At 44.3% G+C, this 72,089-nt stretch overlaps 2 protein-coding genes across 5 annotated transcripts in view; one reads left to right on the forward strand and one right to left on the reverse strand.

Moving 5' to 3' along the window:
- Positions 1 to 8,688: 8,688 nt before the first annotated feature.
- On the reverse strand, positions 8,689 to 44,714 carry DUSP19 (dual specificity phosphatase 19). The gene is made up of 4 exons (XM_073633730.1): positions 44,327 to 44,714; positions 36,466 to 36,512; positions 22,958 to 23,110; positions 8,689 to 9,375 (listed from the first exon to the last, which is right to left on the reverse strand). The coding sequence occupies exons 1-4, from the start codon at positions 44,550 to 44,552 to the stop codon at positions 9,154 to 9,156; spliced, it is 648 nt and encodes a 215-aa protein (XP_073489831.1). The 5' UTR covers positions 44,553 to 44,714; the 3' UTR covers positions 8,689 to 9,153.
- A 13,847-nt stretch (positions 44,715 to 58,561) lies between these two features.
- NCKAP1 (NCK associated protein 1) overlaps positions 58,562 to 72,089 on the forward strand; it is a 221,324-nt gene continuing 207,796 nt past the window's right edge. For 2 of the 4 annotated variants that reach the window (XM_073633733.1, XM_073633732.1), the window contains exon 1: positions 58,563 to 58,975. In XM_073633733.1, coding sequence (XP_073489834.1) covers positions 58,868 to 58,975 — 108 coding nt within the window. In that variant the 5' untranslated portion in view covers positions 58,563 to 58,867. Of the gene's footprint in view, positions 58,976 to 72,089 lie in introns of all 4 variants that reach the window. The other 2 variants (XM_073633731.1, XM_073633734.1) reach the window with 2 other exon arrangements.

The following is a 72,089-nucleotide window of genomic DNA, read 5'->3' on the forward strand; positions in this document are numbered from 1 at the left end:
CTAGCATTTAGACGGTGAGCATGTGGATGGCTGGGACCAAATTTATTTTTACGGTTCAGCAACTGGGGTAGGAAAATTTTGCCTGCTAAAATCAGATGGTGGTGTACTGCTAGCAGATTGGCTGCAGGTACTTGGGACACCTATTGCTATACCTTCATTCCTCTCAGTGCAGGTTTTTGAAGGTATAGTAGGGTTGGAGATCCCAGGTGAGGAGCAATGAGAAGTCTGCCTTTTTCTTTGATGTGACTCATTCAAGTGCTGTTGCCAACAGACTGCATGGCAGGTCGTCATATGTCTGTTCAAGCATGTGGTGCCCAAGCGGCTGCTGTTCTGGCCACGCTTCATCTGCTTCAGACATAGGTTGCAAACAGCAACGGTGTGATCTGCTGCACACGTGTCAAAAAAAGCCCACACCAAGGAACTTTTAAAAGTCAGCAGCGCCCTGCACCTGCGGAGCTCTGTGGTGTGATGCAATAGGGTGGCTGCCCTTAAGCTGCCCCTAGAGGACATCCTGCCTCGTTGGAGTTGTGCCTCCTCCTCCTCCTAGCTTCTCTTAGGCACCCAAGTACAGTCAGTGACCTCATCATCCCCTCCCTCCTCGTCACTGGAGCAAACTTGGCAGTATGCTGCAGCTGGGGGAACATGGCTGTCAGTTTCTTGTCCTTTGGATTCAGTCCGTCGGACCAGTCCAGTCGAAAAGTCCGCCCGTGTGTACGCTGCTTTAGAAGCTTTACTACAGCTGCACTGTATTGTGTACTGTGTACACCACTAGAAGTGTAGTAGAAACTGTACACACTGTATTAGATACTGTGTACACCGCCTGAAGTGTATTAGAAACAGTACACCACAGAATGCATTGTAGAAAATGGACACAGGACTCTCAAAGAAGCAATTTGAGAAGTTCCAGCAAAAGATCGGTGAGCAGAGAAAACTATGCTTTAAGATTTCTCTGGATTTTGTAAGTCTGGATTGGGGCTGGAAACTTGAAGATTTCAAAGAGCATTGGGAGGGATGGAGTCTTCAGTCATGTGTCCAGGTTTTCCAGAAGCTCTGCAGGTTGTGTGTGTGTCCAGGTGCACACACTCGTTATAAGGCAGAGCTGAGCATAGTTCAGTGTGTGTGGGAAAGGAGTTGGTGTTGAAGCAGTTGCTGCAGACAGGAAGGAGGTGTGCTACCATTTAAGAACCCAGGCAACATCCTTGAGATGGTACTCCATGTGGGAGAGGTTCCAGGTCAGTGGACTGAGAGGGTTGGGCCAGCTGAGAGAGAGTCGGGGAGACCATAGCTGAGACAACTGGAAGAGAGTGTCTTGGGGACCAGAGGGGACCGTGAGTCTTGGAGGAGTATGGAAGCCTGGCGTGTCAGGAGAGCCCCTTCCTAAAGGCCAGGAGTGGGCCTGTGCAGCAAGGAACTGCGCCCAAGGCTGAGTGAGCCTTAAGAGCCAGGTGGATTGGCATTTTTCAGTTGTTTTTAGGAGAAAAACCCCTATGTGGGAAACCAAACGTGTGTGTGAACTTTCATCTTTTTGTTACTTTCAATAAAAGTGGGCTACCACGCCCTTAAACCTTAGTTCCTGTTGGCTGTGAACTCCCTTAAAACGCATCTATCACTGAGCTAGACATCCCCCAATGTCACAATATATATATTAGACTGAGTGTGTGTGTGTGTGTGTGTGTGTGTATGTGTGTGTATGTATGTATGTATGTAGATAGATAGATAGATAGATAGATATCAAATACACCACCACTAACTGAATAACCTGCCTGCTTAATCTAAATCAAGCTATCTCTCTGTCCACGCCAGCAACACTACACAGGGGCGTCGTGTAAGCAGTCTTATATAGTGTGGGCCATGGATTCTCTTAGCAGAGCACGCTGTGATTGGACAAAGCATGCAGGTCAGGTGCTTGCTTTGGCCAATCATCATACAGAAATGCACCGCTGTCTCGCAGTGCATTATGGGGTGTTCCGTGGAGCTTGAATTTTCTGCTAACACCCCATAATGTTCGCTGTTCGGCGAACAGTCAAACACCCTGAACTTATGTTCAACCCGAACATTGAGCTCATCCCTAGTCATTAGTACAGTGACAGTGTATAATATTAGATAATTTATTGGCCCCATAAAGAACGAGGAAGGACATCTGGTTACAAAGGATGGGGAGATGGCAAAGGTATTGAATTTATTCTTCTCCTCAGTCTTCACGAGGCAATCGGGGGGGCTTCAGTAACCAAAACTGCAGTGTTTATCCTTATAACACATCACAGGAAGCACCTCCATGGTTAACAGAGGACAGAATTAAAATTAGACTTGGGAAACTTAACATTAATAAATCACCGGGACCAGATGGCTTGCATCCGAGGGTACTTCGGGAACTCAGTCAAGTAATTGTCAGACCATTGTTCCTAATTTTTACTGACTGGAATGGTACCAGGTGATTGGAGAAAAGCCAGTGTAGCACTAATATTTAAAAAGGTCACAAAATACATTCCTGGGAATTACAGAAAAGCTAGCCTAACATCAATAATATGCAAATGCTTTGGAGGGGATGATAAGGGACTATATACAAGATTTTAGTAACGAGAACGGTATTATTAGCAGTAATCAGCATGGATTCATGAAGAATCGTTCTTGCCAAACCAATCTATTAACCTTCTATGAGGAGGTGAGTTGCCATCTAGATAAAGGAAGGCCCGTAGACGTGGTGTATCTGGATTTTGCAAAAGCATTTGGCACAGTTCCCCATAAACGTTTACTGTACAAAATAAGGTCAGTTGGCATGGACCAGAGGAGGAGTACGTGGATTGAAAACTGGCAACAAGGGCGAGTTCAGAGGGTGGTAATAAATGGGAAGCAGGGGCGGACTGGCCATTGAGCCACTTGGGCACTGCCCGAGGGCCCTGGGCCACTAGGGGGCCCCATCAGGGTTGCCAGCCTCAGTAAAACCAGGGACAGTATGTATAAATCTGTGTTTTTTTTTACATCTGTCTGTGTATACTGTGTGTACATGTATGTGTATACTGTGTGATTGTATACTGTGTGGCCCCATAATCTCTGATTGCCTGGGGGCCCCATAATCTCCTATTGCCCAGGGGCCCCATGAGTTATCAGTCCGCCCCTGATGGGGAGTACTCAGAATGGTCAGAGATGGGTAGTGGGGTCCCCCAGGGTTCTGTGCTGGGACCAATCCTATTTATTTTGTTCATAAATGACCTGGAGGATGGGATAAACAGTTCAATCTCTGTATTTGCGGACAATACTAAGCTAAGCAGGGCAATGACTTCTCTGCAGGATGTGGAAACCTTGCAAAAAGATTTGAAGAAATTAATGGGGTGGGCAACTACATGGCAAAAGAGGTTCAATGTAGAAAAAATGTAAAATAATGCATTTGGGTGGCAAAAATATAAATGCAATCTATATACTGGGGGGGGGGGGAACCTATGGGGGAATCTAAGATGGAAAAGGACCTGGGGGTCCTAGTAGATGATAGGCTCAGCAATGGCATGCAATGCAAAGCTGCTGCTAACAAAGCAAACAGAATATTGGCATGCATTAAAAAGGGGATTAACTCCAGAGATAAAACGATAATTCTCCCGCTCTACAAGACTCTGGTCCGGCCGCACCTAGAGTATGCTGTCCAGTTCTGGGCTCCAGTTCTCAGGAGGGATGTACTGGAAATGGAGCGAGTACAAAGAAGGGCAACTAAGCTAATAAAGGGTCTGGAGGAAGTTAGTTAAGAGGAAAGGTTGCGAGCACTGAACTTATTCTCTCTGGAGAAGAGACGCTTGAGAGGGGATATGATTTCAATTAATAAATACCGTACTGGTGACCCCACAATAGGGATAAAACTTTTTCGCGGAAGGGAGTTTAACAAGACCCGTGGCCAATCATTAAATATAGAAGAAAAGAGGTTTAGCCTTAAACTACGTAGAGGGTTCTTTACTGTAAGAGCGGCAAGGATGCGGAATTCCCTTCCACAGGCGGTGGTGTCAGCGGGGAGCATCGATAGTTTAAAAGAACTATTAGATAAGCACCTGAACAACCGCAACATACAGGGATATACAATGCAATACTGACACATAATCACACACATACAGTAGGTTGGACTTGATGGACGTGTGTCTTTTTTCAACCTCACCTACTATATAACTATGTATTATCACTGTATTAGTGTCACTGGTAATTTCAGTGACAGTTAGTCAGTTCCCACCCAATGTCAGTTAGTGTCAGAGTTCCCGCTACACTACACAGTCCCACTATAAGTCGCTGATCGCCTCCATTACTAGTATAATAAAAATAAAAAACAATTACTGTATATATATATATACCATAGTTTGTAGACACTATAACTGTCATGCAAACCAATAAATATACACTTATTGTTTTTTTTGTTTTTACCAAAGACATGTAGCAGCATACACTTTGGCCTAAATATATGAAGAAATTTGATCTTTTTTATTTTAATGGATATGTTTTATAGCAGAAAGTGAAAAATATTGTTTTTGTTTCAAAATATTCAGTCTTTCTACATTTATTTAATAATAAATAAAAAACCCCAAGGGTGATCAAAGACCAACAAAAGAAAGCTCTATTTGTGTGAAATATATGATATAAATTTCGTTTGGGTACAGTGTTGCATGACAGTGCAATTACCAGTTAAAGTAATGCAGTGCTAAATAGCAAAAAATGGTCTTGTCACAAAGGGGATAAAACCTTCTAGAGCTCAAGTGGTTAACACTGATTTTCTCCTGTCAGGAGAAGCAGCATTTACAGTAAGCCAGTGTACAGTACATGAGGCCTAATCAGTGAATTGCTAATACTTTCAAGGAATCAATGCAACTACTGACAAGTCCATTCAGCTGACTTGATCTGATTTCTAGGTAATTTTCTAGAGACTGGTTCCAGCGAGCCCCTTTTTTTGGAAAAGGTCAGGGACTTTTTTTGCCTGCAGAAGGTTGTGTTTTGGTTCCATAGACTTCAAAGGAAAATCAGCAGAAATGCATCAAAAACGCAGTGCTTGCATTTTTGATGCGTTTGCACTGCATTTTTACTGGCTTTTCTCCAATCACCTGGTACCATTCCAGTCAGAAAAAAATGCTAAAAAAATTTCATTTGGGTACAGTGTTGCATGACCGCGCAATTGTCATTCAAAGTGCGACAGCGCTGAAAACTGAAAATTGTCTTGGGCAGGAAGGGGGTGAAAATGCCCGGTATTGAAGTGGTTAATGTTTATGTCTCTGCCTCCCTTGACTGCACATCCCTGGACTACACTCACAGTGTAGAATGAGGAAGTAAAAATTCTATCACGATGTAAGAATTCTAAAGTACATTGAAAGGAAAACTTATGTAGGGAGATTTGTTTCATCTCTGTGTATCATCTGAGGCTGTTCACATCACTGGGGATATATATGTGAGGGTTTACATCCACCTTAAAATATACTGCATTCCATCTCTACCCCACAGATGGTGTAATCAAGAGAAATGTTAATTTGTACGTTTATACTGACATCTGACTATGTTAAAGGCTGATCTTTACTTTTGTTTTACAATATACATAAAATCTGTATGTGGTTTCGGTTTTGTGTACATCAAACTGTAACATGCATTTTTGAAAAATAAAGGAATTAAAAAAAAAATATATACTGCATTCTCGCCACTAGATGGAGCTGACATTAATAGGACATCATAGTATTGTAGAAAATATGGGGAAAATGTCTGTAGCCTGAATAAATGCTTGTGACATCCAATGAATGTTAAATAAATGGACCCCTTTCACACAAGCGGACCGATCGTTTCAGTTTTTCGGGTAGACCCGATCAGACCCTCTAATCTCCTGTGTCTGTGTCTGCTCTGCATAAGTTGAGCAGACACGGACCAGCCATCCACCTGCACTGTGTGGAAGGGGCCTAAGTGTTTCCGTTGTTTTGTTGATCTGCTCTGCATACATACAACCACAGTTCAACTACCAGGAATAAGTAACATATTTTACACATCAAGAAGATTTAATTTAATTAAAAAAGACTTGTACTTTTGTAAATAATAAACAGGACAACCATGAACATTTGAGCTGTCTTTTAAATCAGGAAATGCAATACAATCATTCAGATCATATCAATTTCTTATAATGTATTTACTGCAGCTTACCAACCCTTTTTTTTTTACTTTTCTCCTTCTATTTTTATCCGGTGGTCTGGCCAGTATTAAAGTGCCCCTTTTGGGATAAAAGTTTTACATAAATAAATAAAAGCTGACCATTTCAAGTGCCTCTGTCAGTGGTAAATGTTTTGCCTTACCCTCTAACTGCTACATCTGCAGGACAGCATGTTCTGCTGAAAAACAACAGACTTGCTGGCTGGATCACCAGATGAAAATACAAGAACGTCTAAAAAAAGAAAGCTAATGTAGTCATCACATCTAAGAATGATTAAGCTGCAATATAATAAATGCTTGCTTTTGGTTTTGTTACTGCTTTAACAAGAATATCAAATAATACTATATATTTGTGACCAGTGTTAAACACCAATGTGTCAATGATAATAGCCTCTAAATTGTTTTGCTTGGGTATGAGAAAAATTATGTATAGCTACCATTTCTTTCATTTTGATCTCAAGACCATCAGTGTGTTCAAAACATTTCATAACCTTTTGTCATATTAAGTAGCTCCCAACGTCCCTGATTTCGAGGGATTGCCCCTCATTCAGAACAAAGTCCCTCTTTCCTTTTCATTTGTTCGGTCTTATCTATATAGCTGCATATAAACTGTGCTACATACAGTGCCTTGAAAAAGTATTCATACCTCTTGAAATGTTCCAACCAAAAATGTAAATTTATTTTTTGAGATTTTAAGTGATAGACCAGTGGTCTCCAAACTGCGGCCCGGGGGGCAGGATGTGGCCCTTTACTTGCCTTTATCTGGCCCTTGAAGCACTATTCCACTAACTTACACCAATGATAAGGCACAATTCCCACTACTGACACCATCAATGGGGCACTATTCCTCCTATTGAAACCAATGATGGAGCACTGGTGTCGGGGCTCTTTCAACTCCCACTGACCACAGTCTGGCCCCCCAAAAGCCTGAAGAACAGTATACCAGCCCCTTGCTTAGAAAGTTTGGAGACCCCTGTGATAGACCAACACAAAGTGGCACATAATTGTGAAGTGGAAGGAAAATGAAAAGTGATTTTCAAAATGTTTTACAAATAAATATGTGAAAAGTGTGATGTACATTTGTATTCAGCCCCCCAAGTCAATACTTTGTAGACCACCTGTCACTGCAATTACAGCTCATAGTCTTTTTGGGGATGTCTCTACCAGCTTTGCACATCTAGAGAGTGACATTTTTGCCAAATCATCTTTGCAAAATAGCTCAAGCTCTGTCAGATTGGATGGACAAAGTTCACTCTGCTGAAAAAAGTAGGACAGATTGCATTTTTACACAGTGCCTTGCAACGTGCTACACCGCACAGCAATGCGCTGCAGTGCATGGAGCTAAATGAAATGTCATTTTGTGACATTTCAATAAATGCAAATGTAAACAACTCAATTCATTTTAACAACGCACACCAGCAGAGTATGAATGGGTCCTAAGTGCATTGCAAAAGTGTTTGATACTAATAAATATTAAAACAAATGCCATATTTTTCATTTCTTTCCCATATGACCTTTCTCTGCAAATTAATTATTTTATTCCAAGCTGTATAGATTATTAAAGGAAAGCTGTAGCATGCATGGTGAGATATCGATGTAATATGTAGAATAGAGTCAGTGCAGAATTCATCTTTATTTTTTAAATGCATATCGGCACTGTAATACGCAGCGGATATCATTGGTTTTGGTGTGTTTCACACTTATATAGATAACAGCCTGCATTGAAGCTGCTTGGATTTAGGCCCCATCAATGCTTGAGCAACTACATGCAAGTGGCCACAGTTAAATGCAGGAGCTGTCAAGCTGGATCTTCTGGGGTCCCATGCCGGTACTCTCTGCTCTTTCTTTTCTCCATGTGCCCCCATATGAAGTTGATTGCTATGGGGGCACTGGTGCAGGCACGTTCCCGAGCTTGGCTGTGTGCTTCCATAGGCACACAAAGCACGCCTTGCCCCACAACCTTCTCACTCCCCACGGGATTTGATTGACAGCACCAGGAGCTAATGGCTCCTGCTTCCATCAGAGCCTCCTATGACTGCAGGAATAGGGGAGAAGAGCTACTGCAGACAGGACAGTGCTGGATCGAGAGGAGACTTGGGTAAGTGGGGGGGGGGGGGGGGGCTGGGAGAAGGTACTAATAAAAGTTTTTTTTTTTAATTATAATCCAGTGAATGCATTACATTACTTTTGCACAATAATAGTCAGGGAAATTCAAGTGTCACTACACCCACATCATAAAAAACTATCAATAAATGGTGTATTACTTGCTGTACATACTCACTCAGTCACTATGAAGTTTGTTCTCTGTATTCTGCAAAAAACCTGGTTGAGCCTGCTGTTGTTTATCTCCTTTTTCTGTCCATGCCCCCAATTCAGCTAGGGATTTTGCAGAGCAATGTTGGCAACTCTGCACATGCTCAGTTTTCAGTGTGTTTCTATTCTGAGCATTTCCTCCCTATCACATCTGAGCAGCCCATGTGACTACAGAGTTCACCCACACCATGTTATTGCCAGAAAATAATAAAGATTTGACTTCAAATATATATTTGTATGATAATTTAAAACAGTTTATTGATATTCATTTTTACTCTGTATTCCAAAGGCTGTTTTTTATTTTGAATATGTGACCAGCAGCAGAGGACTAGAGGCTCCTCCTGCTTATGTTTCCCTGCAGACAGGCTGGAAAAGAGCTGGGTCATGTGACAGCTGTATATCCATTATAGGAAAATGGTACTTGGATGGGTTTTTCTTAATAAAATAATGACAGTGCCATCATCCACATACAGAAATAGAAAGGACAATGTAAATTAAACAGTGTGTGTTTAGAATCACTTTAAATATAACATGGTACTGACTGCTGCAAGTTACATAAAGTATGCATGCCTTTTTGGAGTATGTATGTTCAGATAAATAAAACACTGCATTTTAATTGACACCTGGAATTCAACTCTTTCTATAAGAAGTACAACAACGGATAACAAGTAGGAGACGAAAAACACAGTTTTGTCAGTCTGTCTTTTCATGAATATCTGTCTGTCTTCTTATACTGTCTTGATACTTGTGGAGCTGTTCCATAAATCCAGGATTGGGGCAAGCTGCGGGCCTGGCATTTTTCACAATTGAAAAGGCTCTGGCAAAATTCAGTTTATCATGATACATCAAATAACCAATAATTATTGCTGGAGCGCGAGACACGCCTGCATTACAGTGGACAAGCACCACTCCATCCTGCCAAAATAAAAGTAAAGAGTTATTTAACATTGCATGTACAAATGTTTCCTTTAACATACCAAAAACTCCTTAACCACTTCATCTGTCACACCTGTTTACCCCCTATGGACTGGAGCAATTTTTAAATTTCTGCTATAGACCTGTTTATTCGGCAATAACTTTGTCATTACTAAATATTACAAGGTAATACTGTACATATATTGTTTTTTAAGGACATATATGGCTTTCTTTTCACGATATTGTCTTGCAACAATGATTTTTTCACCCAATCCTTAGACAATAAAATGCAACAAACCTAAACAAAACACACTTTTTTTTTTTTTTAGCAGTGTTAGTTTAAAAACAAAATAGTGTTATTGCAATAAAATGTGTCTATTTTATTCTGTAATTTGTCCTGTTTAAAATCACTTTAAAATTATGATTCTGGTACAAAGCGTTGCAAAGTTATTTACAAATGAACTAAAGTGTTTTTTATTATATGGTATAAATATATGTTAACAACTTCAGCCCCGGATTTACCCCCTTAATGACCAGGCCATTTTTTGCGATACGGCACTGTGTCACTTTAACTGAGAATTGCGTGGTCGTGCAACGCTGTACCATAACAAAATAGATGTAATTTTTTCCCACAAAAAGAGCTTTCTTTTGGTGGTATTTGATCACCTCTGCTGTTTTTATTTTTTGTGCTATAAACAAAATAAGAGTGACAATTTTGAAAAAAAAAAAAACTATATTTTTTACTATAATAAATATCCAAAAAAAGTAAAAAAAAAAAAAAAATGTCTTCATCAGTTTAGGCCAAAATTTATTCTTCTACACATTTTTTGTAAAAAAAAATTTAAATTAGCATATATTGATTGGTTTGCGCAAAAGTTATAGCGTCTACAAAATAGGGGATAGATTTATGGCATTTTTATTATTATATTTTTTTACTAGTAATGGCAGTGATCAGCAATTTTTAGCGGGACATTGCAGCGGACAGATTGGACACTTTTGACACTTTCTTGGGACCAGTGAAATTTTACACAGCGATCAGGGCTATAAAAATGCACTAATTACTGTATAAATGACACTGGCAGGGAAGGGGTTAACACTAGGGGGCGATCAAAGGGTTAAGTGTTCCCTATGGAGGTGTTTCTAACTGTGGGGGGAGTGTACTGACAGGGAGCACAGAGAGATCGCTGTTCCTAATCACTAGGGGAGAGAGAGAGAGAGAGAGAGAGAGAATAAATTAGGAAAAAAAATAGTTGAAGATAGGAGACTAAGGAGTTAATTAGGGCTGATTAGAGTAAACTAAAGGTTAATAGGGGGTTAAAATAGAAACATTTTATTACAAAAAAAATGTGTTGTTAGGTTGCTTTAACTGACGTCATCTGCAGATCTACCAAGTAGTTCATCCCTTTGTTTGGCAGATGAATGAACAGAAAGATACAAATGTAACAAAATGTGGTCTGGAGCAACTTCTTTTCTGAGTATACTATAATGCAGGCTTTGATTAATCACAGACGATTAGGGTATACTGGTGGGGTCCCAGAAGCAGAGCAGAAAGACTGGATGTGCTACACACACCCTGTGTACAATGATGAAGCTTTTTTGAACGTGTGAAATCAGCATTTGGCAAACCTGTAGGGTTTTAATGCAACTTTTAGGCAATCCCTGAAAACTTCTCTTCAGAGAAGCCTATCCTGCCCTCACCTAACAACTGTACTTTTTTTTTGTTTCCATCAGCTGTCAAGTGCTGCCGCTGCCGGTAACGGAACCTGAAGCATTACGGCTTCATGCCGGGTCCCTACTGCGCATGCGAGAAGCCCCGCTCTTCTCTCCTACTGGCCCGGCGGCAGGGAAAGAAGGAGGGAGAAGAGCTGCTGACGTAATGGCGATGTCCACCAGTGCCTCAGCCATCTGGGACTCCCTCTCCTGATTGGCTTAGACACAGCAGCCGTGCCATTGGCTCCCGCTGCTGTCAAACTCAGTTAGCCAATCAGGAGAAAGAGGGGGCAGGGCCGGCAGATCCATGTCTAAATGGATACACAGAGCTTCAGCTCGGGTGCCCCCATAGAAAGCTGCTTGCTGTGGGGGCACTCAACAGGAGGGAGGGGCCAGAAGCTCCAGCCAGGGACCCGAGAAGAGGAGGATCTGGGCTGCCCTGTGTAAAACCACTGCACAGAAGTATAACATGTTTGTTATTTTAATAGAAAAAAATGAGACTTTACAATTCCTTTAATGCCAGAGCTTCCAGATCATGTGATTAATGTGGCTGGCTGTCACACTGGTCACATAATCAGAAACCCTTCCTACCTGGCCCCTGATGAAGTCACGTGGGTCGTGACATCAGGCGTAGGGACGGGACAGGCACTCTATGTGGATTAGTGATACGAGCTCACCGCTCGTCGGATCTCCACTCAGCACTACTGTTTTTAATGTGAGTACTTTTATTTGCTTTAATCAAACCCAGCTTTTTGCCAAACTATATCACACCATTGTGGGATCTTCATCTTGGTGACCCCGGTACACTACTTGGAGAGACGTATGTCCCCAGAGGAGACAAGCCAGGATAGGACCTAAATATTGTCGCCCCCACTACTGGTTGATGCTGTGATTCTGCCATTTAGGGGCCGCCATGCCTAAAATTGGTTAATGCGATTACCCCATTACCTGCAGGTAAGGGGCCACTGCCCACCACTGCGTGCTGTGTTGCATGAGGAAAGAAAATATCACCATTGATTTCAGTCACTTTAATCAGCCCCAAGTGGATCACTTTTTATGCACGTTTATTTGTGGACTCTATAATTAGTCCTAAGTGGATCACTTTTCATGCACGTTGATTTGTGGACTTTGCCTAATATCACATTGTTCCAGTCAAGTCGTCCCTCTTATTTTGTTCATGAGCACCAGTCACCTTTAGTTTATGCTTGTTTGCTGTGTGCCTGGCTGCACAATATATATATATATATATATATATATATATATATATATATATATATATATATATATTCCTTAGTCAGGTACTGTTATCTTCTCTATTTATGATTATTTTGCACATGGTATTGATCACATGTTGTTTTACTACGTATCTTATGCTTTATAATTAACACGTTAGTATCATAGAGTCACTACATAGATTTTGATACACTTACATTGTTATTTTACTTAGAATTTTCACATACTCACATATGTTTTCAAAAGGATTAGTGCAGCACCACACTTTCACTGATTTACCTTCCTACCTGCCCCTAACCATACAGTGTGACCGGGAACTGTTGATGACAGCACAATCAATACTGGGGACACATGATTAAGCCAAATTCGAGCACAGAACTGTGACATGGAAATGGATGTTAGCTGGTCTCCCTTTGCTCTATCCAACAACATATGCTGGCCCTGGACCCACAGTTTTACAGTAGAGCCCAGGATTGATGGGGGGGTTATCTTCCAGTGCCAATGAGAGATTGGGCAGCTTTATAGGAAATCACCAGGAAGTCGACAGCTGGCAGCAGTCCGGAGTGTGTGTAAAAACTGCCATTGCCACTAACGTAAGCCTTATGTTAGTGGCAGTGAAAGGGTTACAGACATGAGGAAATGTGCAGGCCTTGTAGAAGTGTACTGCATATGTCTCTTTTAATTATTCCTTGACATACAGTAGAGAACTACTCCAAAAATCTGTTTAAATATTGTAACAGTCAAAAGGGTCACTGGTGCTTAGTCATGAGCTATGAGTAAACACCAGTTAGGGTGTGAAACGCGTTAGCTACAGCTGTCCCTTATGCTTCCTGTGCTGAACTTTTATACTAAAAAAGGTGATTACATTGGAGTGCGGCTATCTTGAATTCTTCACTACATGATCATTGCATGCAGAGCCAGCACCCTTTCTACATCCAGAGGAGGTCAGTAGCGAGATTGCCACCTAGAGCGGTATATTATCTATACCTTAAAATAAATGTTAATAAAAAAATACTATATTAATGACATTGAAGTTGCACATTGCTGTGGATAAAAAAAATGTATACAGTAGATAAGCAAAAGAGTTTGTTAGCAGTGACCCATTAAAGAAAATAGACTTGCCATCTATTACATTAGTTTATTTTGTGCTGTAATGAGATAACTATTCAATCAAATATGAATGGTTTGTATGCTTAACAACATCAAGCTTCCATGAATGAGGAATCAACAAGCCAGGTATTTTATATAGCTGTACTGAGTGATACAATTACTCAATGCTTTTCATTATGTCCATACATGTATACAAAACGGAAAACTTGGAACTATTAACAGGTCTATGTAACCCGAGAGAGGTCATTATGCAAAGCAGGACTCAGGTGGCCTGTAAATTATACTTCACATGGGAAGAGGATACTACACCTAACAAAGAGCAGTGCAATTGAATCTTCCAAGATGTTAATCTATGATAAATAATCCACATTGGATCTAGTGAGAAGTTAATCCCATATAAAGTTGGGCACTCTGCCCACAACCCTTGCTAGTAATGAGATGATTAATAAGGTCTTTTCGGGGTTACAGCAAAGGGTAATATAGTATTGGCTATGCACAGTGTGTAACATAGAGAGCTATGCAAAGGCTACCAGCAACAAAAGTATAACTATAATATTTGTGGGAAACCTACACCCTAAAATGTTGTGTATTACAAAAACAATACCAAACACATGTATGGAGAATAAAGAACTACTTCAGGGTGGAGGAAGATCACCCACAAGGCAACCTATGCAGGAGCCTATCCATAGAAGAAATTAGCAGGCAACTCGGTTTGTTCCAAGGTCCAAATTCTTTATTAGGCTACATTAAAAGTGGCAGAAAATAGCTATTAATGTTGCCTAATAAACAATTTGGAAATTGGAACCTATAGGGTTGCTGGCTGATTTCTTCTATGGATTGATGCCTTGGGAGCACACACTTCAGTCATAAGCACCAGCCTTAGCATTCTATGTGGTAACAGACCAGTTGAGCTTGGATAATGTTTCTACAGTTTATGCAGGATCCTAAGACTTAGGGGAATGTCCAGGGGGCCCAGATACAACCTTCATTCTCCTGCAGTAAACCAGGGGAACAGCTCAACTGGTCAAAGATGTTCACCTGCCTGTCGCTTTATAAGGGAGGATGCACCTGTAGGAAGTTGGTGTTGGATGGGGTGGGCCATGTCAGCACAGGCATTGAAAATGGGAAGGCAAAAAGATGTAATGCGACACTTTCTGGCAGCGGCCAGAGTAATGATTCTCCGTCACTGGAGCTCGACAGCCATGCCTTCCCTGGGGGACTGGGCTACTGAAGTGGACTGAATTAGGGACCTTGAACGTCTGTTGGTGGAAGAATGTGGCAAAGACAAACAGTTTTCTCTCACATGGACGTCATGGTCCATGTTCCGATACTCCTCAGAGTTTATCTCCTGGGCTGAAAGTGGCCTAGAAGACATCACCTCATGACTAGGATGGAGTGCTTCTTGTCCCTAATCTTTCTGCCCCCTTTTTTCTACCTCTATTCCTTTTCCTCTATGCCTATATACACCCTTAGGAATCCATTGAGCGACTGCACTATGACTTCGACTTACCCATTGTTACCAATTCAGTGTGTGACCCCTACGACATAATTTTTTTCAGGACAGGTTTTCAATATAACCTTTACTGATGCATTACGTATGGAACACCTATGATTCCCTTCTCTGAAATTATGGTGATTGTTGCTTTAACCTGTAATGTTTTCACGTGTTGCTATCACAGGTGGTCTCCTGATGTGCCTTATAAACCTGTTTTCATTTCATTTTTATGCAACCTGGATATGCATTTGTTCCGATGTAATTGATAATTATTGTTGGTGTGCCTTACCAATGTTTGTAATGTTGACTATTTTGTCTTTCTTGTTCTATATATGAATAAAATAAGATTGAATTAGAAAATGGGTAGGCATTTCCTACTGCAATCCTTATCAATATCAACTGAATAAATAAGGTGTGGGGGTAAACCTCCTACTCTGCTTGCTCTTGTACCACTAGGGGGCACTCGTCCTAACAGCTGGTCCTTCCTAGGGAAAAGGACAATACGGAGCTGTGAAAAGGATCAAAAAGCTTTTGGAGCAGGCGTCACTCCGTGCACAAATGGCCTACAGGTATGGGAAGAGCATGGATGCATATTTTGAAAATCGAATAAATTTAGAATTGTGGAATTGTGTTTGTGGACTGCAGTTTTTTTTTTTTTAATAAAGGCAAACAAACCCGTTGAAGAAGTCTGGGCTAAACAAATATTATCTAAATACAGTACCAGAAAGAGCCACGTATATTCTTACATGAATCCGGGTATGCTTTGTGTATTTTTCCATATCTGTGCAGCAATCAAGTATGAAATATCTCCTGTACTCTATCACTGTGCAGGCATTTCCTGTAATAAAGACCGGTCATTGCTGCTCTCTCTCCATATGTAGGGTGATTGGTCTTATGTCGTTCTGCAAGTAGCCTGTAATGGGTGTAGACCTAATAAGTCCACTCCATGGCCCTGCTCTCTGCACAGGCTTTGTGCATCACAAAGGCGAACAGTTCGGCCCGAGCATAAGTTCGGGCCAAACTTTTTGTTCGGCGAATAGCCAAACAAGCAGGATGTTCGACCGTTTGTTCGCCCCAGCCCCCCCCCCCCCCCCCCCCGAACAGACCACAATGCATTGTGGCACTGAACAGTGCATTGCAAGCCCTGATTGGCTGAAGCAGTGAAAGTTTCAGCCAATCAGGGCACAGAGCACTGTCAGAGTCATGATTGGACACTGTCATCCAATCATGGCTCATTCCTGCCCCACAGTATAAAAGTATTCTTTCAATGGCAGCCATTTTCAGTATGATTTCGGCATGGAGAGAGAAAGAACAGGGCTCTGTTCAGTGCTATTAGTTAGTTAGTGTGCTAAACTGTGCTATTTTGCTTCAATTGTCAGTGTAGAATATTAGTTTTGTGTCAGTCTAAGGATAGTGTAAGTGTAGTGAGGAGGACCATCATTCAGCTTTGCATAGTGTGCAGCTAGAGTAGGGACAGCTCAGATAGTTTCACTGTAGTGTAGCAAGACCGTGTCACTCATACATACATTAGTGTAGAGTAGGGACAGCTCAGGTAGTTTCAGTGTAGTGTAGTGAGACTGTGTCAGTAATCTTGACATTAGTGTATAGCTAGAGTAGGGACAGTTCAGATAGCATCAGTGTAGTGACGGTTGAACACCGTCTATTTGATTGTGTTACTGCCAGTTTAACGCCATTTACTTCTGTGTGCGTTACTGCCAGTTTAACACCATATAGTTCTGTGTGTGTTACTGCCAGTTTAAAGCCACATACTTTTGTGTGCGTTACTGCCAGTTAAACACCATTCAGTTTTGTGTGCGTTACTGCAAGTTTAATGCTATATAGTTCTGTGCGTCACTGTACATTTGGCGCATTATATTGCAGTATATTATAGTGTTTGCCTGGAGTGTGTCTGTGTAGTGTGAGTACTCAAATTAAAGTGCACCAAACACCACTTTACATTGATTAAAGTGCATCAACGTACAGATTTCCACTTCTTCTTTACATTTGCTTATAAGCACCGCCCCCTCTCTCCCAATAATGTCTGGGAGGACAAAAAGGAGAGGCAGACATTCCCTTGGCACTGTAAGGGAGCCAGCAACAGATATGTCCACAGGCAAAGGTGGACGTGGTGGTCAGTCCTTAGGCAGGGCATTAATTCCTCTGTTTAGTGAGTTTGCCCGTGCTATCCAGCCACAGCATGCAGAGGAGGTGATGGACTGGCTTACATATCTTCCTCATCCTCCTCATCCTCTGTCAAGCAAGCAGAAACAAGTGTGCAGTCCCCTTCAGTTGTCAGAGTGGATAAACCTGCCTCCTTGTCCACATCTATTCCTGCCACAGCCCCAACATCAGCCATGGAGGAGTCAGCTGAGTTATTTGACCAAAACGTCAGCCACTTGCTCCTTGATGATGCCCAGCCATTACTGGATTCAGATGTTGGTTCTGAGGTTGAGGATGACAGGAACATGAGCCTAGAGAGAGGGGAGAACACTGGTAGACAAATTGGCATTCAAGTTCCCCCAGCAGCAGCGTATTGCCAAGTTGTCTCCAGTGGTAATGATGATGCAATTTTTTACAGCAAGGCCAATTCTTGCTTTCATCAAGATTACCTTTATATGGTGACGGTGGGAAGGCGCCACCGACATCCAAAGACCAATTTTTACGCACCCGTTACTTCTATCCAAAGTCCAAGTGACACCAGGATGTATCCAAAAAAATCTCTAATCTTGTTCCCAGTGCACTACATTGTGGCCTCACCATACACACTGGCTCCCCAGCTGTTGCTTAGCAAAATAAAGGCAGCTTGCAGGGAAAATTTCATTTTTTGGCTTTATAAATGCAATTATTGCTGCAGCAGATTCTAGACATGGTACAGATCTGCCACTTTACAGGTAGACTAAGGGGACCCCACAGGCACTATATTGGAAGGAATTTTTCATTTATATGCTTTTACTTTGAAAAAAAAAAAAATCACTGCTCATTTAAAAATGACGGTTTTCACAAACTTTTTTTATTATTGATACGTGTCCCCCAGGCAGGTCCCGGATCCCTATAACCATTGTATGCCCAATTACTTGCATATAAGCCTTCAAAATGGGGACTGTTGATGTTTGGGTCCCATTGACTTTAATGGGGTTCGTTATTCAGGTCCGAACTTTCACGGTGTTCGAAAGTTCTGGTGCGAACCGAACAGGGGTCCGTTTGGCCCATCCCTACAGCACAGTTATGATGGTATGTCTACTTTTACAAGGCAATATCTGCATTTGTAAAAACATTTGGTGCACATAAAGTGGATTTATAACCTTTGAGGCAAATTAGGTATATATTTAAAAAAAGTTTGTGTGTCCAGAGTTTAGCTTTATTCCAACTCTGCTCCAGGGTTTACAAATCTTTAGAATGTGGTGGGGTGTACTTTGCCCCTACTAGGCTATGAAATTAATTGTAATTTGTTATAGCTGTTTACATGGTAACCAGTGTTTTACTGCACTGAAAAACACTGGTCACTGCTAGGACACACAGAAAACATCTGTTTTCTGTGTGTCCTATTCACATTGCAATGCAGCCCAGAACCACGCTGCATCGAGCTGCAATAAAATGCAGACATGCTGCATTTTATTGAAGCAAGCTGTACAAAATTGCATGTCACAGTACATCAGGGCAGTGACATGAATGTTGTGTTACTTTTGTACACTTTAAATCAAGTTTGGAGTAAAAAGAAAAAAAGGGGAGCTGTGTGTGATTCACTGAATGCCCAATTATTAGATTTGGTGGCTGCATCCGTTTTGTTTTCTTTGGCTTTTTTCCCTCTGTTTTCACCAGGTGATCTGGCCAGTAATACACCTTCTGTATTACTGTCCACAGCTCTGGAGGAATGAGTACAGGAGGCACAGCAGCATTGTCAGTGTAGGTGAGGAGGAGAGTGTTAAATGTATTAGCATATTTAATTACACTAACATATTGAAGCCAAACTCCAGCCCACACTTTATAATTAGTTACAGCACACATTTTTTTTCCTTTTGGGATAAAGGTTTTGTATGAATAAATTAAAGCTGATCATTTTAAAGCAGAACTTCCCCCAAAAGGGTAAGTTCCACTTGTCTGCCTCCACCCCGCCCCCTTTAACCCCTTCGCGCCTAAGAGTAAAACAAATCTTAATGCCCAAGCACAATTTTGCAACTTTGGTATGTGTCAGTAAAACCGTACATATAATCACAACTACTTTGTGTATCCAGGTGAATTATACTGCATGTATTTCAGGACAAATTTGGATTTCATTTGGTGGTAAATGGTGATGGATATCTCCTGATTTTTTTTTTATTATCAAAGGAAAACTGGCCCAAAATATTAAAAAAAAAAAAACAAACAAAAAAAAAAACAACTGTGTCCATCATCTGCAGCAATGTCATTTTGGGACCCTTTGGGTTCAGAGACCCCAAATTTTGGCTGCAGCTAAGGGGCATCTAGGAACTCTTAACTACCGAGTTTGAAATTCGGGGGACCTATGGCTGCAAGTGGGCACAGTGAGGCTGCAAATGGGCATTGTTGACCCTCTTTACCACTTACAGTAGCTGCGTATTTCTCACCCTAGGCTTATACTCGAGTCAAGAAGTTTTCCCAGTTTTTTGTGGTAAAATTAGATGCCTCGGCTTATATTCGGTTCGACTTATACTCGAGTATATACGGTATACTTTAAGTGGTTTGTCTCATCCATGTAAACTTATCCATTCTGCTGGAGAGCTTGAGCTTGTGAATCACAACAAACTTGCTGGCTGGATCACCAGATGAAAAATAAAAGAAAGAAAGTCTAAAAAAGGAAACTAATGCAACCATCACATCTAAGAACTGGTAAGCTTCCTTATAATAATTGTTTGCTTTTGGGCTTAATGCAGCTTTAACTACCTCCTGCACGCCGTATAGTAAAACGGTGGTTGGCGGGGTCCCCTCTCATTCTGGGGCAATGTCATATGACGTCGCCCCAATGCCACCGCTCTTGCGCGTCTGCAGCGCGGCAAACGCGCTGTGTCCCTAGGACATAGCGTGACCATGATCTTGGTAAAGAGCCGATGACACGGCTCTTTAACCATGTGATCGTCAGTGTCCAATCACAGCCGATCACATGTAAACCTGGAAGTGCCGTTTTTCGCCTCTCCTCGCCTCACACTGACAGAACGTGAGGCGAGGAGAGCCGATCAGCCGCATCTCCTCACAGGGGAGACTGTACCCAGGTAATCAGGGCACTGATCATCAATATAGCCCCAGGAGTGCCCATCAGTGACACCAATCAATGCCCGTCAGTGATGCCAGTCAGTGCTGCCTTTCAGTGCCCCTCAGTGCTGCCTATCAGTGCGACCTATCCATGCCCCCTATCATTGCCCATAAGTGCCACCTATCAGCGTTCAATAGTGCAACATATTAGTGCCTCCTCATCAGTATCACCTAATCAGTGCCCTTCAGTGCAGCCTATCAGTGCCACCTCATTAGCACACATCAGTGAAGGAGAAAAATTACTTATTTATAAAATTTACTGACAGAAACTAGAAAAACTTTTTTTTTTTTCCTCAAAATTTTTGGTCTTTTTTCATTTTTTTAGCAAAAAAATGTAAAACCCAGTGGTGACCAAAAGAAAGCTTAATTTGTGGGAAGAAAATTATAAAAATGTCATTTGGGTACAGCGTTGCATGACTGGGCAATTGCATAGTTGCCAACATTGTAAAAATAAAAATGTGGGACACTTTTGTGGCTGTAGGCGGAGCTGTCCAATAATTAGGGGGCGGGGCATTCGTCAGCAGGCGTGGCCTAGCAAAAATAGACAAGTGCGGCGCGCGAAGGCGAAAAATGGGCGTGGTTTACACAAAATTGTGGGCGTGGCTTAAATGGGTGTGGCTCTATAGGGTGTGGTTAGAGTCTGAAATGAATGAGGGATGGAGAGGGGGAGAGAGGGGGAGAGAGAGGGAAATGACGGGACAGCAGCCCCAGATCCTACACAATAAAAATATGTGTATTCTAGAAAGTTTAACAATCAGCAGATAAAGATACTCCAAACACCTGGTGTTAGCACTTCAATCATCCTGGCACCATGGTTGTTATGGTGTCAGGATGATTGAAGCGCATTATTTCTATTATTATATTGTAATATAAATTAAAATCATTCAACTCACCATAATGCAGAATCAGTGGGATCCCTGAGCGTGTCACCAGCCACGTCGCCTGCCACCAGCCGTCCGTCCTTGCTTCAGATGTCCGAGCAGAGTCCGTCCTTGCATCAGATGTCCCCAGCGGAGCCCCCCCTCACACCAGGAGTCCCCGGCGGAGCCCCCCCTCACATCAGGAGTCCCCGGCGGAGCCCCCCCTCACATCAGGAGTCCCCGGCGGAGCCCCCCCTCACATCAGGAGTCCCCGGCGGAGCCCCCCCTCACATCAGGAGTCCCCGGCGGAGCTCCCCCTCACATCAGGTGTCCCCGGCGGAGCCCCCCCTCACATCAGGAGTCCCCGGTGGAGCCCCCCCCTCACATCAGGAGTCCCCGGCGGAGCCCCCCCTCACATCAGGAGTCCCCGGCGGAGCCCCCCCTCACATCAGGAGTCCCCAGCGGAGCTCCCCCTCACATCAGGTGTCCCCGGCGGAGCTCCCCCTCACATCAGGAGTCCCCAGTGCCCCCCCCCTCACATCAGGTGTCCCCAGTGCCCCCCCTCACATCAGGTGTCCCCAGTGCCCCCCCCCACTCACATCAGGAGTCCCCAGTGCCCCCCCACTCACATCAGGAGTCCCCAGTGCCCCCCCACTCACATCAGGAGTCCCCAGTGCCCCCCCACTCACATCAGGAGTCCCCAGTGCCCCCCCCCCCACTCACATCAGGAGTCCCCAGTGCCCCCCCCACTCACATCAGGTGTCCCCAGTGCCCCCCCCACTCACATCAGGTGTCCCCAGTGCCCCCCCTCACATCAGGTGTCCCCAGTCCCCCCCCCACTCACATCAGATGTCCCCAGTGCCCCCCCCTCACATCAGGTGTCCCCAGTGCCCCCCCCCTCACATCAGGTGTCCCCAGTGCCCCCCCCTCACATCAGGTGTCCCCAGTGCCCCCCCCCACTCACATCAGGTGTCCCCAGTGCCCCCCCCACTCACATCAGGTGTCCCCAGTGCCCCCCCTCACATCAGGTGTCCCCAGTGCCCCCCCCTCACATCAGGTGTCCCCAGTGCCCCCCCCACTCACATCAGGTGTCCCCAGTGCCCCCCCCCACTCACATCAGGTGTCCCCAGTGCCCCCCCCCACTCACATCAGGTGTCCCACAGCGGTGCGCGCGCTCCCCCCCCACCTAGAACCCCCGCCCCTTTCCATATCAGACTGGCAGCGGGGCGGGGGGTAGGCGGGCCGAGGCGGAGCGGGGCGAGGCGGAGCAGGGCGGGCCGAGGCGGAGCGGGGCAGGGGGTGGGCGGCGACGCAGAAGCTTCGTCTAGCCCCCCCCAGCCGTCTTCCTGAACTTCCACAAAATGGCGGCCGGCGGAGACAATGTCTCCGCCGGCCGCCGACCTCTAGCGGCGGTGGCAGTTTCAAGAACGGGAACCGGATTTTTCGGGACATTTCCCGGGACACCACAAATCCGGGAATGAAGTCCAAGTCCCGGGAATGTCCCGGGAAATCCGGGACAGTTGGCAGCTATGCAATTGTCATTCAACATGTGACAGTGCTGAAAGCTAAAAATTGGCCTGGGCAGGAAGGGGGTGAAAGTGCCCAGTGTTGAAGCTGTTAAAGATTTTCACTTTGCCCATTCAAGACAGAACATCTTTAAAGCTCACCACCCAACCCGCTTATTCTCAGCTACATCACGGTGCTTTCATGAGTGCTGCTACAAAAATTGTGGTGTACCTGCACTAGGTTTCTTCAGTAAGCCTTCATTGTTGCACTACCTGTCCATAAAACAATATGTATACTACAGGGTATACAGGGTAGAGTTATCTGTATACCCCTGTACCCCATCTCTAAAGTGAAGAATGCTGAAATGTATTCTGGAAAAATAAAGAGTAAGAGAAATTCTTACCTCCTTTTTTATTTGTTCTATAAAATCAAAGCACTCCGGGAAATAGGAAGTGATGTTAGTCTCAGGGAGATCAAGGATGGAAAGCTTCCTGTAAGTGAATTCATTTGGAAATACATTTTCCACACCATAGGCCACATTCAAAATATGGGTAACCTACATGATGATAAAAAATAATAATGTTAGTATTTAAAAAAAGGAACACCACCAAACTGAGGAAGGATTAGGTATTAATGTTTTACTGGGGAGCAAGTATGCAGCACTAAAACCATTAGCACCAAACTGAACTTTCAGTTTAAATCTCTCTACAAAGATCCAATACACCCCCTGAAGAGTCTGAACAATCAGCAAGGAGCATGAGATTTGCTGATAGCAGTGCCATAGGTTGGACTCAGCAAGGGGGCATGTCAGACCTCCACAGAGAGACCACTGCTTCCACACAGAGAGCACCAGTCCTTTTATGTAGCTGCTGGTAGGAAGCAGACTTTTTTTATTTAAGATGTAGTGGCTTTCCAAGGAAAAATTAAAGCGCTACTAAACCCAGGACCCTGCATTCACTATATTTGGTTTCCCACAGTACACAGAACATGCAAATGCAATTTTAGGAAATATAAACTGCTAAATACCTTTTTCTCATCAGCAGTTCAAGCAGTCTTGTGACTTCTGTCAGTGTTTGGTTAAAGCTTATGGGAGGAGTTTTCATTCTCCCTGATTGTCCTATGAGGCTGCAGGACCCCTGACCCCTGCCTGGACAGTGCTGATTGGAATATAAACAAAAAAGTCAGTGCTACTACCCATACATCACATAGAAAGCAGAGATCCCAGGTGCTCGATCCACAGTCGCTGGCTGAGTAGGTAAATGAGGAAAAGATGATCCGCACTCCGGTGATTGCTCTTAAGAAGTATAATATTTATTGACAAGCCACAGTGACCAAATGCAAATAAGAACAGTTGATGCGTTTCAGCCTCTAAGGCCTTAGTCATAACCACAGTGCTGATTGGCCCAGTGCACTCTCCCAAAAAAAAAACAAAAAAAAAAAAACTCTCTAGCAATACACACCAAACTGAGCATGTACAGCGTGTCCCATAGCCTCTGTAGTATCAGGAGATGGTTTGGGGACTGTGGGAGAAGGAGAGGATCAGAGAAAACAGGATCAAAAAGCCTTTTTACACAATGGAGGATTAACCCCTTAGGTTCCACAGTGAGTATAACAAGCATGCTTTACTGAATATACAAACTGATTTTACTGCTGTGGGTTTAGTAACACTTTAACTGTAGGACTTTGAAATCCTCTTGTTTTGATGTGCCGAAAAAGGAAAAATTGTATACTCACCTTTCCATAATTTTCCTTTCCTGGTCCATCTTCATGGCAGTACACACTGGGTTGTGACTCTGTCCCCACAACCTGATAGGACTGATTAGCTATAAGTTCTAAAGAGGAACCCACCGCAGCATTCTCCATATCTATCACCTCAAAGGGTGGGAATCTGTGTGCTGGCCCTGAAGATGCACTAAGATAGAAAAATTACGGAAAGGTGCGTATACAATTTTCCGTTTTCCTGTCACATTATAGCAGCACACACTGGGAAATAACTCGCCAAACAGGTGGGTGCTAGGAAGTATTGATTTATTAACAGGAAACAGAGGAATTAGCTTGAATAACTGCTTTTCCAAATTCTACAGTTGTCAACAGGAACCACTTTATAGTGTGACATAAACATGTTTCTGGAAGACCAAGTTGCAGCTTTATATATTGTTTCCGGAGATACCCTGCAATATACTGCCCATGAGGTTGCCACCGCCTTAGTAGAGTGATCCCTTCAGCCCTCAGGTATTGAGAGTTTCTGTACCGAATATGCCTTCTTGATGGTTTTAACCAGCCATGAAGCTATTGTGCGTAGTGAATGATGCCGCTTGACCTTTTCTTAAGCTGTGTGGGATCATTAGAAGACTGTCCATCTTTCTGAATGAGCTAGTAGCCCTCAGATACGAGCTAATGGTACTTTTGAGATCCAAAGGATGTGGTTCTGGTTGATCATTAAATAATGATGGTAGACTTATTTCTTGGTTGAAGTGGAATGAAGAGGCTACTTTAGGTATGAAGCGATCCGAGGGTCTTAGAACCACTCTATCTGGGTAAAAAAATCAGGTGGGGTTCCTTGATAATTAGTGCTTGCATCTCAGACACTCTTTCCGCTGAAGCTATGGCAATAAGGAAGGTTACTTTCAATGTAAATCCCATAAGGATATTGACTCCATAGAGTGAAATGGAGTATGTGACAATATTTTTAGGACTATGGCGAGATCCCATGCTGGAAATGTTGGCTTCCTGGGGGGCTTTATTTTTAGGCATGCCCTTAGAAATTGTAAGACAAGATGATCTAAAGCCCATTTAACACCTGTCATGGCAGATAAGGCAGAGACTTGTACCTTTAGGGCACTTGAACCTAGGCCTTTGTCCAGACCTGACTGAAGAAATTCAAGAATTTGTGATACTTCAGGTGACAGCAGACTCCATACCACCTTATGAAAACATCCTTGCCTTAGAAGCCTATGCCTCTCAATTTCCATGCCATCAGGTGTAGTTTCTCCACCACTGGGTGTAGAAACTGGTCCTGTGAGAGCAACCCCAGTGTTACTGGATGAGGCAATGGATCCTCTATGCTTAATTATAGAAGGGTTGTGAACCACAGTCTTCTTGGCCAGAAAGGTATTACTGCTATCACCGTGGATGTTGATCTTCTGAGTTTGGACAGAAATCTCGCGATCAGAGGTGCTGGGGGAAAGAGATACCGCAGCTGGAGATTCCAAGGCTGTGTAGGCAGTCTATCCCCCTATCCATCCAGTCTTGAACAGGTGAGGGAAAAAAGGAGAATGCTGCAGTGGGTTCCTCTTTAGAGCGTATAGCTAATCAGTCTTATCAGCTTGTGGGGGCAGAGTCACAACCCAGTGTATGCTGCCATGATGCGACAGGAAATATATTTAGCTGATTCAAACTGAAAATTCAATTCAGCTCTAAATCTACAGACAATTATGCCGCATACACACGGTCGGATTTTCCGACGGGGAAATGTTCGATGGGAAATTGCGACCATGTGTAGGCTTCATCAGACATTTTCCGTCGGAATTTCCGACAAACAAAATTTGAGATCTGGATCTCAAAATTTCCGACAACAAAATCTGTTGTCGTAAATTCTGATCGTGTGTACACAATTCTGACACACAAAGTTCCACGCATGCTCAGAATCAAGCAGAAGAGCCGCACTGGCTATTGAACTTCATTTTTTCTCGGCTCTTCATACGTGTTGTACGTCACCGCGTTCTTGATGATCAGAATTTTCGACAAGATTTGTGTGACCGTGTGTATGCAAGACAAGTTTGAGCCAACATCCGTCAGAAAAAAACATAGATTTTGTTGTCGGAATGTGCGATTGTGTGTACGCGGCATTAGTATTATCTTTAGTTGAAGCACATTGCGTGTTGTGTGACTCAAGAGAGACCATGACTGGTATTTTCCTTGGTATAAGAACGTGTGGAATTCAGAAAGTAAACAGGCTGAACAAAATGAGGGCTACAGTATTCAAAGAGATGTTTGTTTCTTCCAGAAGAGCACCCTAAAGGAAAATCAGACCTCCTTCTCAAAATGCTGCATTGTCTGACCCGGGAACAAGTATGCAGCCAGTGAAGTCAGAGTAAAATCAAAACTCCTGATCTACATACATGTTCTGAGCCAGTGATTTAGAAAGTTTTTAAGCGCAAAGCTTAGGATGGCAGCCAGGCGACATATATCTGTTCTAAATCAATACAAAAGTCATTAACCACCACATTATAATATACTGTATATATGTTGTTAAAGTGAAGAGGAAAAAAAAATGGTACCACCAACTGCTCCTTCATAATATTTCTTATTTTCAGGCTGTCATGCTAATCCAATGGGAGGCAGGCAGAAAGGAAGGCAGGCTAGAAGAGAGTATAGTTTTTGGGTCTTTCTGCTTACCAGGAAGATTGCCAGGTAAATTTAGAGTGCTCTCTGCCTACCAGGGAGAAGGATCTATTGATAGGGTCTGCTCATGGTGCTCAGGTGCAGCTCAGCTTGTCTGAATGTTTCACACTGGTGCAAAAGGGAGACATACTGGACAGTGGGAGGAAAAATGACAAGTGAGGGTACAGGTATTGTTACAGCCCTGGCTATTGGCAGTGGAAAATGCCTCATTGCATGCTGCATGACTGTATAAATACCAAGGGCACATGTGCTCGGGGTCTTCAGCTTGAAAATGCGGTCCCAGATGGAGGGGGCGCCTGCCCCTCCTCTGTAGAAGTTGCTATGCGGCCTAAGGTAGTCAACCTAAGGGCCTGAAAGTCTGGAAGGGAGACACCAGGAGAGATCTGATTCTGCCTACCATGAATACAGATCTGTGTCATGGGGCCTGTCCTGTGAGGGCCACCCCCTTCAGCTATGAGAGTCAGTGGACAGGTGTCAGTCAAGGGGATGCTAGTGTCCTAAAGATAAAGTAATTGCATCAAGTCAGCTGCTAGCGAGAGCAAGAAGACTTAATTCTTCCATACAAGTCGCGGTATGGTTAAAGCAGTGTGTCTGCTTCCACAAGTAATCTGGTTAGGCCAAATGAGAGTTGTCCTTATCTCATGTGAATAGTTCAGTTGGAGTATCCCACTATTCCCTTCTCCCATCCAAGTTCCACAATAAATATAAAAAAACAAATACCCTGGACTGTTTATTGCATAACGGGCAAACGGGAGTAAGGAGGGCTATGTGAAAAACCCCTACCAACTGTCTGCAGGTAATCAAAGAAAGGCCTAAGAAGTCAACACACAGCAAGCTCTAAGGGGACAGTGCTACACATATTACATCTCAGGCAGGACAAAACACACTGTGGCCTTAACTAATATTGCTCCTCTCTAATGTTCCCCCAATAAAGGGTTGCTTCTTGTGATGAAGGGTTTTTACTTTCCCTGGACTTGGGCTTAAGGCTGGGTTTACACTGCAGCACGCTCTGGCTCACAGCAGGAGTCCGGTGCGTTCCTATTCACCGTTTCAGATCCGATTTCAGCCTGAATTTTTGGCTGAATTCGGACCTGAAGCAGACCAGAAGACGCACAGGACTTCTGTGCAATTCGCACTGAAGCCGCTGCTGAGATGTGTGAACTGGCTCCATAGAGTCACACACAATTCACAGCTGCACCGGTCACAATCTCCTGCTATGCAAATTGGATGCGGGAAAACCCACATCCAATTACAACAGTGTGAACCTAGCCTTAAAGAGGAAGTAAACCCTGGCGGGTTTTACTTCCTCTTTATTTCCCTGCAAAGGTAAAGCGTAATGGGCTACTATGCATTGCATAGTAGCCCATTATGTGTCACTTATCTGACACCGAAGCCTGCGCTGTCGCTGTTGTCCCCACGAGCAGCGAGCGTCTATCTTCACCTCTCTTCCTTCCGTGGCCACAAAATCTGGCTCTGTGACTGGCTGGAATCACGTGACGTCACTCCTGCGCATGCTCACAGGAGCCACCAGTCATGGCATGACCCCTATTAGAAATGTGCCCTATTAAGCATGCGCCATAGTCATCGGCGCTTGCCTTTTTAGTAAATATCTCCTAAACGGTGGAGGTTTAGGAGATATTTCAAGCACCTACGGGTAAGCCTTAGTAAGCCTTAACTCCAGCCTTACTTTCAGTCTTCCACAGTTTTACTCACATTGTGCGTTAGAAGCTGCAACAAGTTATATAAAGCCCAAGAAGATATCCAGCGTCAACTGGCCTTCTGCAGCCTTACTGTCCCTGACCTGCCTCTTTTGATTCATTGGATTTCAGTTGTTTCAATCATGGAGGCTCAACATCACATATGGGTATTACTTAGGGTGGCCTGTAAAAGAAATTTTGATATTTGCATAACCCATCCCAGGAGCCAGCCCACTGCTTGCATCAAAGCAGTTTAAAGCCAGTCATAAATGGTGCAAATTTCTTTCCTGCAACCATGGGTTGCAGGAAAGAAATTCCCATGATTCCCCCATCAACACAGGCAGTGCTGACAGGGCAATCAGTAATTGTCTTCTCCCCGTGGGGGTGGGTGGGGGAAGCCGGGAGAAGACAGTGATTATTGTTAGCGGCTATAGCAGCCACAAGTGATAATTGCAAGAGAATCTGGTAGGCTGGTTGTACCCAAGTTGATCGATCGAACAACTTGGTACATTCAGCCTGCCCATTAACAGCTCAAAACTCAACCGGTTCCTGCTGAAGCAGCCGAGATTTAAACCGCGTATTGACCAGCCTTACTTACCTGATCCTCTGCTCCTTCAGGCTCCTCAACAACACTAATTCAGTCCCTGAAGCCTATTCTCCCCTACATTCCAGTGGTTGGATGCCTCTGACGTCATCAAGACCGATGCAAGGACAATAGCTCAGCATTAGACATAGAAACGCCAAAGGGGACAGTCTACTACCGGAGTGTAAGGGAGTACTGTTTGCCAAATAAATGGAGGATCGGGTAAGAAAAACAGGTTTTACTGTTCCCTAGACTAAACTGCCATTTAACCCTTGAAGTAGGGCACAGCCCCATTGCAGTGGAGGGATTTATATCGTTCCTAGAGTTGGGCTTTAACAGCTCTTGAGATAGATTGTATTTTTTTTTATATCACCAGGCTCTCAACTTTATAAAGTAGAAAGAAATGGGGGGGGGGGGGGGTGTTACTTAAACTGGAGCATGCTAAATCTGCTGCAGCTCTACATAGAAACCAATCAGCTTCCAGGTTTCATTGCCAAAGCTTAAATGAATAAGCTGAAGCTAGAAGCTGATTGGCTACCATGCACAGCTTCACCAGACTGAGTGGCTGAGTGCTCCAGTTTTAGTAAATCTCCTCCACAGCAGGGGCGGATCAAGGGGGGGGGGCAACAGGGTAATTGCTCCCCCCGAGAAAATAATGAGCAGGTGAGCCGGCGGGTGACTGAGCAGGCCGGCGTGTGAGCGAGCGGATGGGCAGGCTGGTGAGAAGGCCAGTGAGTGAGCAATCATGCTGGCGGGTAGTCAGGCTGGTGAGCGGGCTGGCGTGTGACTGAGCGAACAGGCAGGTGTTCTGTCAGGAAGCCGCTACTCATCTGAAAATGCATCTGAAGGGACGCTGCGTTGCGGCCATCTTGGTACACCCGCACTCGTCCACAGTTTTAACAGTAAACTCAACTTATATTTCACTTAATAAGCTGAGTTTACTTTTAAAAATAACTGTGAAAAGCAAGACTCTGGTGGGTGTATAAAGATGTCCACTTGCTGACTTCTAACTCTAGGCTTACTGCAGACAAGTGGGGGTGTGCCAAGATGGCCGCAATGCAACATCACTTTGGTTGCATATTCTGATGAGTAGCGGCTTTCTGACATCATCTCTCACCCTGCATCACCGCAGCTCAGCTTCTAACAGAACACAGCCATCACTGTGCAGGCGCGGGCAGCGTCCCGCCCTCACTCTGGGACACAGCCACTGGCAAGTGACAATCCGCATCTTGTGGCAGGCGACATTGGCAAGTGACAAATAACATTTGGTGGCAGGGGATGTGGCAAGTGACATGGCAAGTGACAATCCGCATTTGGTGGCAGCCAACGGTGGCAAGTGACATGTCGCATCTGGTGGCCGGCGACAGTAGCAAGTGACACACTCAGGGCTCCCACTGATTCTGCATTATGGTGAGTTGAACTATTTAATTTCATATTACAATGTAATAATAGAAATAATGCGCTTCAATTGTCCTGACACCATATCAACCATGGCGCTGCGATGATTGAAGCGCCAACACCAGCCATTGCCCCCACAAATTGCCCGCAAAATTTTCTGGCGGTGCCCCTCCCGAGACTAGACTCTGGATCCGCCCCTGCTCTACGGTGTAGATAATATGGGAACTCCCAGAGAGGGAGTTGATGCTGGGAACATGACCTTGATAATAACCTGAATGCACATGCTGAAAAAGGACTGTTTCATAAAATCCAGTAAACTGATACAGACAATCCAGTTCAGTATTGAGCTGTTGCAGAGCTTTGGATCCACATTTTTTATGCTGTATACAGTCGGTGCACTGGAGCACCCAATAAATGTGAGTGTGATACATGTGATTTTAATAAATATACGGCTCTTAACCACTTCAGCCCTGGACCATTTGGCTGGCCAAAGACCAGAGCACTTTTTGTGATTCGGCACTGCGTCACTTTAACTGACAATTGCGCAGTCGTGCGACGTTTATCCCAAACAAAATTGACGTCCTTTATTTCCCACAAATAGAGCTTTCTTTTGGTGGTATTTGATCACCTCTGCGGATTTTGTTTTTTGCGCTATAAACAAAAAAAGAGCGATAATTTTGAAATAAAAGCAATATTTTTTACTTTTTGCTATAATAAATATCCCCAAAAAATATATAAAAAAACATTTTTTTTTCCTCAGTTTAGGCCAATGTGTATTCTTCTACATATTTTTGATAAAAAAAAAAAAAATTGCAATAAGCATTTATTGATACGTTTGCGCAAAAGTTATAGTGTCTAAAAAATAGGTCATAGATTTATAGCATTTTTATTACTATTTTTTTTTTACTAGTAATGGCGACGATCTGCGATTTTTATCGTGATTGCGAGATTATGGCAGACACTTTTGGCACTATTTTGGGACCATTCACATTTATACACATTTATAGTTAACCACTAGGGGGCTAGGAAGGGGTTAAGTGTGTCCTAGGGAGTGATTCTAACTGTAGGGGACGTGGCTACGAGTGACACGTCACTGATCGCTGCTCCTGATGAGAGGGAACAGACGATCAGTGACATGTCACTAGGAAGAACGGGGAGATGTTGTGTTTACACTGACAGCTCCCAGGTCCCGCGGGCACGATCATGGAGCTCACAGCACGTGGGTGCTGCCAGCAGCGCACACGTGACCACACGGCAGCAAATTTAAAAGGGACGTATCTCTACATGCGGTGGTCGGCATGTGGTTAAAGATATAAGCACCATTTGGAGCTCCTCTTTTTGATATTTATATCGAGCCGCAAGTGACATACATTGACAGGACGGGAAGGAGGAAGATTCACTCTATTAGTCCTAGGTGACTAAAAAGCTGATATTGACCAAACTTAAGTGTGAGGTCACATTATTTGAGGTGAGCATACACCTAATGGGGGACCACTCAAGTGAAACATCTTAAGCACAATTTTTTGAGGATCTGTGAAGATAAAAGGAAGTTTTACATTAAACTTTTTGTTACTGGAGCACCTGTTCTTTTTTATGGATTTGGACTATATGTAGAGGCACATTGAACCTGGGCTCACACTGTAGCGATGCGGGAACCAGTGTGATTCCTGCGCCGGTTCCCACATAGCATCTCTCTCCTGCAGGCAGTTCACACTGCCCTCTGCGAACTGCTGCGGGCGTCAATACAATGTTAGTCTAGGTTCGCACTGACTGTTCAACTGAACTAGCACAATTTCATTCCCGCATGTCAGTCCTGACTTTGGGGGCGATTTCAGAGACATCTCTGCGAGTTTCTGCACAGATGTCTATTGAAATCGCACCCCGAAGTCGCCGAAAGTAGTACAGAAACTACTGTTGGGAATCGTTGTGGTGCCTCAAATGCAGCGTCGCACCGATTCAGACGGTGCCATTGCCGGCAATAGCCTAGCTCTGAGGAAGGGGGTACACCCCTGAAACGCATCAGCCTTACCCTTTTATGGTCCCACACAAGTCCATGTGTGATTTTTATGGCTAAATTGAGAGTTGTGTTTTGTGAGTGCCCACTTTTTATGGATTTTATTATTCATTAAATTGTCATTGGTAATGCACTAGGTGTGCATGCCTTCCATTTTGGCGTTTTAATAAACTATTAATGCATACAAGGATTACACAAGCAGTGCACCACTGATCCTAAAGCTGAACTCCCAGCAGTTATAAAGGACACAAATATTGCACCTCTGTATTCATTAATACATCAATAAGGCCAGGTTCACACTTGTGTAATGCAGGAACCTCATGCGATTTTGAACAGGAACCGCACCACAGTCCTGTACAAATCACATGCTATTCATCAGCAGTGCGACTTGAGCCATCATTCTGTATGGGTTTAATCACACGGCATCTGCACCAAAATCACACAGGACTCTTTTTTGGCCGCACCAGATTTGAACCGCATGGGTGTTCGCACCCATGTGATTCGATTTTGCAAATGGCACTGCGTTTTGCGAACCGATTTCGTGGTGTCGTTAACATACCCACCCGCAGCAGTTTCGGCTTGAACGGGTTGCAGTTTTGACAGAATTCGTTGTGAATTCCGCATCGCAACAGTGTGAACCAGCACTTAGGCCGATGTCACACAAGTGACCTGGATGCTGGTAACAAATCGCAAACATCAGAATCCTTAAGAGACTGCCAGCCATTTGCTATGCAATCTCTTCCTCACTAGTTCAGATAGCAAGATGTCAGTATCCCCCTTACCCCCCCCCCCCCCACACACACACACACACACACACACACACACACACTAACAATGGAGATTCAATAGCGCTTGTGAACATCCAGGGGGCGATTGCACTGATATAAATGGATGACTCTCCCATGTGACTCTGCTGCTGGTGATGGCTCACTAGCAGCAGAATTGCCTATGTGACATGAGCCTATTTGGAACCAGTAAAAGTATATTAACCACTTCAGCCCCGGAAGATTTTACCCCCTTCCTGACCAGAGCACTTTTTACATTTGGCACTGCATTGCTGTAACTGACAATTGCGCGGTCATGCAATGCTGTACCCAAACTAAATTTGCTTTCTTTTTTTTCCCACAAATGGAGCTATCTTTTGGTGGTATATGATCACCTCTGCCGTTTTTATTTTTTGCGCTATAAACAAAAAAAGAGCAACAATTTTGAAAAAAAAAAACAAAATATTTTTTACTTTTTGCTATAATAAATATCCCCAAAATAAAAAAATTCTTCATCAGTTTAGGCCAATATGTGTTCTTCCACATACTTTTGGTAAAAAAAAAAAAAAAAAAAATCGCAATTAGCGTGTTTTAATTTGTTTGTGCAAAATGTATAGCATCTACAAACTATGGGAAAGGTTTATGGTATTTTTATGCCATTTTTATTATTATTATTATATATTTTTTTTTTACTAGTAATGGCAGTGATATGCGATTTTTAGCAGTACTGCGGACAGATCGGACACTTTTGACACATTTTTGGGACCATTGACATTTATACAGCAATCAGTGCTATAAATATGCACTGATTGCTGTGTAAATGTCACTGGCAGGGAAGGGGTTAACACTAGGGGGTGATCAAGGGGTTAAATGTGTGTTCCCTCAGTGTGTTCTAACTGTATGGGGATAGGACTGAGTAAGAGAGAAGACATATCGCTGTTCCTACTTACTAGGAACAAACAACATGTCTCCTCTCCTCTGACAGCACAGGGATTTGTGTGTTTACACACACAACTCCCAATGCTGGCGCTCGTGCACGTGATCCCACGTGGCCGGCGGCAATCCCCTCTGGTGGCCGAAAAGGGGAAGGATGTAACCATACGGGGTTTCGCCCAGGAGAGCCATTCTGCTGCAGTATATCCGCATGAACCGGTCGGGAACCGGTTAATTTGACATGATAGCAGCCTCTTGTAGTCCCTGTACAGCAGAGCTAAAGGAAAATCAAGAAGAAGCAGCACAAGAAGCCAGTCAGGTGTGTTGCAGTGCAAAAAGCATGCTGATAGAAGGCGAGAGCAGAATGATGGAGAGATGAGCTCATCAGTGTGCTGCTTCTTCTTTTAAGGCTGCTATACACACACTGAAAATCAGCCAATTCCAAATTACTGTCTGTGTCTACTGGTTGTTAAATCGGCTTCTGTTGAACAGTCCTGCTGGAAAACCATCAGCTCTTGCAGTCAATCATGGTTGCAACACTGATATGTGTATTCTGAAAGGGGGGGGGGGGGGGAGTCCTCACTGTCAAAATACAATATGGCAGCGTGAAAACCCCTGCATGCACATCACTTGTGTGGATGCAGGGATCCATTACTTTTTTCGTCCATACCACTGGTTGAACGTAAAAAAAAAACTGTCCGCATATATACCCACCTTTACTACCTAGTCACAGGATGGGGAGGGAATCTGTTATTGAAAGTGAAACAGCAGCAGATAAAAAATTAGGTCTCTTGCTCTGCCAGGAATACCATATACCATAGTTTGGAGACAACTATAACTTTCACGCAAACCAATCAATATACACTTATTGGGATTCTTTTTACCAAAGACATGTAGAAGAATACATTTTGGCCAAAATTTATATAAAAAAAATTAAGTTTTATTTTTATTTCTTTATTGGATATGTTTTATGGCAAAAAGTAAAAAATATTGGGTTTGTTTTTCAAAATTTTCAGTCTTTTTTTTGTTTATATTGCAAAAAAAAAAAATTAAATAAATAAAATGAAAAGCTCTATTTGTGTAAAAAAAAATTATATAAATTTAATTTGGGTACCCATGTAATTACAAGTTAAAGTAGTGCAGTGCTGAATAGCAAAAAATGGCCTAGTCATGAAGGGGGTAAAATCTTTCAGAGCTCAGGTGGTTAACTGACAATTTTGGTAATGTTACATGGATTCATACGCTTCATACATACTGGATTCATACGATTCATACATACTGTATATAATAACTACACAATAAATGGTATGAAATAATAAAAGAATCCTTTTAGTTTGTAAATACTAAATGACAACATCTAATGTATTCATAAAGAATATGTCATTTTCATTACATTCAACTCTATGTTTTAGGGCTGGTTCACACTGGAACTTGTGTGGTCGCATTGCGCATGTTACTGTGTGGTCCTTTGCATTCTGATTTTGACAGCTCATTCTTTTGAATGGGCTGCCAAACGCACAGAACCAAGCAAAAATGAGGTCAAGCATTACTGCGGCAACATGCGGTTTGGTAGATTCGCTGTGTTTGCGAGATGCATATAGGGTGCCATTAGTTCACGTTAGTACACGGAACGCACCTTTCCCTCACCACGTTCCGGTGTGAATGAGCTCTAATGCCCCGTGCACACAGTCGGATTTTCCAACGAAAAATGTTCGATGGGAGCTTGTTGTTGGAAATTCCCACTGTGTGTAGACTCCATCGCACATTTTCCATCGGAATTTCCATCACACAAAATTTAGATCGTGTGTACACAATTCCGACGCACAAAGTTCCAAGCATGCTCGGAATCAAGGAGAAGAGTCGCACTGGCTATTGAACTTCATTTTTCTCGGCTCGTCATACGTGTTGTACGTCAACGCGTTCTTGACGTTCGGAATTTCCGACAAGATTTGTGTGACCGTGTGTATGCAAGACAAGATTGAGCCAACATCTATCGGAAAAAATCCATGGATTTTGTTGTCAGAATGTCTGATCGTGTGTACGCGGCATTAGAGTTTCTCTTTTTTCTCAAAGTATCCAAATTAAATTTGTTATGGCGCTAAAAAAGTTAATTGTTACCTTATACTTTTTTAGTACATCCAGGTCCTGTGCAATATCTTGTGAACCTAAAATAAAATGACATAAAATGCATAAGAAAGCCTTAGTTATAAAAGGTCATTTAATTTAATTTGCTGTTCATTCTCTATATGTTAATTTAAAGTAAGCATTTTACTGTAGCTACTATTACATGTTGGCCCACTTTATCTTCCAGGTGTTTGCCAACAGTACTGGCAACAGAACCATCACTGACTGTCATATAAGGTAGCACATTGTGCAGAGCTACTGACATATGAAACCCTCATCAATAATTCTGACCGGCCAGTAAAGACTAGAAAACTGACATCACAATTCCTACCTAGGCTAATGGCACATAGTCATTCTTGAATCACTGATCACTAATTCAGAGATTTTAGGAATTACATCATACAAAGTTTAAGGCATAAGTCGAAACTCACCCAACTTGGGACTAAGTCATCTGAACAATGATCTTATTAATAATAATAATTGTAGCACCCTCTAGTTAGGTAGGTGCTAGAGTGAGTATTTTCTGGAAGAAGAGTAGGAAAATTTAGGCAGGCCTAGCTGATGGCTAGGCCTGTTTGTATTCATTCTGGACTGGGAGTGGCTCGGGGTAGCAGCTGGTGACTCACAGGCAGCATCACTGGGACCTCCCTCTTCTTTCTAGAGTCTGCTAGAAAGATCTGGAAGAAGAAGAGGAGGAGAGGTGGCGCTGTCTGGGGTATCTTGGGGAGCCCTGACTAATCCCCAATCTGGATTGGCAGGGGGCAGACATCCTCAAATACCTAGTGTCAGCCCAGCTGGGCAGGAGTTGTCGGGTGGAAAAGCTATAGTTAGAGAGTGCGGAGGCTATCAGGGCCCGCGGGGAGCTCCCCAGTCTGGGGGGGGTGAACCTGGGCCCAGGTGCATCCAGGAGAAGTGAAGAGATCCGGGAAGGAGAGGCACATGAGAGAGCAAGGAAAGGACAGCGGGAGAGAGCACTTCTAAGAGTCTCCAGGGAGGAAAACTGGTCGCAGCCAGGAGGGCTGGTGAGTGAGCACAATCGGGAGGACTAGGGAGGCAAGCATGAGAGAACTGAGAGATTGCAGTTTGAGATGTGTGCAGAACCAAAAGAGAGGACTGTGGGAAGGGCAGTGGAAAGAGGTCTTTCCACTACAGGCAGGACCTGGAAAGTGCTATCTGGGAGTGGTAGCTGAATAGAGGTTATCTAGCACCTGAGCTATTATACACCACAGAAGCCTGAGGTCCCTGTCCGCAAAAGGCAGTTCACTGAGGCCTAACTGAAGTAGTGTCAGGCCTAAACATGTGGTGCTAGCTAGTCTGGAGGAGTAACGGTCTGCAACAAGTGAAGTGCTGGAGGAGTAAAGTTATGCAGCAAGTGAAGTGCTGGAGGAGTGAAGGAAAGGAGGTCTTAAGCAAGTGTTTGTGCTGGAGATAAGACTGGACTGTATATACTGGAGTGTATATAAAAGTCCCAAGCAAGTTGTGTTGAATCATTCTGGGCATCCCATAACTATCCTTTACCCATCCAAGTTCAATCCCCTCAATAAAAACAAAATAAAAAAAAAAACAAAGCAGATGGACTGTTCTATGTCTCTGAATGACTGTGAGATGGAGGTCTGGCTGGGCAGGGTGACAGGTGAACCACTACATTTAGCAACCCCAACGGGGGCATGGCTGCATAATGAATGGATGTTCTATACACAGTATTGATTGGGGTTGATTCTTGTAAAGGAAATAAAGTGTTACTAAACCCACAGCAGTAAAATCAGTCTGTATATGCAGTAAAGCATGCTTGTTATACTGGGGTAGTGATGGCGAACCTTGGCACCCCAGATGTTTTGGAACTACATTTCCCATATTGCTCATGCACCCTGCAGTGTGGTTGAGCATCATGGGAAATGTAGTTCCAAAACATCTTGGGTGCCAAGGTTCGCCATCACTGTACTAGGGTAACCAGATATCCCCGGTTTCCGGGGACAGTACCCAAACTGAGGACACTGTCCCCGGACAAAGTCTGTCCCCGGTTTTGTTCCCGGCAGGGGCGGCGCCAGGTGGTTGCTTGGGAGTGCTTAAGTACCCCCAAAAATTCTTTAAACACCCTCATAGCACCCCCAAAATTCAAATGTCACTACTTGCATATGTCACAATTTTTTTTGTCCCTGCACATCCTCTATTGATGCCAGAAGGCTGGGGACTCTCTTTTTCCTGTGGAGGGATACAGTTGCTCTGTATCCCTCCACAGGAAAATGTATAAGCCGATAATCTTTGGTTAGACCCAGCAGCCTGATTTCAGAGGCGAATTGATATACAGCCTCTCTGCTGCTTCCTCAGCTAATAAGAAAGCCCCCGCCCCCTTCCTTGGCCCGCCTGATTTGACCTCTAGGCTAAGCTGTATCAGGGGGAGGTTCTGGCAGATCGATAGGAGGGGGACAGGATAGGAGTGGAGAAAACACAGCCTGCTATGAAGGATGGACTACAAGAGGCAGACAGATCATTTCTCAGCCTCCGCAGTGAGCCCATGAGTCTAAAGAAACAGCTTCTGCCAGCAATGAGAGAGCAGAGGCTGTTTCCACAGTGTGTGATACAGAAAGCTAGAAGAGCAGCACCCAGACAAGATGTCTGTGTGTTCTATCCCTCCATCTATCCCTCTCATCCATCAATCCCTCCTTCCATCCATCCCTCCCTCCCTCCATCCATCCATCCCTTTCTCCAACCATCCCTTGCTCCATCCATCTATCCCTCCCTCCATCCAGGCCATCAGGCCAGGGCTCTTGCACACAGGTGGTTGAGCCCATTCAGTGTAATTGCAGCTCAGGTGCCGTATACAGCCCGTTCATTGACATGCATAGTTGTGTGCTGCTGTATTACTTTATACCAGTGATATGCAATTAGCGGACCTCCAGCTGTTGCAGAACTACAAGTCCCATGAGGCATAGCAAGACTCTGACAGCCACAAGCATGACATCCAGAAGCAAAGGCATGGCAAAGGCATGCTGGGACTTGTAGTTTTGCAACAGCTGGATGTCCACTAGTTGCATATCCATGCTCTATACAGTGATCAAAAACATGAGTACAGCAGCGTACACCTATTCATGTCAGTGACGGACTGTACATTGTACCTGGGCTGCAATTACACTGAATGACCTCAGCCACCTGTGTGCAAGAGCCTTGAATCTCAATAAAAGTAATGTGAACTTTCTCTCTGTACTATCTCTATTTTCTCATCTTAGTGTAAATTATATCCCATATTGAGTTTGGTGGTCAGTACCATCACCAAATGCAATCTTTTCAAAAGAATCAGCTAATTCGCAACTCCGCACTCTACGTAGTGCATGCCTGAATGCTACAATCTGTACATAGCACGCTCCTGAACCCTGCACTGTGTACGTAGCACACTTCTGAACCCTGCACTCTGTACGTAGCACACTCCTGAACCCTGCACTGTGTACGTAGCACACTCCTGATCTCTGCACTGTGTACGTAGCACACTCCTGATCTCTGCACTGTGTACGTAGCACACTCCTGATCTCTGCACTGTGTACGTAGCACACTCCTGATCTCTGCACTGTGTACGTAGCACACTCCTGATCTCTGCACTGTGTACGTACAACACTCCTGATCTCTGCACTGTGTACGTACAACACTCCTGATCTCTGCACTGTGTACGTACAACACTCCTGATCTCTGCACTGTGTACGTACAACACTCCTGATCTCTGCACTGTGTACGTAGCACACTCCTGATCTCTGCACTGTGTACGTAGCGCACTCCTGATCTCTGCACTGTGTACGTAGCGCACTCCTGATCTCTGCACTGTGTACGTAGCGCACTCCTGATCTCTGCACTGTGTACGTAGCGCACTCCTGATCTCTGCACTGTGTATGTAGCACACTCCTGATCTCTGCACTGTGTACGTAGCACACTCCTGATCTCTGCACTGTGTACGTAGCACACTCCTGATCTCTGCACTGTGTACGTAGCACACTCCTGATCTCTGCACTGTGTACGTAGCACACTCCTGATCTCTGCACTGTGTACGTAGCACACTCCTGATCTCTGCACTGTGTACGTAGCACACTCCTGATCTCTGCACTGTGTACGTACAACACTCCTGATCTCTGCACTGTGTACGTAGCACACTCCTGATCTCTGCACTGTGTACGTAGCACACTCTTGATCTCTGCACTGTGTACGTAGCGCACTCCTGATCTCTGCACTGTGTACGTAGCACACTGCTGATCTCTGCACTGTGTACGTAGCACACTCCTGATCTCTGCACTGTGTACGTGTCAGGGCTGGGCTCAGCCCTTCCTCCTCTGAGCTGGTCACTCAGCTGTCAACTAATTGCCAACTCATATCTCTCCGCAGTGACTCACCTGTTGATGATATCCTGCCTACTTAAGCCGTCCAGCCCAGATGATCTCTGCCTTCGCTGGTCAACATCAGAGACCATCTCCTGCGTTCCTGTTAAAGACTTGCTTGGCTGACATTCCTTCTGGCTCCAGATCCTGCTTGCTGTTCCACTATGCTGATCCCTGGCTCCCCGACTTTCTGGCTTGTCTGACTCTCCGTTCCGGTTACCGAACTTTGGCTATGTTTTGACTACGTTTGTTCTATTTACTTTTATTATTAAACAAGTGTGATTTAACTGTACTTCTGTCTCCATTCATGGTTTCTGACAGTACGTAGCGCACTCTTGATCTCTGCCCGGCGTACGTAGCGCACTCCTGATCTCTGCGCGGCGTACGTAGCGCACTCCTGATCTCTGCGCGGCGTACGTAGCGCACTCCTGATCTCTGTGCGGCGTACGTAGCGCACTCCTGATCTCTGCGCGGCGTACGTAGCAAACTCCTGATCTCTGCGCGGCGTACGTAGCGCACTCCTGATCTCTGAGCGGCGTACGTAGCGCACTCTTGATCTCTGAGCGGCGTACGTAGCGCACTCCTGATCTCTGAGCGGCGTACGTAGCGCACTCCTGAACTCTGCGCGGCGTACGTAGCGCACTCCTGATCTCTACACGCCGTATGTAGCGCAGTCCTGATCTCTGCACGCCGTACGTAGCGCAGTCCTGATCTCTGCACCGTGTACGTAGTGCATTCCTGATCTCTGCACCATATACGTAGCGTACTATTGAACCCTGCACTCTGTATATAACGCACCCTTGAATTCTGCACTCTTAATGTTGTGCACGCCTAAACTCTGTACATAGGGCACCCCTGAACTCTGCACATCGTGCACCCCTGAACTCTGCACTCCGTACATCGCGCACCCCTGAACTCTGCACATCGTGCACCCCTGAACTCTGCACTCTGTACATCGCGCACCCCTGAACTCTGCACATACACTGCATATATCAATTTGCCAATAAAAAAAAAATATGTCCCCGGATTTCATTTTAAAAATCTGGTCACCTTATGTTATACTCACTGTGGAACCTAAGGGGTTAATCCTGCGCATTGGATAGAAAGGCTGTTTGATCCTGTCTTGTCTGATCCTCCCCTTCTTCTATAGTCCCCAATCCATCTCTTGACAATTCAGAGCCTTGGGGCACTCTGCACATGCTCAGTTTGGTGTGTATTCCTAGAGAGGTTTTTTTTTCTTGGCAGGGTGCATGTGATTAGGGCCAATCAGCATTGTCCAGACAGAGGGTCAGGAGTCATGCAGCCTCGTAGGACAGTCAAAGTATAAAAGGCTGTTTGATCCTGTCTTGTCTGATCCTCCCCTTCTTCTATAGTCCCCAATCCATCTCTTGAGAATTCAGAGCCTTGGGGCACTCTGCACATGCTCAGTTTGGTGTGTATTCCTAGAGAGGTTTTTTTTTTCTTGGCAGGGTGCATGTGATTAGGGCCAATCAGCATTGTCCAGACAGAGGGTCAGGAGTCATGCAGCCTCGTAGGACAGTCAAAGTATAATGAAAGTATAATGAAAACTTCTCTTACAAGTGCTTGGCCGGACACTGATAGAAGTCACAAGACTACTATATACTGCTGATGAGAAAAGGTATTTAGCAGTTTATATTTACTAAAAATATTGCATTTCCGTATTCTGTAGGAGACCAAATATAGTGAATGCAGGGTCCTGGGTTTAGTAACACTTTAAAGCTTGTGGGTCAGCATAGGTCAGCCATCTAGTATTGTCAGAAGATCTCAAAAATAGCAGCATTTGTTAATCCTTCACGACACTTTAACCTCAGATATTTGGCCATCCAAGGTGCCAGGTACGAGTGCTACAGACAGATGATGACTACCCATCTCATGTTGGGGACACTGAAAACGATGTTATGTATATACCCAACAAATAAGCCATCAAACAAACTGCTCCTTCCAACATGCATAGCTCCCAATTGTCCCTGATTTTGAGGGAATGCCCCTGATTTGGAACAAAGTTCCTCTGTCCCTCTTTCCTCCTCATCTGTCCCGCAGTTTGGTCTGATCTATAAACTGTACTTTGACATGCATTAAGACGCACTTTATGTGTGTTTTTGAATTAGGAATTTGGAGTAGACAGGATTAACAACTGTTGACAAAGGCTTGTTAATACCTTTTTGCCAACACTTCAAATGCATTTGTGTTTTGATGCATTGCTATTGACTTTCATGCCAACACGCAGAAAACTGGACATGTGATATTTTTTCAAAGCACAATACAATGCAATCATGAGATAGAAACAGACGTTTTTTTGTTTTTTTTCTTTTTGTGCAAACGTTGGACAAATGCATTTTAGTGTGTTAAAACACAACAGTGTAAAAGAGCCCTCAAGCTAGAAAGGTCAGTCCACTTACGTCTGATATTACAGTCTTTGGTAGCTGCTACACAGCTAAACTACTAGACAGAAGATAGTTAAACTACTGCCTATAAGCGTCATAGGGTGCACTTACACTGGCAGTTTTAACTGTGTCTTGGCACAGTTCACCCCCACAGTTCAGCCCCTAACAGGGCTGCTGTTAGAAACCATGGGGCCCCATACAGACAACCTGGTACGGGGCACCCCATACAGCCAATGCTTCAGTTATGAATGAACACAGTGAGTGATCGGTACCGACCACTTTGGGGAGGGCGCAATTACTAGAACCAGTCCCTTTTTTGGCTCTCTCTGCAGCAGATGAAAGCCAACGGGAGGGAGAGGAGAAGAGGCTGCTGTAGAGAGCCATACAGGGAATTGGTTCCAGTAATTACCCCCCTGCCGCACCGATCACTCTCCCTGCCCACATCCGATTCACCCTTCTGCTTGTGCCCAGGACCACTTGGAAAGGGTGGTCCTGGGAATGGTTCACTTGTGGTCCGATACGGTTAGCTTCAGTGTTAGCGCAAACCGTGCCGAAGCATCATAGATCATCAAGCATGGAAGTAGGGATCACTGTGGTATGGTTGGCAGAGGTGATCATCTAAGCGTGCCCAGAAACACTTGCCTATAGCCCCATGTGAGTGCAGACCAGCAAGGCAGTTGGGACAATCCTACTAACTCATGGTTCAGTTGAGCCATACACAGTATAAGTGCATCCTTATATTCCTTAGGGACTCCAATGGTGAGATCTTTGCACTTGAGTTCCCAGGTCTGCACACCTGTTGTGGCTAATATTAGGAGGGTCACATTCTTCCTCTCGGACTTCTTTTTTTAAGCATGTAAACATTGTCACAAGAGGCACTGAAACATGCAAAAGTGGGTATGAATAGAGCCAGGTATTACGGCAGAAACATCTGACAAATAAGAAGTCAGCGGTAAAAACCCATTACACCGGGTTCCACTTTAATATCACTTTTGGGTGGATTCATCCTTTAAAAATTACAATTGTTTACTTTTAGGTTTCTGATACAGAAAAAAAAAGACTATCATCAAATGTACACAATTTCACACTTACCCAACAATAGCCAGGGCTTTATGACCCCCACCTGCAAGTCCATGCTAAGGTCCTGCACATATCCACAGGCTGGTCCGCCATGTTGCTCTGGGTCATCCACAACATGTACCAGGGAATCTTTCCATGTCTCTATGATTCTCTTTCCTGATAATGTTGTAACGCGAGTGCATTGTTTCTTGAGTCTGTTTTTAGAGAATCCTTTAATCTCATCACCCAGTGAGTGCATCACATGAGCATTCGCTCTACAATGTGCAGCCAGAGACGTGTAGTGACAGCAGACAATGCACTCAGATACCAAGCTCACATCTGATCCCTTCCTAGAGCTGGGTGTTCATTCAAGTCTTCCTGCATGACATAACAGAAGCCTTGTCATTGGGTATTCTCTTCACATCCTTCATTGGCTGCTTCTCATAAGGCACAGAGCGAAAGCTGGAACTGCAGATCTGGTTCCCTGAGTGCATACCATCTGTGTGACATGCTGTTCTACTGAGATCATGCAACTTTTTGACAGTTTTTTTTTTTTTCATTTAAAAACAATGTGCCTACAGAAATGTGATGCTTTACCAATACATATCTCTTCATGCACAACACAGAACCCATGAAACCTGAACTAGAGGAAGGGATAAAAGATTATTACTGTGGGAAAAATTACATGGAGTGTTTCTTACAGCACAACAATATGGATAAAGTACAAAATACTCACAAGAAAAAAAAAATGAATTTTTGCAAATGTTTTGTGTTTCTGAAATATGTCATATGTGCTTGCACAAGGGAACACCAAAGCAACACAGCATCACGTTTACCCGAGTAAAAGCATGTACAATCATTCACTGCTTTGGCCGGTGGTACATGCCACCTGTGATTCCCCAGGTGCGGAAAAACCGCCATGTTTTTTATGCTAGAACTCACCATCTGTGTGTATGTGCCCTTATTGGTAAGAAACGTACCTCCCAAGAGATTAAGACCATTTAAAATAAACACAGTTACAAACAAAACCCCCTAGGCTGTGTTTTTTTATTTTTTTGAATAAAGATTTTTTGTTGTATTTTTTTTTTTTAAACATATATATTTTTTCTCTTTTTTCTTTACAGCCCAGAGCCGGGAAATCTGAAATTTTTCTCCCTCGCACTGGGGCTGCATCCACACTGCAAGGGTTAACTAACTGTTTATCAGAGTTGGGTGAACAGTTCAAACCGAGCAAAAGTTCGGCCAAACATCGCCTGTTCACCTGTTCGGTGAGCACCCGAATTTGGGGGACGCTCAACGGGATGCTCGCCCGGCAAACGCCCCACAAAGCTTTGCCTAATGAGGGCACAGTGAATAGCTGGTTGTTAAAGTGATTGTAAGAGCCCTTTCACACTGGGGCGGGGGCGGCATCGGCGGTAAAACGCCGCTATTATTAGCGGCGTTTTACTGTCGGTATGCGGCCGCTAGCCGAGAAAGGGTTAAATACCACCGCAAAGCGCCTCTGCAGAGGTGCTTTGCCGGCAGTATAGCCGCGCTGTCCCATTGATTTCAATGGGCAGGAGCGGTAAAGGAGCGGTATACACATCGCTCCTTCACCGCTCCGAAGATGCTGCTAGCAGGACTTTTTTTACCGTCCTGCCAGCGCATCGCTCCAGTGTGAAAGCCCTCGGGGCTTTCACACTGGAATGAAAGTAGCGGCACTTTCGGGTCGGTTTGCAGGCGCTATTATTAGCGCAATAGCGCCTGCAAACCGCCCCAGTGTGAAAGGGCTCTAAAGGTAAAAAATTTATCATATACTTACCTCCACTGTGCAGCTTGTTTTGCACAGAGTGGCCCCGATCCTGGTCTTCTGGGGTCCCTCGGCGGCTCTCGTGGCTCCTCCCCACATCTGATAACCCCCTCTGAGAACCGCTTCCCCGAGAGGGTTACCTTGCAGGCGTGCTCCCGTGTCCAGCATTCGGCCTCTATAGAGGCCGAATGCAGGACTGGGCCCCGCCCCCCGGCGCTCGTGTCATTGGATGTGATTGACAGCAGCGGGAGCCAATGGCTGCTATCATTCTATCCAATCAACAGCCGAGAACCCCGGGCAGAGAGACAGCGTGTCCCCGTGGGATCAGGTAAGTAAAACGGGGGGCCGGGGGCCGGTTACTGACAGGTGTTTGACAGGTGCATCCTATGCATTAAGCGGGCCAGGAAGCCAGCTGCTACATCCTTAACCACTTCAGCCCCAGAAGGATTTGTCCCCTAATGACCAGGCCATTTTTTGCGATACGGCACTGCGTCGCTTTAACTGACAATTGCGCGAATGTGCAACGCTGTACTCACACAAAATTGATGTCCTTTTTTTCCCACAAACAGAGCTTTCTTTTGGTGTTATTTGATCACCTCTGCGGTTTTTATTTGTTGCGCTATAAACAAAAAATAGCGACAATTTTGAAAAATATATATATTTTTTACTTTTTGCTATAATAAATATTTCCCCAAACATTCTTTAAAAAACAAAGTTATTCATCAGTTTAGGCCGATATGTATTCTTCTACATATTTTTGGTAAAACAAAATCGCAATAAGTGTATATTGATTGGTTTGCGCAAAAGTAATAGCGTCTACAAAATAGGGGATAGATTTATGGCATTTTTATTATTATTATTTTTTTTTTACTAGTAATGGTGCGATTTTTAGTGGGACTGCGACATTGCGGCAGACAGATTGGACACTTTTTTGGGACCACTGACATTTATACAGCGATTAGAGCTAAAAAATAGCCACTGATTACTGTATAAATTTCACTGGCAGGGAAGGGGTTAACACTAGGGGGCGATCAAGGGGTTAAATGTGTCCTAGGAAGGTGTTTCTAACTGTGGGGGCAGTGTAGTGACTGGGAGTAGAGAGACATCGTTATTTCTAATCACTAGAATGGGGATCTGTCTGTTTACATTGATAGGTCCCCCGTTCTCTCTCTCGGAGGAGCGATCGCGGGTGCCCGGGGGACACTGCGGCCGCTGGGCACGTGCATCAGCTCCTACGTCACGTGGCGGGTGGGTGCATGCATGTGCCTGCTAAGGTTATTTAAAGAGCCGACGTACAGCTACAGCGATTTGCCCAGGAGAGCCAATGTGCCGCAGTATAATGACGGCGGCTGGTCGGCTAGTGGTTAAAGTAGTTGTAAAGTCAGAAGGTTTTTTATCTTAATGCATTCTTTGCATTAAGATTAAAAACTTTCTATGTGCAGCAGCCCCCCCTAATACTTACCTAAACCCATCTCGATTCAGCGATGTTGCAGGAGTGTCTTAGCTGCCTGGGACTCTGCTTCCTCATTGGCTGAGATGGCAGCATGGCACCATTGGCTCCCGCCGCTGTCAATCAAAGTCAGGGAGTCAATGAGGAGAAAGAGGGGGTGGGTCTGAATGGACACACAGAGCAGCGGCTCAGTATGGGTGCCCCCATAGCAAGCTGCTTGCTGTGGGGGCACTCAACAGGAGAGAGGGGCCAGGAGCACCAATGAGGGACCCGAGAAGAGGAGGATCTGGGCTGCTTTGTGCAAAACCACTGCACAGAGGAGTTAAGTATAAAATGTTTGTTAATTTTAAAGGAAAAAGCTGTGACTTTAGTATCACTTTAATAACGGATAAGTCATGGGCTTCCCCGCTGACAGCTGAAAGAAACAATTACGAACGTTCGTTATGATGAATTTAAAAAGCAAAAATTACCTTTCTTAATGTGGCAGTCGTCGGACACATTATGCTCATTATGAGGGGCTCCCATCATCCCTGTGCTGTGCTGACTTTGTCCTGGGGCTGTACCCCTGCTGCGCTCATTATGAGGGGCTCCCACCATCCCTGTGCTGTGCTGACTTCCTAGCTTTGTACCCCTGCTGTGCTCATTATGAGGGGCTCCCACCATCCCTGTGCTGTGCTGACTTCCTAGCTTTGTACCCCTGCTGTGCTCATTATGAGGGGCTCCCACCATCCCTGTTCTGCGCTGACTTCCTAGCTTTGTACCCCTGCTGTGCTCATTATGAGGGGCTCCCACCATCCCTGTTCTGCGCTGACTTCCTAGCTTTGTACCCCTGCTGTGCTCATTATGAGGGGCTCCCACCATCCCTGTGCTGTGCTGACTTCCTGGGTTTGTACCCCTGCTGTGCTCATTATGAGGGGCTCCCACCATCCCTGTGCTGTGCTGACTTCCTCTGGGGCTGTACCCCTGCTGTGCTCATTATGGGGGCTCCCACCATCCCTGTGCTGTGCTGACTTCCTGGGTTTGTACCCCTGCTGTGCTCATCATGAGGGGGCTCCCACCATCCCTGTGCTGTTATGACTTCCTGGGTTTGTACCCCTGCTGTGCTCATTATGAGGGGCTCCCACCATCCCTGTGCTGTGCTGACTTCCTGGGTTTGTACCCCTGCTGTGCTCATTATGAGGGGCTCCCACCATCCCTGTGCTGTGCTGACTTCCTGGGTTTGTACTCCTGCTGTGCTCATTATGAGGGGCTCCCACCATCCCTGTGCTGTGCTGACTTCCTCTGGGGCTGTACCCCTGCTGTGCTCATTATGGGGGCTCCCACCATCCCTGTGCTGTTATGACTTCCTGGGTTTGTACCCCTGCTGTACTCATTATGAGGGGCTCCCACCATTCCTGTGCTGTGCTGACTTCCTGGGTTTTTAACGTCATCATAAGAATAATCGTAATTATTATGACAATAATAAAACAATATTAACAAACATTATTTTGTCCGATTCTGAATCTCCCATCGACTACCAGTACCAGTCTCCCACTCCCATATTAAAAAAGGGCATTTTCCCAACCCTCACTCAGCAGCAGAAGAAAACCTCTGATTGGTCAACAAAACACCAGTCACGTTTCCATTTTGGATCCGAAATTCGTCAACGAAATGTCGTATTTCGTATAAAATTTGAAAGCATAGCAATTCAAATTTCGGATGCTTCCAAATGTACGAATTTTCGGAAATTCGTACGAATTTTCGATTCGTACGAAATGAATCGCACATGACTACTGTTTATGTCTAGAGGAGAGTAAAAGCACATTTACTTACCCAATCCTCTGCTTCCCTGTAGATGCTACTATGCTCCAGCAGTGGACTGTCCCTCGGCATCCTGTGCTATTAGGTTATTTCCTGTGCTGGTCAATGATTTTCATATAAAATTAACAAAAATAAACAAAAAACATGTGGCCACTAGATGGTGCCAAATATCATAAGAATTGGTGCCATCTCGTGGCCAAATGCAGTGTTTTCTGTTTTGAATCAATGAAAAATATTGACCAGCACAGGAAATAAGCCTAATAACATAAACTTTTTTTGCCCCATTCCACAGAACAAATATACATGCTTTTTCAGTGGGGGATTTTTATTTTGTTTTTATAAATACACCCCACGACCAGCCGCCGTCATTATACCACGGCAGGTCAGCTCGTTCCAACGAATCGCCGTAACTGTATGGTGATCCGTTTAACAGCTACAGCGAGCGCGCGCCCGTCGCAGGGGAGCCAATGCGTGTGGCCGGAGGCCGTGATGTCCGCTTGCCACCCGCGATTGCTCCACAGATAGCCAGAATGGGGATCTGTCAATGTAAAAAACAGATCTCTGTTCTGACAGGGGAGTTCAGAGTGATTCTCTATTCCTAGTGATTAGCAACAGCGATCTCTTTGTACTCCCAGTCAGTCCCCTCCCCCCACAGTTAGAAACACCTCCCAGGGAACACATTTAACCCCTTGATCGCCCCCTAGTGTTAACCCCCTTCATCTGCCAGTGACATTTATGCAGTGATCAGTGCATTTTTATAGTACTGATCTCTGTATAAATGTCACTGGTCCCAAAAAAGTGTCAAAAGTGTCCGATCTGTCCGCCGCTGATCACTGCCATTACTATTTAAAAAAAAAATCTATTCCCTATTTTGTAAATGCTATAACTTTTGCGCAAACCTAATCCATATACGCTTATTATGATTTTTTTTACCAAAAATACGTAGAATACATATTGGCCTAAACTGACATAATTTTTTTTTGGGTACAGCGTCACACAACCGTGCAATTGTCAGTTAAAGTAACGCAGTGCCGTATCGCAAAAAATGGCCTGGTCAGGAAGAGGGTAAATCCTTCCGAGGCTGAAGTGCTTAAATTAGTAAACTATGAGATCTAATGAATCAATTCCCTATTTTGTAGACACTGTATCTTTTGCACAAACCAATCAATATATGCTTATTGCGATTTTTTTAACCAAAAATATGTAGAAGAATACAGTTAAAGGGACGCAGTGCTGTATCGCAAAAAATGGCCTGGTCATTAAGGGGCAAATCTTCCTGTCCTTAAATGGTTAAAGTATATGTCAAACCAAAAAATTTTCTATTAATCATTTCAACTTTATTTAATAATGTTTACTTTTCTATCTGTTTAGCATGTACATAGTGGAAATATTCACTTTCAGTTTTTCAAAGCCAATAGAACAATTATTATCAAATTTTTAATTCTAATGTTTAGGGGTTCTCAACATGAATTGTAATTATTTTTTTACACAGGATTTATAAAGCTCCAATGGTTTCTGTAGTGCTTTATAAAATAAAGTGTTAAATAAATTACGTTACATTTTAATTATTTATAGAATCCATATTACTACACATCGCCAGTGTGTATTAATATTGTAACGTTTATATGTTTATATGCGGTGTGGGAGAATGGTTTAATGCCCCTGTAGAAGTCCAATCAGACGAAACCCATCGGGCCAAGCTTATCATTCCCCACACTTTGTTTTTATATTTTTATCTTTCGTGATCCCGTTTTATAGCTGTACATTGGTTTGTCCCAATAAACCTACCTGTTTGATGTGCACGATTGGAGCACTCCATTGTTTTCTTTCCACATTTTTATGTGAAGTGAGATTTGGACCTTCCTGCCGAACGTGGGACTCCCTTCGGGTGGTGGATACAGTTGTAGCTGTTCCAGATAAGGGGAAATGTGGTTTGAGATTCGGCACCCCCACTTCATTCCAGGACAGCCATCCATCTGGATCTCTAAGGATTCGGTGCCACCGGCATCCGAATCCACCAGTTCCAGTAAGAGTATTTTATCTCTCTACACTTCAAGATTTCCATGTAGATTAATCACATACCAGAAGATTTCTCCACACATATTGGATTTCACTTTTTACTATATTGTGGGACTTTATCACTGACTTTCTTTATACCCACATCACAGTGGGGAGTCACTCATAAGTTTTTGAATTATATTTATTTTCACATATATTTTTTCTTGGCACGTTGTAGCGCTACATATTTACACCATTTTACCTTTGAATATTTGTCATATTTTTTTTTTTTTTTCAAATAACATTTTATTGTAATATTTGTATTACAAGTGAATATTTGTCATATTTTTATGTAGCAGCTTTGTTCTTTCTCTCACTGGGTTAGCGCAGTTATATATTTTCCCATCCTAAAATGTATTAATCAAAATTCTGCGTTTCAAAGTCAGAATTCTATTTTTTCATTTTTTTTTTTTAAAGTGATTGCATCTGTTATTCTAAATTGGTTGGTCATTACTAATGCAATCTATTTCTTTCAAGTTTTATAAACACTTGAAACAGTCACAATATGATAGATTTTTTAAACTTGGAATCATCCATACATCTGTTATAATATAGTGGTCTTTATAAGTTGTTCTGATTATCATGATTTGGGTGAAATGTTGTTTTGTAAGTGTACTAATGAATTTTATTGTGAAATGATTGGCACAAAACTTTGCGTTGTTACAACTACCCTTGTATTTGTTTTGTAGCCCTGAAGAGGGGTTCAAAATCTTAGAGCCCCCAAAAAACATATGTTGTCTTTCTATTATAATGTAAAGCAGAGGCGTATTTATAAAATAAACAGATCTACAAATATGGTGGTAGAAAAGCAATTTTAACATAGAGGTATTTCAAATTTGTATACTGTTTAGGAGTTCACCTACAGTTTTTATAAGAAGCGATTGGTTAACCCTCCAAGTAAATGAATCAAATTGTAACTCTTTTATTTTAGTTTTGGACACAGTGGTGAAGAATTAGAAGTTTTGTGAGGTCTTTATTGCTGTGTCCAGCTTGAGATTTCCAATAATCATTTGTAATACTTAAAGTGATTGTAAACCCATCATTTTTTTTTAAATACAAACATAAAAAACAAACAAACAAGAAAATAGAATCATCTATCGGCTGCCTAAAGCTGGCTACACATTATACAATTTTCTTGTTCAATTTCCTTTAGATTTACCTTCAGCTATGTAGTGAAAGGGCCTGACTGCATACAATTTGAAAGTGTTCAGGTTTGACTTCATATTCCAGTTGGAAAATATAAAGGAAAATTGTATAATGTGTAGCCAGCTTTAGTCAGTGGCAAGAGAACACATTTTATTTCAAATTTTTCAAAATTGTCAGTCTTTTTTTGTTTATAGCACGAAAAATAAAAACTGCAGAGGTGATCAAATACCACCAAAAGAAATCTCTATTTGTGGGGAAAAAAAAAGACTTCAATTTTATTTGATAAATTAAAAGGAATGCAGAGCTCTCACCAAGGGAATCTCCTGAGTATAGAAGTAGAGTCCACAATAGAGCGCTCAGGCTGTTTTGTCCTCCAGACAACACTTACCCTACGTTCACACCTATGCGTATTTTAGTGCGTTTTGCAGTTTTCAGAAACGCACTACAGTCCATTTAACATGGTTTCCTATGGTACTAGTTCACAACTATGTGTTTTGTGTCCATGCGTTTTTGGAAAGGGTCGGGTACTTTTTTCCCACGATTTGCAGTTCATAGATTTCAATGGAGCTGCACCAGAAACGCAAGTGGTGCTTTGTTATGCGATTTTTGATGTGTTTTGCGGTTCTTATTATACCACTGTATATAGCTGGTTGCTAAGCAGGGGGCTGTGAAGCCAGCCGCGTCCTTGGCAACCGAGGAGTCATCAGCTGTCGGATCTAGTATGGATTCGGAGGCGACCCCCCCCCCCACGCTATTATTAAAGAAAAAGTACCAATATCCATACCAGACCCTTATCCGAGCATGCCGCCTGGCAGGTCAGGAAAGGAAGGGGACGAGCGAGCGCCCCCCCCCCCCCAAACCATACCATGCCGCATGCCCTCAACATGGGGGGTACGGGTGCTTTGGGGCAGGGGGGCTCTGCGCCCCACCCCAAAGCACCTTGCCCCCATGTTAAGGACAAGGGCCTCTTCCTGACAACCCTTGTCCGGTGGTTGTCAGGGGCTGTGGGCAGGGTGGCTTATCGTAATCTGGAAGCTCCCTTTAACAAGGGGACCCCCAGATCCCAGCCCCACACCCTATGTGAATGGGTATCGGGTACATTGTACCCCTACACATTCACCAAAAAAGCAGTGAAAGGTAAAAAAAAAGAGCCAGTTTTTGACAATTCCTTTATTAGTAAAATAGCTCTGAGCCTCCGCCGTCTCTCCCGGTGCCCTCGCCTTCTTCCGCTGCTGTTTTCTCTCCAAGCTGTCATCTCCCGGTGTCGTCATCTTCCTCCTCACGTCGTCGTTGCCGTCTTCTTCTTCTTCCTCGCCGTCTGCACTGATCTCACACACGGACTATCCCTTGTACTGATCTCATACACGGACTATTCCTTGTACTGATCTCACACACGGACTATCCCTTGTACTGATCTCATACACGGACTATCCCTTGTACTGATCACATACACGGACTATCCCTTGTACTGATCTCATACACGGACTATCCCTTGTACTGATCACATACACGGACTATCCCTTGTACTGATCACATACACGGACTATCCCTTGTACTGATCTCACACGGACTATCCCTTGTACTGATCTCACACGGACTATCCCTTGTACTGATATCACACACGGACTATCCCTTGTACTGATCTCACACACGGACTATCCCTTGCACTGATCACATACACGGACTATCCCTTGCACTGATTTCACACACGGACTATCCCTTGTACTGATTTCACACACGGACTATCCCTTGTACTGATCTCACACACGGACTATCCCTTGTACTGATCTCACACACGGACTATCCCTTGTACTGATCACACACACGGACTATCCCTTGTACTGATCTCATACACAGACTATCCCTTGTACTGATCACATACACGGACTATCCCTTGTACTGATCTCATACACGGACTATCCCTTGTACTGATCACATACACGGACTATCCCTTGTACTGATCTCATACACGGACTATCCCTTGTACTGATCACATACACGGACTATCCCTTGTACTGATCACATACACGGACTATCCCTTGTACTGATCTCATACACGGACTATCCCTTGTACTGATCTCACACACGGACTATCTCTTGTACTGATCACATACATACACGGACTATCTCTTGTACTGATCTCACACACGGACTATCCCTTGTACTGATATCATACACGGACTATCCCTTGCACTGATCACACACACGGACTATCCCTTGTACTGATCTCATACATGGACTATCCCTTGTACTGATCTCACACACGGACTATCCCTTGTACTGATCTCATACACGGACTATCCCTTGCACTGATCTCATACACGGACTATCCCTTGTACTGATCTCATACACGGACTATCCCTTGCACTGATCTCATACACGGACTATCCCTTGTACTGATCTCATACACGGACTATCCCTTGTACTGATCTCATACACGGACTATCCCTTGTACTGATCTCATACACGGACTATCCCTTGTACTGATCTCACACACGGACTACCTCTTGTACTGATCACATACATACACGGACTATCTCTTGTACTGATCTCACACACGGACTATCCCTTGTACTGATCTCATACACGGACTATCCCTTGCACTGATCACACACACGGACTATCCCTTGTACTGATCTCATACACGGACTATCCCTTGTACTGATCTCACACACGGACTATCCCTTGTACTGATCACATACACGGACTATCCCTTGTACTGATCTCATACACGGACTATCCCTTGTACTGATCACATACACGGACTATCCCTTGTACTGATCTCACACAGACTATCCATTGTACTGATCCCACACACGGACTATCCCTTGCACTGATCACATACACGGACTATCCCTTGCACTGATTTCACACACGGACTATCCCTTGTACTGATTTCACACACGGACTATCCCTTGTACTGATCTCACACACGGACTATCCCTTGTACTGATCTCACACACGGACTATCCCTTGTACTGATCACACACATGGACTATCCCTTGTACTGATCTCATACACAGACTATCCCTTGTACTGATCACATACACGGACTATCCCTTGTACTGATCACATACACGGACTATCTCTTGTACTGATCTCACACACGGACTATCTCTTCTACTGATCACATACATACACGGACTATCTCTTGTACTGATCTCACACACGGACTATCCCTTGTACTGATCTCATACATGGACTATCCCTTGCACTGATCACAAACACGGACTATCCCTTGTACTGATCTCATACACGGACTATCCCTTGTACTGATCTCACACACGGACTATCCCTTGTACTGATCTCACACACGGACTATCCCTTGCACTGATCTCATACACAGACTATCCCTTGTACTGATCTCATACACAGACTATCCCTTGTACTGATCTCATACACAGACTATCCCTTGTACTGATCTCATACACGGACTATCCCTTGTATTGATCTCACACACGGACTATCCCTTGTACTGATCTCATACACGGACTATCCCTTGCACTGATCTCATACACAGACTATCCCTTGTACTGATCTCATACACAGACTATCCCTTGTACTGATCTCATACACAGACTATCCCTTGTACTGATCTCATACACGGACTATCCCTTGTATTGATCTCACACACGGACTATCCCTTGTACTGATCACACACACGGACTATCCCTTGTACTGATCTCATACACGGACTATCCCTTGTACTGTTCACATACACGGACTATCCCTTGTACTGATCACATACACGGACTATCCCTTGTACTGATCTCATACACGGACTATCCCTTGTACTGATCTCACACACGGACTATCCCTTGTACTGATCTCATACACGGACTATCCCTTGTACTGATCTCACACACGGACTATCTCTTGTACTGATCACATACACGGACTATCCCTTGTACTGATCTCATACACGGACTATCCCTCGTACTGATCTCACACACGGACTATCTCTTGTACTGATCACATACACGGACTATCTCTTGTACTGATCTCACACACGGACTATCCCTTGTACTGATCTCATACACGGACTATCCCTTGCACTGATCACACACACGGACTATCCCTTGTACTGATCTCATACACGGACTATCCCTTGTACTGATCTCATACATGGACTATCCCTTGTACTGATCTCACACACGGACTATCCCTTGTACTGATTTCACACACGGATTATCCCTTGTACTGATCTCATACACGGACTATCCCTTGCACTGATCTCACACACGGACTATCCCTTGTACTGATCTCATACACAGACTATCCCTTGTACTGATCACATACATACACGGACTATCCCTTGCACTGATCTCACACACGGACTATCCCTTGTACTGATTTCACACACGGACTATCCCTTGTACTGATCTCACACACGGACTATCCCTTGTACTGATCTCACACACGGACTATCTCTTCTACTGATCACATACATACACGGACTATCTCTTGTACTGATCTCACACACGGACTATCCCTTGTACTGATCTCATACATGGACTATCCCTTGCACTGATCACAAACACGGACTATCCCTTGTACTGATCTCATACACGGACTATCCCTTGTACTGATCTCACACACGGACTATCCCTTGTACTGATCTCACACACGGACTATCCCTTGCACTGATCTCATACACAGACTATCCCTTGTACTGATCTCATACACAGACTATCCCTTGTACTGATCTCATACACAGACTATCCCTTGTACTGATCTCATACACGGACTATCCCTTGTATTGATCTCACACACGGACTATCCCTTGTACTGATCTCATACACGGACTATCCCTTGCACTGATCTCATACACAGACTATCCCTTGTACTGATCTCATACACAGACTATCCCTTGTACTGATCTCATACACAGACTATCCCTTGTACTGATCTCATACACGGACTATCCCTTGTATTGATCTCACACACGGACTATCCCTTGTACTGATCACACACACGGACTATCCCTTGTACTGATCTCATACACGGACTATCCCTTGTACTGTTCACATACACGGACTATCCCTTGTACTGATCACATACACGGACTATCCCTTGTACTGATCTCACACACGGACTATCCCTTGTACTGATCTCATACACGGACTATCCCTTGTACTGATCTCACACACGGACTATCTCTTGTACTGATCACATACACGGACTATCCCTTGTACTGATCTCATACACGGACTATCCCTCGTACTGATCTCACACACGGACTATCTCTTGTACTGATCACATACACGGACTATCTCTTGTACTGATCTCACACACGGACTATCCCTTGTACTGATCTCATACACGGACTATCCCTTGCACTGATCACACACACGGACTATCCCTTGTACTGATCTCATACACGGACTATCCCTTGTACTGATCTCATACATGGACTATCCCTTGTACTGATCTCACACACGGACTATCCCTTGTACTGATTTCACACACGGATTATCCCTTGTACTGATCTCATACACGGACTATCCCTTGCACTGATCTCACACACGGACTATCCCTTGTACTGATCTCATACACAGACTATCCCTTGTACTGATCACATACATACACGGACTATCCCTTGCACTGATCTCACACACGGACTATCCCTTGTACTGATTTCACACACGGACTATCCCTTGTACTGATCTCACACACGGACTATCCCTTGTACTGATCTCATACACGGACTTTCCCTTGTACTGATCTCATACACGGACTATCCCTTGCACTGATCTCATACACGGACTATCCCTTGCACTGATTTCACACACGGACTATCCCTTGTACTGATCTCATACACGGACTATCCCTTGCACTGATTTCACACACGGACTATCTCTGGAAGACTCACACTGAGAATGTTGCGCGGTGGACGTAGCAGGCTGTACACGAAGCTCCGCCCACACCTGTCCTACCCTCACCTAGCTCTGCCCGCAGCTTCCATACAGCCAATCAAGACGACGCAGCGAACCGATGATGTCACCACGGCATTCCGCGTTCACGGCACGGAGCACGGACGGGGACGCGCATCTCCCGGATCCCTCGGGAAAGGGAGAGGGGCGGTGCCGGCGGTGGACGATCCCACATCTCGACAGGAAGGGAGGGGCTGTCGGCGGTTCTAGGCAGGCGTGTCATCGCGTTAAACTGCGGAGCATGGGATCTGTATGAGAGGTCCCCCCCCCCCTTCCCTACAACAACAAACCCCCTTCCCTTCTTCTCCCGGGACGCCCGGGATCTCCGCCCTATCGCCTCAGCGCTGTTCTCCTCCCGGTGAGGCCGCCGCCGACTCCTGTAGTGGAGGACGGGCAGCATGTCGCGCTCCGTGCTGCAGCCCAGTCAGCAGAAGCTGGCCGAGAAACTCACCATCCTCAATGACCGGGGGGTCGGCATGCTCACCCGACTCTACAACATCAAGAAGGTAAAACCGGGGAGCCGGGGGGGTGCGGGGCCTATACCGGGAATCATGACACCGGGGGAGGAGAGGGGAGGGGACTCCCGGAGAGAGGAGCCCGGACATCCCGGGGTGGAGGGGACACACAGGGCGGTGCAGGATGAGGAGACCAACTGCAGGGAAGAGAAGGGAGGAGGAAATCCTCCATGATTGTATAAATCACTGCACACCGGATCCCTAACCAGTGCACCCTGGTCACCGGATCACTGTACACCGGATCCCTGATCAGTGCACCCTGGTCACCGGATCACTGTACACCGGATCCCTAATCAGTGCACCCTGTACACCGGATCCCTAATCAGTGCACCCTGGTCACCGGATCACTGTACACCGGATCCCTGATCAGTGCACCCTGGTCACCGGATCACTGTACACCGGATCCCTGATCAGTGCACCCTGGTCACCGGATCACTGTACACCGGATCCCTGATCAGTGCACCCTGGTCACCGGATCACTGCACACCGGATCCCTAACCAGTGCACCCTGGTCACCGGATCACTGCACACCGGATCCCTAACCAGTGCAGCCTGGTCACCGGATCACTGTACACCGGATCCCTGATCAGTGCACCCTGGTCACCGGATCACTGTACACCGGATCCCTAACCAGTGCACCCTGGTCACCGGATCACTGTACACCGGATCCCTAACCAGTGCACCCTGGTCACCGGATCACTGTACACCGGATCTCTGATCAGTGCACCCTGGTCACCGGATAACTGTACACCGGATATCTGATCAGTGCACCCTGGTCACCGGATAACTGTACACCGGATATCTGATCAGTGCACCCTGGTCACCGGATAACTGTACACCGGATATCTGATCAGTGCACCCTGGTCACCGGATAACTGTACACCGGATATCTGATCAGTGCACCCTGGTCACCGGATAACTGTACACCGGATATCTGATCAGTGCACCCTGGTCACCGGATCACTGTACACCGGATCTCTGATCAGTGCACCCTGGTCACCGGATAACTGTACACCGGATATCTGATCAGTGCACCCTGGTCACCGGATCACTGTACACCGGATCCCTAATCAGTGCACCCTGGTCACCGGATAACTGTACACCGGATATCTGATCAGTGCACCCTGGTCACCGGATCACTGTACACCGCTTTCATAATCCAATAGCTCAGTGGGAGGGATTTCCCAATCAACACTGACTGTGTCAATGGGGGAATCGGGTAATTTTTCTTTCCTTCAAACCATGGTTGAAGGAAAAGCATAATCAATGGCTTGCTTAAAGTGATTGTAAAGGTTTGAGGTTTTCTTCCTTCATGCATGAAGGTAAAAAAATAACTTGTGTGCAGCAGCCCCCTCAATCCTTCCCTGAGCCCCATCACGATGAAGCGATGTACATGACTGCCTCAGTTCTCTGGGGATTCTCCCTCCTCATTGGCTGAGGCAGCAGCCGGAGCCATTGGCTCCCACTGCTGTCAATCACAGCCAATTCGAAGAGAGAGGGGGCGGGACACTGAATGGACACTCAGAGCAGCGGCTCAGGTGCCCTCTTAACAAGCTGTTTGCTCTGGGGGCACTTGACAGGAGGTAGGGGCCAGAAGCACCGGCGGGGGACCCGAGAAAAGGAGAATAGGAGCTGCTTTGTGCGCAATCAAATGCACATTGCAGGCAAGTATAAAATGTGTAGAAATCCAGAAGGAGAAACCGCCGCTGCAGGTGAGTGAATTGGTGCGATCCGGATATGCTGGGTGCGAGCCACGGCTCGCTAACCGATGTCAATAGGAAAAGAAGAAAAGGCTGAACACCACCAGAAACGATCCAACGTAGTTTATTGTTCCAACAAAAACTCAATGACAACCACTAAGACACAGGGCCCAGGAGAGGTGACGCATTTCACACAGTCAATAGTGCTTCTTCAAAACTATAAACTACGTTAGCTCGTTTCTGGTGGTGTGCAGCCTTTTCTTCTTTTCTAGTATGAAATGTGTTTTTTATTTATTCTGAACTTGCTTTAATATCGGTTTAAGAGCTCATTACTACACAGGCAAAGCCGGGAGTGCTTTGTAAAAAATCACAAGCATATTTCAGTGTCCAGGAATGACAGGTGTTGGGTACAGTGATTTGTGCAAAGCAATGACAGGCTGTATTCATACACTGGTAAACATGAATCTTGTGTATACCCCTGGATGTAGACTGTCCCTCCCTGTACACATGTATACACTGAGATTTGTGTCTACCAGTGTACAGACACAGCCTGTCATTGCTTTGTACAGGCCGCTCCTGTCATTCCTGGACACAGAAGTATGCTTGTTTTTTTTTTAAATTTTTTTAACAATATACTTCACACTGTGCCTGTGTATTATTGAGCCCTTAGGCCAAGTGCCTGGCATTCAGCTTTACCATCATCCAAGTGTGCACAGGTACAGATGTACATACACCCTGGATGCAGACTGTCTACATTTACTAGTTTACAGACACAGCCAGTCATTGCTTTGTACAGGCCGCTGTGCTGAACACTTGTGACTCCTGGATGAAGAACTATGGCCATTATTTGGGGTGCATTCACACAGGTGATTAGAGCCCCCAACAGATTTCTGTGGCAAGGATCAGATTTTTAATGCTAGATTTATTTTCTGATTTATTACAGGTTTTTCAATAGTGCAGAGCTTTACATATTCTACATTCACATTAGTCCCTGCCTTAAAGGAGCTTACAATCTAAGGCCCAAATCTCACATCTGTATACCTATTGGGGTTAATTTAGACAGGAGCCAATTACAAACATGTCTTTGGTGTGTAGGAGGAAACCCACACAAGCAGAACATGTAAACTCTGTACAAATAGAATGTTGTATGCATGTGAACAGCTGTGGTCAGGAAGCCTGTACAAATCAATGACAGGCTGACTGCAGCTAGGAAGGTTCCTGTACACAGACAGTTTACATTCTGGGCCCATCATCAGTCCCTCACTTTCTGCTGATCACCCATGTGATGGCACTGTTATGGTGTGCAGCCATCTAAACCCTAAGAGCCATTTGCACCGTGTTGTTGGGCGGCTATACCCAACACATAAAGCCATTTCCTGTATGCCCTATTGTTGTAGTTCACACCAGTGTGGTGTGTACTAATAATAGTAGAAGTTCGGGTTGCATGTTGAATGCACATGTCGTATCGCAACACATTGCAGTGCATAAGGATGGATTAAACCTTGTTTTGTGACAATTCAATAGAATGCAATGTGTGACACTTATACAGAGCAGAACACCCACCCGCTGCTGTGATTGGGTCTTCTACCCGCATAAAATGTATATCAGAAACAATTTGTATTTCATCCAGTCCTGAGATTGTCACTGCTCTGTATTTTGTCCTCAGACTTGATGCAGGCTGGTATGTATCGTGCTTTATGCTGAATTAGTATGTCATTGTACTTGGCACCTCTCTGGGTACAGCTAGGAGATTAGCAATGATGTTTGTTATCAATCTTTACATCCTGATTTGGGGTTTCTTGGGGCATTTTGAGGCCTCCAATATGACAAACTGCACTAAATTATTTCTTTGCCTTTTATGTGAAGAAAATTACGGCTATTACCAGGTAATCCTCTGAACCTCCCATACTTAATGGTTGGAATGGACTTATTAACTGAAAACCTCCACTTTATAAATTCATGCACAAGGCATGTGGTTGCTGGACTAGTTGGAGAGGATCTGACACCCCTGGCTGGGTACACACAATACTATACCTGCTGACCAATGATTCTCAGAGTGTGTGCGTCTATACGTGGGAGAGACATTTTCTAGAAATCAAACCTGTATGAAGGTTCATATCTGAATTATGGTAACTTATTTGGATTATATATATTTCGTCGTCAATGATGGACTACTAGTTAAAGTGGTTTTGAAGGATCAAGGGTTTTTTTTTTCCTTTATGCATTCTATGCATGAAGGTAAAATAACTTTTGTGTGCTGCAGCCCCCCCCCAAAAATACTAACCTGAGCTCCCTCTTGATCTAGCAATGTGCACAAAAGCTGAACTTCTCCTGGGTCTATAATTCCGCATTGGCTGAGACAGCAGCGGGAGCCATTGGCAAATGTCAAATCACAGCCAATGAGGAGAGAGCGGGGGTGGAACCTAGCCACAGTTCTGTGTTGTATGGATGCATAGAGCAGGGCTTGGGAGCAAGTATGCACCAGTGCCACCATAGTAAATGGCTTGCTATTGGGGCACTGGCTGAAGAGGGAAACGGATGTATGGGCGCTATAAGACACCTTCAGCGTACCAGAGGAAAAGGGATGGTCGGAACTTTTTGACATAAAAAAAAAATGTATTTCTTTATTCAGTAAACATGTACAATGCTGTAAAACCTACGCGTTTCGGACGTTAGTCCTTAGTCATGGCTCATGATTGAGCGTTGTGCATGTTTACTGAATAAGGAAATACTATTTTTTTTTTTTGGATGTCATCCTGAGTGCCAACCATCCCTTTCCTTACACTGGCTGAAGAGGGAGGATCCAGGGACGCTGACGGGGACCTGAAAAGAGGAGGACCGGGGACTACAAAGCCACTGCACAGAGCAGGTAAGTATCACATGTTTAAATGTCACTTTTATGAGCACATTCATGTGTTTTTCTTTTTTGTTTTTTTTGTTTTTCAACAATAACATGAAAAAAGACATTGACCTCACAGGACCATATAATACAATGTAAGAATAAAGCACAAGTAGAGCGGCTCATTTTTAGCGGTGTATGGTTCTCTGGGCTCACGTTCTAGAGCTCTTATTTTCTATATAAACTGTAGGTTGAGGCTCTTTCTCCATTCTTCCGTATTAGTCTTCCATTTTATATTATGGTTCTGTGACGCTTATATTTTTTTATGTTGGAAAACGAAAAAAAAAAAAAATATAGATAAATGATGTCGTTGTGAAGTCTACGTATCTCTGAGATCTAGGCAGGTGTCATGGAATTTCCATTGTTAGCTGATGATGAAAGCGCTTGAACCTTTGTCCTGAGGGACATGAGCTGCCACTGCTGAGATCTTCCTCTGAAATAGGCCATTACCTGGCGGGCATGCTGAGCCTGTGGCTTCAATTTGTTGTCAGTCATTGACTAGAACAAGTATGCAGAGTTGTGTTGTCTTCCCTGGCTGCATGATTGTTTCATGTCGGAGATTCAAGGAAAGCATTGTAGTTATTGGACCAGGTTGGCGGACAATTAGCATTTATTTTTTTCAGCGGTTCTGCTATGACCGCTCTTTTCTATTACACGTCGTAGGACACGGTAAGCCATTTTCTGCCTGATCAGATGGAGGAACATTTATCTCTTTGATATGTATATACAGTTAAGTTTTATGTTTACTTAGATATGGCATTAATCATGGAAACTGTGGGGTTAAAGTATCTGTTGAGACAACTATTCTCATTTGCAGCCAATTAGATTCTTCCTTTCATCATCCCAAATTGCATTACAGATATGACCAAAAACTGAAATCGACATTTTGGGAAGAATAACCTTTTAAAGGAGTAGAACGTTCTAAAAAAAGCCTGAGATGTTAACATGAATCGTTTCATCACATATTCCAAAAATATGAGTATTATTCTTAGTTTCCAGGCAGTGGGCCGAACCGCGGAGATTATGTCTTTATGCTCCAAACATCCAGATGCACACCCAAAGCCACTGGTGTATAGTGCAAATACAATACATTATATTCCGAACTGCCTGTGGTTGTTTCAGGCTTCTTTTCCCAAGCTCTATTCCATAGTTGCCATGATTTCCATACATGCACTGATAAAGGCAGCCAACTGCCCCTGATTTTGAGGGACTGTCCCTGATTTGGAACACTCTGTCCCTCTTTCCGCCTAATTTTGGTCTGATTTATAGTGCATTTTATATACAACTATACTTCTCTATCAGAAAGCATTTCCCAGTGCTAAATCTTTCATCCAATTTGTAAATTCCAATATAAAGCAGCAGCAGTGGTAACAAATGCACTTGTGGGAGATATATATTATCCCATCCCACAAGTGCATTTTTATATGTATTTGCACAATTCTCCCTAAATGGGGATATGTCCTATGCCTACATATGTTTGCTAATAGAAGTCCCTTGTTCCCATTTCAGAAAGTTGGGAGGTTGTTATTGGGCATTATCTGCAGTTCTGGATGTGCACCTGGCCAATGGGGCATAAAGCATCATTTGAATGGCTCCGCCCACTGTCCTGAAATAAGGAATAATCTCCTTATTTTTGGGATATGTGATGGAATGAGACGTGCATAGCTATTGTACGAAGGCTCTAACCCTAGTACACTCTACTAGTTTTTTGTTGTTCAACCCATCAGGGTTGAATGAATGAGCTCAGGAGGAGCCACTGTACTAACTATCCGATGTTTGTACAGTAATCTCCCCTGCTGAGCTATTGTGTTCTGATAGGGGAACGGCCCTCCACCAGAACACTCTGGTCAGCACTCTCCGCCATTGGCTAAGAGCACTTATCGGGGGCCGATCGGTAGACCTTTTTCGGTCCTGCCCCTCGACAGAAGCTGGCCGAGTGGCCGTCTTCTTTTGGACCGGCTGCAGTACACACAGGTTAAATGTCGGCTGGTTTCTATTGAACCGACTGATGCCGCCCGACATCCGGACGGTGTATATGGGGCTTTACTGTGCCACACACTAATTTGGAACGCCACCTGTTCTTCCCTCATCATTTAGCCCTGGTTCACACTGATGTGATTTCAGAACTGAATCTGATTGCACTAAATCGCATGACAAAGGCAATAACATTGGTTCCTATGGAGTGTTCACATCAATGCAGTGCAGCTGCAATCCAACTTTGGGAAAGGATCCTGTGCTTCTTTGGTGCGATTCTGTGGTCTATAGACTTCAATGGAAATGCTTTGAAATGCTTTTCTGTCCTGTTGTCATACAATTCTAGCCTGATTTCTTCTCCAGCACAGAAATTGCAGCTGTATCGAAATCTTGTCAAAATCCCATCAAGCTGCACTTTAAAAGTGCACTGAAAGTCGGACCAAAATCTCACTGCATCAGTGTGAACCTGGCCTTTTTGTGGATGTTGGACAGCAGGCCCCTAAGGAGCTGGGTCCAACTGGCTTCGGCCTAGATAGACTGGAGGACCTTGCCCCAGTTACGAGTCGTGTGCCCCGTGGGGTTCAGGGATTGAGACCCTTCCTCTTTGGGGTCGGACCAGTACAGAACCCTCATGCAGTTGTCTCAGTGTCTTGTGATTTCACAGTTCACTTTTTTTTTTTTTTTTTTAGTTCACAGGCTTTTGACAAGCACTGAACAGTGGAGCTCCGTGTGTGTGTGTGTATGTGTGTATATATATATATATATATATATATAAGTATAACTAAAGGCAGTTTTTTTTTTGTTTTTTTTGGACAGAGTGGAGATGGATTAGAAGACTTTGTCAGGTTATTATTGTCTAATTGTCCTGTTTACTTTTTCATTAAAAGTAAAAGAAAATCTCAATTTCAGGCTGGGGAAAACATTTTGCTATTATAAAGAGAGGTGGCCTTTGACAGAAGATAGTAGAAAGTCCTTTTCATTATGAACTCTACCCTTTCATGTTTTTTACTTCAAGTGGTTTTAAAGGCTCAAGGTGTTTTACCTTCATGTTTTCTATGCATGAAGGTAAAAAACCTTTTGTGTGCAGCAGCCCCCTACTAATACTCACCTGAGCTCCCCCTTGATCCAGGGATGTGCACGCAAGCTAAACTTCTCCTGGGTTTCTAATTCCTCGTAGAGTGGGGCTCTGGAGTGAGCAGGCACCATTGCCCCCATAGCAAGCGGCTTGCTATTGGGGGTACTGGCTGAAGATGAGGAGTCTGGGGCGCCAGCAAGGGAACCGAAAAGAGGAGAATTGGGGCTGCTCTGTGCAATATCATTGCACAGAGCATGACATGTTTATGTTTTAAATTAACTTTTAATGTTCCTTTTCATTTCCATATCAAAGGAGACCTGTTTCAAAGGTAAATACTTTCTTTTAAAAACATTGGATGGAAGCTGCCATTTCTCAATCCATTGACTAAAAAAACAAAACAAAAAGAAAGGCGCCTCTAAGTGCAGAATTAAGAACTATTTAATATCCCCAAAAGGATTAAAAACACTTACAGGATCTGAAGAGATAAAAAGCATATCATCATCATTCTTAGTGCAGGTGGTCCGGCAATAGGAAGGTCCCCAGCATGTAAAAATTCTCGGGGCTGTTCATATGCTGCAGCAGAGGATCCCAAGATCGCCAGCAGAAAGATATCCTAGGCCCTGGAAGTACCGATGAGCCAATAAACGGTCACACTGTCCGAGTCTGCGATGGACGGAGATCCCAGAAGTGACGTCAGCGGTGAGGTACGGCAACCAGCGTGGACCGCAAGCCGGATGTGGTCATCAGAAAAGGATGCGTTTTTCACCACCAGTCCCCCGTTTTAATACAGATACTGTCTGCTTGGTCTTGATGTTCAGAGCGCCCTTTTACACTGTATCTCAATCCATTGACTGACTGCTTCTATCAGTAGCTTCCAGTACAGATTTTATATTTAGGCGTTATCTCGCAGGAAATGTGTTGATTTCTAGTGCAAATGTTTCTTAACTGGAATTTAATGTGGAAGTTTTTGGCTTTAATGCTTTACATGACCTAGAAGTAAGAAAAGTTGTTCCAAGTTAGCGAACATAAAAGTATAGACACCAAAAAGTACGCTAGACGAGCAACCTGAATAATAAAATGTCGGTGGCAGCTTATGTACTTCTCTCAGCACTGTCTGTGTCCCTTTTGGGTAGTTTTCTACATACTTCTGTCAGTGTTGTGTGTCGGATAAACTGCAGTAGAGGAAGGTCTCCCAATGGGGTAACACATAGCAGTATAACTTGGCACTAGTTCTAGAAATGCCTAGAAAGCTCTACTGTGGGTACAGTAAGCTTTGGTGCAGGTTATGTGACTCTTTTAGCTTCCTTTTTTTTTTTTTTTTTGGGGGGGATGTGCTCAGCAGAAGTGCTGAAACTGGGCCATTATCCCCTCTGCCTGCTATGCTATGTGATAAAGTCGCGTTGGTGATATAATCCAGAGGCTCTGAATGCACAGTTGGCCCAGGAAGGGAAAGATTTGCATAGTTCTGCCCACTTTCCCTAAATGAAGCATAAATTACTTCTTTTTTTAAATAGAAGTAATGACGTAAAATACCGTACTTTGTATTAAGTGTGCATCTAACTTTTTTTTTTTTTTTTTTTTTTTTTTTGATAGAGTAAAGGAGGATTATATCCCCTGTAAGGTTTATTTTTGCCCTCTTTGTCCCAGTGGGGACATTTCCCTTCACTTCCTGTCTCCTAGCCAAAACAGGAAGTGATAAGAAATCCCTGCAAATGAAAGTGATTTGTAAAGTCTCTCATTTAAAAAAATAAATAAAAATAACAAAATTATTATACTTGCTCTATGCAGTTGGTTTTGCACAAAGCAGCCTGGATCCTTCCCTTCTCGGCCCCTGTCGCGTGCCCCCACAGCAAGCAGCATGCTATGGGGTGCAGGCAAGCTCCCTGTGTCCATTCAGGCCTCTCTCTCTTTCTCTGTCTCAGATGGCCGAGGGACTTGTGGACAGAGATGGGGATCAGGTAAGTATTAAGGAGGCTGCTACACTCAGAAGCAGCCCCCCTCAAGAACACCCATGCGATCCGATTCTAGTGCGGGGGGAAAAACGAGTCCCTGCGCTATTTTTTGTGCGAATCCAATGTGATTTCACTAGTGTGAACCCAGGCTTAAACTAATACTTTGTTGAAGCACCTTTTGATTTTATTACAGCACTTGGTCTTTGTGGGTATGAGTCTATCAGCATGGCACATCTTGACTTGGCAATATTTTCCCACTCTTTGCAAAAACACTCCAAATCTGTCAGATTGCAAAGGGCATGTCCTGTGCACAGCCCTCTTCAGATAACCCCACAGATATTCAGTCAGATTCAGGTCGGGGCTCTGGCTGGGCCATTCCAAAACTTGAATTTTCTCGTGAATCCATTCCTTTCTTGATTTGGATGTATGCTTTGGGTCATTGTCATGCTGAAAGATGAAGTTCCTCTTCATGTTCAGCTTTCTAGCAGAAGCCTAAAAGTTTGTGCCTGGTATTTGGAACTATTCATAATTCCCTCTACCTTGACTAAGGCCCTTGTTCCAACTGAAGAAAAATGGCCCCAATGCATGATGCTGCCACCACCATGCTTCACTGTGGGTATGTTGTTGTTTTGGTGATGGGAAGTGGTGTTTTTGCGCCAAACGTATCTTTTGGAATTATGGCCAATAAAAAATCAACCTTGGTTTCATTAGACCATAAGACATTTTCCCACATGCTTAGGGAGACTTCAGATGTGTTCTTGCAACATTTAGCCGTCTTGCTACTCTACCCCATAGCCCAGACATATGAAGAATACAGGAGATTGTTGTCACATGTACCACTCAGCCAGTACTTGCCAGATATTCCTACAGCTCCTTTAATGTTGCTGTAGGCCTCTTGACAGCCTCCCTAACCAGTTTTCTTCTCCTTTTCATCAATTTTGGAGGGATGTCCAGTTTTTGGTAATGTCACTATTGTGCCATATTTTCTCCACTTGATGATGACTGTCTTCACTTTGTTCTGAGAAAACTGAGAAAAAAAGGGGAGGAACGAGGAGACAAGGGCAGAGTGGGTGCAATCAACGGGAGCCCACGCCGGTGGCACTTGGCATTATGAGCCGGCTGTAGTCATTCATTCATTATTCTTGAAGGTATTAAGAGAGGCGCACAACTGTTAGATCATCTCTGGCAGCCAACTCATTCCGCTCACCTTTATAGATGCTGGTGTGTATGCTTCATGGTGCATGTGCTTTACAGCAGTAGTCCCCAACCTTTTTGGCGCCGGGGACCGGCTGCGTTAAAGAAAATTGTACCAAGGACTGGGGGGGTAGTCTATTTTTCACAGGCAATGGCTAGTGTTAGCGCTTCAATCATCACGGCACCATGCTTGATATGGTTTCAAGGTGAATAAAGTGCATTATTTCTATTACCTTGTAGTAATTAATGAAATAGTTCAACTCACCATAATGCAGAATCAGTGGGAGCCCTGAGCGTGTCACTTGCCACTGTCGCCTGCCACCAGATACGGAATGTCACTTGCCACCAGATGTGGATTGTCACTTGTCACGCCACCTGCCATGTTGCCTGTCACCAGATGCGGAATGTCACTTGCCATGCTGCCTACCACCACTGCACTGGTGGTAGTACTGGTCCATTTAGCACAGAGGCAGGCCTCTGGAGTGGTGTGTTCTGAATGAAGGCAGGAGAACAGTGATGCAGGGCAGGCAGTGAGAAATGATGTCATCTCTTTGCTCCCGGTCGCATTTCCGACACTAAGGCTGTCATCTCTGCTTGCCAATCAGGAGGAGTGTCTCGGACAGCTGGGGGGGAGGCTGCTACACACAGAAGTTTTTTTTTATCTTGATGCTTAGAATGCGTTAAGATAAAAAAAAAAAAAAAAAAAAACCTGTCTTTACCACTCCTTTAAAATGTTTAGGCTTCATTCCCCTTTTAAAAAGGCTCTTCTTGGCATTACACTGGTAATGTGGAGGACTTTCTGGTTTCTGTACACTCACCTCACCCTAAACTATTTGGTTATACTTGCTGTTTCAATGTGTTTAAGAAGTTTTGTAAGCCGTTACAATTGTTGCTGTGACAGTTCAGTAACATTCTATGACAACTTGTAAATGTATCGAAAAATGTGCACAATGGCTAAGTTGCATGTATGTTTGCTAGCTAAACTGTTATATTAGAACAGGGGTAGGCAACCTTATGAGCACAGTGTGCCGAAAAATGTTTTCAAAGAAATTGAGCGCGCCGATTTTATAACAAAAAAAGTCAATTTCACACTCTCAATCACAAAAAGGATTTTTTACAAATTAAATGCTGTAAACTACTTGAGTAGTGAGAAATTAACATCCTGCACTCTCGCCTCAGATCAGCCCCAAATCATGCACCTTCACACCTCAGATCACTGTCCCCCCTGCTCATCTGCCCCACCACTGTAACCCCCTCCACATCTGCCCCACCATACTGACTGTGGCTTAAAGGGACACAGATTGCAGGGGTTCAGTAGTAAGTGATGCAAAGGTTCAGGAATAGTTTCAACAAAGTTCCCAGAAGCTCAACAGTAATTCCACAAACTGTACCTGATTGTGGTCTTCTCAATCACAGTGAAATCCCTTCTTTCTGAGATTGGTAGTGGCAACCAAGCGAATCATCTTCCTCCAGATGGTGGGTGGGGCTAGAAGGACTGTGATTGGCTTTAGCAGTGGCCAATGACAGTCCTCCTGCTCCTGGAAACCGGGACCCCCCCACCACCACCAGAACTGCACCCAATCTCTTCTCCATCACAAAAGCTGACAGCAAAGTTGGAGAACCAAACAATGTTTCCCATCTTTTACAATGTGTGGGGGCAGAGTGCCTCCCCCTCAATGTAAGTGCGGTGTGGGGAAATCTGAAATTGGAATGCATTAGTGTCTCACTGATACTTCCCTGCACTGCTCTGCTGATGGGGAGGGAGTCGAGTGCCGGCAAAAGAGGCTTTGCATGCCGCGGGTTGCCTACCCCTGTTCTAGAAGGTCTACTGATGTCATGAAATGAGAAACCAAAGTGGTTGAAGAAAGTAGATTGACATCTTAGTTCCTGCCGTTCTGTCAAAATAGCCAATTCATCGAGATCTCCAATCACGTCACTTCCAGTTACTTGCGTCTCCAAATTTTCTGAAGAGAGGGCCAGTTTGCTGTCCTTCAGACTTGAGAAGGCTGAACTGTTCTGGACTTTCATAGCACAGAATAGATCTAAGGATTGTTGTAAAATGTACTTCATCAACTAGGTTGTGACCTAGTCATCCAGATTACTGTTCACCTACATTGTGAGAATGATTGCATAAAGCATCATGAGGCATATTTTGGAAGAAGGGAATAAAGCTAAACTCTGACATAAGCAAATAATGTCTAAATACTAGCAGAATGTGTATTATGTATTTTTTTTTTTTTTATGCTTTTGTGTGTTTCCCCCAGATCTGTGCAGTGTGAAACTTTTTATTTTGTGCAGGAGATGTAATAAA

This window comes from Aquarana catesbeiana, linkage group LG06 (genome assembly GCF_042186555.1).
Source record: "Aquarana catesbeiana isolate 2022-GZ linkage group LG06, ASM4218655v1, whole genome shotgun sequence".
Taxonomy (NCBI): domain Eukaryota; kingdom Metazoa; phylum Chordata; class Amphibia; order Anura; family Ranidae; genus Aquarana; species Aquarana catesbeiana.

Coding starts and splice junctions, on each gene's coding strand:
- DUSP19 (XM_073633730.1), bottom strand. CDS start 44,552: ATGCACTCACTGGGTGATGAGATTAAAGGATTCTCTAAAAACAGACTC. Junction 36,513..44,326: donor AAAGCCCTGGCTATTGTTGG/GTAAGTGTGAAA, acceptor ATTTTATTTTAG/GTTCACAAGATATTGCACAG. Junction 23,111..36,465: donor ATGTACTAAAAAAGTATAAG/GTAACAATTAAC, acceptor ATCATCATGTAG/GTTACCCATATTTTGAATGT.